Below are 72,089 nucleotides of genomic sequence, written 5' to 3' on the forward strand. Positions count from 1 at the left end.
GGCTGACGGTACTACCTCTTGTTCTTTTTGCTGAGGTGATTTCTTTCGTCTTGTCATTTTGTCCAGAGGAGAATAGATGAATGAGAGAACAAAATGCTAACAGGTTTACAACGTCCCCAGCAAATATACTGTATACAAATCAGAAAAAACCTGAAACCAGGGGAAAAGTAAGGGAAAGAAAGAAAAAAGAAAGAGAAAAAGAAAAAAAAAGATAAAAACAAAAACAAAACAATACAAAAAAGGCAGAATATGATCAAATATGATCAGGCTAGTGCATAGATCAGTGCCACACACTAGATTTTGGGCGTATTTTGGTCTGTTAGAAAAAAGTGCCTCCTAAAATTTTAAAGGAAGAAAGACATATATGTACAAAATAAGGGTTGATACAATGAAGGGATGGAAGATGACTGTAAAGATGAAAATTATAAAAGATTTTATAAAAGGACTTGGTAAGATAAGTTGTTTGAAAAAAGAAAGAAGATTTAAGAAAAGAAAAAAAAAAGGAAAAAGGGAGAGAATGTGATCAGGCAGGAGACTAGAACAAAGCCATACACTAGTGATTTAGGGTATATTTTGATCTGTTAGAAGAAACTGTACCTCAAAATTTTAAAGAGAGAACAACTTATATATATATGCCAAAAATAAGGGTAACTACTATGAAGGGATAAAATATGACTCTACAAATGAAAAATAAAAAATGTTTTTTTTTTTTAAAAAGGGATTTATAAGATATTGGTTGAAAAAGGGAAAAAGAAAAATAAAACAGTCAACAAAAATTAACTTTGATGAAATAATGAATCATGGTAAAAAAAAAAGCAAAAAAAAAAAAAGTCATGAATCTATGTGCAGTATTCCCCTAGCACTGGGGTTCTCCTATTCTCCTTGATCGATCAACTTGGTCTTGGCTTGCTGGCTCTTTGTGCTGATCTTCTGGGGGAGGGGCCTGTTGCTGTGGTTTCCAAATGTCTTTGCCGGAGGCGGAATTGCCCCGCCCTTGTCGGTCCGGGCTAAGGAAGCTGCTCCGGTTTGCTCTCAGGAGCTTTTGTTCCCTGCAAGCTCTCGGTACAGCTTTGGAGGACCAGGGCAGAAATGGTGGCCTCCCAATCTCCACTCGGAGGAGCTGAGAACTCGGGGCCCCGCTCCTCAGTGTGCCCCCAGAGAAAAGCAGTCACTTCCGTGTCCCCGGTCTCCGGCCGCACTCCGTGCTCACCCGGCCCGTGATCGAGCGCTGCTATCTCTGGCACCCGACCCCGCGCGGAGTCTCCAAACCCAGCAGATCCCTGCAGTGCGTTCCCGCACCGCTCCTCCCCGGGAAGGAAGGGGAGTCTCCCCGGATCTGCTGCTTGTTGGGTCCCTGCTGGGGGAGCCGTGCCCCGACTGGGCCGCAGATCACAGTTTATGGCAACCCCGAGCTGAGAGCCCGCGTCTCTGCTCCGTATCTGCAGCCGGCTTCCCTGCTCCGATACCTGGGAGCTCTGGCGCACTCAGGCACCCCCGGTCTCTCTGTGACCCCAAGGGTCCTGAGACCACACTGTCCCGGGAGGATTCCACCCCCCGCTTAGCCACTGCAGCGACGTCCCTCCGCCGAGCCAACTTCTAAAAGGTCCGATTTTGTGCTCCGCGGCTCTAGCACTTGCCAGAAGCGGCCGGCGGAGGCCCCTCCCCCGCCGTCTATCCTCCCGAATATCGCCTCGGATTCACTTCTCCGCACGCCCTACCTTCCAGTAAGTGGTCGCTTCTCTGTTCAGAGAGTTGTTGCTACTCTCCTGTTCGATCTCCTGTTGAGTTCGTAGGTGTTCAGAATGGTTTGATCCCTATTCAGCTGAATTCCTGAGACCAGACGAAATCTAGGTCTCCTACTCCTCCGCCATCTTGCTCCGCCTCGCAAGTAATGTTCTGACCAGTGGGTTGTGAGCAGTCTAGGAACTCCACTCAATGTACGACTCTCTGAGTCCAGGAAGGAAACCAACATCCCCTGTGGTTTTTAGGAAAAGGGGTCTGAACAGAACTTTGGGGATGAGGGTGGGCCGTGGGTAAAAAGTGTTATGGAATGCAATACATCCCAAGTGTGGTATAGGTGCCTCTGCAGCCACACGAGATGGTTTTAAGTGGCACACAGATTTTTTTTTCTTATACTTAAGCAGTTTAGTTAGTGTGAATTTAAAATATACGAACACCATGTTATCCTGTGACGTTGCAGATATTATAGCTTAGGAAAATGTTTTCAAAAATCTTGAAGTAAGTTCCTGAAAATAGCTCTATTCAATAAACAATTCGATTGGTGCTATGCACATGTAGCAGAAAGCTTGAAACTGTTAGAGGAAGGAATTTACATGGTATCCAAATGGTTATAAGCTTCCAAGTCAGAGAAACCTCATTCAAACCTGGTCTACCACTTACCAGCTGTGTGACTTCAGGAAAGTAACCTAATTACTCTGAGCCGCAGGGGAAAATGGAGGAGAATGATAGTAGCAGCTTCACTGGACTGTTTTCAAGCTGAGCCAGGAGCTTTACACTGTAGTGGTGTGAGGGCCCAAAACCTAGCGCCGGTGTTCTGGTTTCCAATGCTACCTCTTCTGCTGACTAGCTCATTGACATTGAGCAACTTATTCATCTTTCTGTGCCTTAGTATCCCCGTCTGCAACATGGGACTCTTAGAGGGTTAAATGAGTTACCACATTCGAAGTGCTTAGAAATATTTCTAGTATATATGAGGCATTATGTGTTTCTTAGATTAAAAATACCTGCATATAATGCTCCTGATAACTGACTCCTAGTAAGTCCTCATGAAATGTTACCACTGCTGGTGCTTTGTGTTGCTAGCGCCTGAAACAAAGAAATCTACAGTCAGAGTTTGATTAAGAAGCAGCAATTAATTGTTCAGGACACATGCAGAATTGTCAGGGCCCAGCCACTCTCTGCAGTAAAAATCAAAACACAGGGCCGTGGCCATGGAGGCTGGGCCTTCTTAAAGGACTGCCAGGAGTGGGGTTGGAGAGAGGCCCCAAGCTAGCTTTCTTTATCTTGTTAAAATAGGTGTGGGTCATTCCAATGAAGAGAAAAGGAAATTAAGTTTCAGAGAAATTAAGCAAGCCGTCGAATGCCACACAGCCTATAAATGACAGAGCTCGGTAGAATGCTATCTTGATGCAGAACTCACAGCCCAAGTGGAGGAATAGAGAACTGGTGCACTGGGGTTCTGATGAAAGGGGTAATTGACGGAAATTCCTATGGTAGAGGTATGGTGATGATGACAGTAATGTAACAGCAATACCAGTAACTGAGATTCAGCCACTATTACTGACTACCTCTAAACATTGTCCTATCTCCCAATCCTAAAATAAAACCCCTCTTCTGTGATACCATTAACACTCTCTTCCTACTTCCTGACCAGTATCCCTTTTCTTTGAAAGAGTACCCGATTTCTATCTCCATTCCTCATCTACCTCATCTCACTCCTCAACCCAATGCGGTTTGCCTTTTCTTTCCCAACGCATCACCGCCTCTTCTGGGACTCTAGAACATCTGCTCTCATCCGTCTTCCCATATTTATTCCACAACTACTGAGTCCCTACCAAGCGCCATACATGATACTCCCTCCTGATATATAACAGCAAAGGAGACAAGGTCTCTCTTCTCAGGAAGTTCACATTCCCGGTAAACAAAATTTGGATCTGCTGACTGAGTGCTCTCAAAAGCAGTTCACTCGATGATGGAGACGATCACTAACAGCGGGGCACATGATGGTCATACCCTCAGAATAGGTACTGTCATCAGGGCGAACCTGTTTGAGCACCTTCTAAAGGTAAGTAGAGCAGAAGGCTCCAGGCAGCACATTGACATTCTTAATCTTAGGGCATGTTGCAGCCCTTCCTGTCAGAAAATGCAAAATCACTCATTCAGGGATTGTGACAACTCCTTTGAAGGAAGTGGAATGAGTTGGAGAATGAAGTAGGGCGATTAGTGTCGGGCTTGCATTTCAATGAAGTTAAGAAATAGATGTGAATGCTTATAAAATTGGTTGTAATGAAGGAGCTCAGATGAACTTACAGCTTTCAGATCACTTCTGATTGGGGAAGGTAGGCCTAAACGACATCAGCAAACAAACCATAGAATACATATCTCCGGGCTACAAACTTCTTCGAAGTGCCTCCGATGAAGGGGTTCCCTTCCACAAATTTAAGGAAATTTTAATATTGGAACATCGATAGCTTACTTAAATAAACTAAGAGAAAAGAGTGTTTGCAATGGCTGCTGAAGCTACTGGAAGGGCATGTTTGATATCTAATAAGTTACATGAAATGGCTTAGAAAACCAAAACTGTCTTTCTGAGCTCATAGATCTCAAACAAAATCGTCATACCACCTTTGGTGATGAAATGCTACTGTCATTCTTATTAGAGCCAGAAAGTGACAAGAAATGTCTTTATCAGCATTACAGTGGAAAGGTATCTGTGAATATTTGCAAATTAAATTTTAAGAAGATGTAAACGCTAAAAAAAAAGAGAACCTAAATAGTTTTAGTTGATCTGATTGCACCGCAAATGAGTAAATACCTAGGACAGCTTTATCATTGGGAAACTTTACACTCTTAGAAAGAAACAGGAACCTTAGCAGACTCTAAGCAAATGCAACCTGAAGTCAGGCAAGGCTTTTATGTTTGTTTGTTTGTTTGTTTGTTTGTTTACACATAGACATATTTGCAGTGTCTATTCCAGATATAGTAGATACCAAGGATTCTGTTGAGTGAATGAATGAGCCATATTTTCAATATTTAGGTAGTAAGAATGGTGGGGGTGGGGTGAGAAGATAAAGGAGATGACGAATTTAAATGAGAGGTCCTAAGAAGTACCGAATACAGTTTTCTTCAGCACCAGGAAAATGACTTCAATTGTATGTCTTTTCTCCACATTTTCTTATGGACCCTGGTGGAGGGTGTGGATCTCCTGCGTTCAAGAACTGATCTTGCACTTACGAGTTTTGTGATTCTGTGCTCTCTGGATCTGAGTTGCTTCTGTAATAAACTAGTTATGATGGCATTGTGGTAAACACCAGATAAAATAGTACCTGTAAAATTATGCTTTAAACTAACAAACATTGTTTAGTGCTACGGTGATATTATCACAAATAGGACAGTACTGCTTTCTCTGCTATTGAAATAAAGACCTGATTAAAAAACGACACAAAACAAAAACAAGTAAGTAAATAATGAGGAACCACCGAAGCTGTACTGTCAATAACATCTGCCAATATTTACTGTACAAAATATCAAGACAGAAATGTTCATATGTATTCCAGAATCCATTTAAAAATTGTAATAGGAACCCATTATATCATGATAACATAAATTTCAAATGCATATGAAAAATATCTTTTCTATAAGAGCATAAAGGAGATTGACGTTGCTTCAGCTACTTAAAAATCCCTTCAATAACCCGCCTAACAGAAGTCAGACGGATTCTGATATCAGCTTCTGCACTTCATCTGTTGCCATATCACCCATAACGAACCTCTGGAAAATTCACCACACGCTCATGAGAGAATGAGAGAGAAAAAGGTAAACATCATTATAACAAAAATAACCCCCATTGAGGCGGACCTACAGAAATATCGAACAGAAATGACCGCGTAGGAAAGCCAAGAAAAGCGGCATGGTTAAGCAGAGTCCACAGTGGTCCAAAGGAAAAACTGCACGCAAATATAGATGAAAGCAGTGCCGATCATGTTTGGTTCAAAGTAAAACTACTTTAAATATCCACAGAATGCCACAACGAGAACAAAAACTCTAGAGTTTGTCCCACTTTTTAAAGCCTACAGGCCTTTTCCCGCCAAGTGAGGTGGCTCTGAAAAGAGCCTTTGGTTTGCAAGGTGGTCAGGTGGTCTGGAGGCAGCTCATCGGCAGACGGTGTACCTGATGATGGCTTTGGTGGCCTCGGACTCGGTGTTCTTGCCAATCTCCCCCGGCAACAGCAGGCGCACGGCTGTCTGGATCTCCCCGGTGGTGATGGTGGAGCACTTGGTGGAGCGGGCCAGGTGAGAGGCTTCGTCGGTGATGCGCTCAAAGATGTCCTTAATGAATGAATCCAAGATGCTCACGTCTTCTGCAAGAGCCTCAGGCCCTGGTGAACCTGCTTCACAACCCTGGGGAAGTAGGCAGCGAAACTGTGGGGTAGGAATGCCGCTGAGATGCACTTAATAACTACTTACCCCATTCCTTAGGTCTCTTTGCCTCACGTCCATCCCATTTTTGTCTTTATCCTTCTATGAGGCGTTTTGTCTTATTTCTTTCACCTCTCTTCTAGCTCACCCATTCTCTCTATCTGGTATGTGTCCTTTGTTCTGTAAACTTTGGTGGATCTTTTAATCTAGCAGTTAATATTTTGAAGACTAGAAAATCATTTAAGACATTTTTGATAACGAGTCGCTTCCTACTCACATTTTACATGTCTTGTAATTATTTTTTCAAGATGTTACTTCTTCATGTGTCAGAGAGAGAGAGTGCACAAGCAGGGGGAGCAGCAGGCAGAGGGAGAAGCAGACTCCCCACTGAGCGGGGAGCGCGATATGGGACTGGATCCTAGGACCCTGGGATCATGACTGGAGCTGAAGGCAGAAGCTTAACCGATGGAGCCACCCAGGCATCCCTCTTGTAATTATTTATATAAATGTTTTTACCCTGTTTGGAAGTTGGCATTTGGTAATAATACTTTGGAACTTTCCAGTTTGGTTTCTCGTTTGATTTTGAGAGGGGCGGCTTGTTTTGGGATTGGGTGCTTGTGTAGGAGGACTTTATCTGCAGGAATTCTGTAAAAACCTCAATCAAGGTTACTCCTCCAGGAAGGATTAGAAGTGGATTTGCCATGTGTCTGGGTTTCTGACCAGGAACTGTTGGCATCGTGCTGGCAGTGCTAACCTGATACCCAGAGCTACACCAGAACACTCATGTGAATGCACATTCTCAGGAAATTTTTTTTCCCCCTCACTCAGAACTAAGGACTGGGAATAGAATTTTCCTTGGCATCTCCTTTTCCCAGTAGGAAACAGTCCAGTTTACTCAAAGTCTGTAGTCATTCAAGCACCACTTCTCGCAAAGCCAAGTATGTAATGCAATGGGTCTTACTTGCTCAGGCCCATGTAGCAACAGGTAAACAACAACAACAACAACAACAACAATAACAAAGTGTACATTCAAATAGCCTGAGTTCAGATACATGGTCGGCATCAAGGGAAATCGTTTTACGGGTATTAATCTGAGCAATTCTCCTCTGACCTGATGGAAGTGGTGAGAGAGATGTCCACGCACAGGCCTGGATTCATATCCTTCTCCTCATGGTTAAAAGCATACAACTACCCAAACAAAGAAACAAACAGCAGGTAAAGTATAATTCCAATTTCCCACTCAATCGCAAAGTCTGAGTACCCAGTAAGACTCTTACTGGTTCAGCCTGAGACACCTGACCGCACACTAGGCCCAATGCTGTGGGTCAGCAGCTCCACATCTCTGATTGGCTAACTCACAGCTGACTGAGGCTTGAGTTGCCTTGACTAGAAGCCTCCATCATCCTCATGAAGCCGATCTGCAAGTCCTGAAGGTTTGTGATTTCCACAAGGAAAGATTACAGGCTTGGGAAGAATAGAATCAGCTAAATCTGGCCTACTTAAAGTGTTAGCTCCAGTTACGAGGGAGCCTGGAATAGGGATTTTTTCCTGAACTTTTTGATTTAGCGATTTCTGTACTGAGTTTGGGTCCTGTCTTCTGTTTTTCCATGAATTCCATAACAAAAGTAATGTTGAGAAAGTTGGATTAGGGGGGCACGTGGGGGCTGCGTTGTTTAAGCGGCTGCCTTTGGCTCAGGTCATGAATCCAGGTTCCTGGGATCGGGCCCCTCTTCAGGGTCTCTGCTCAGTGGGGAGCCTGCTTCTCCTCTCCCTCTGCCTGCCGCTCTGCCTACTTGTCCTCACTCTCGCACTCTCGCTCTCCAACAAATAAATAAATAAAACCTTTAAAAAAAAGTTTGATTGGGGATGGTAGACTTACTAGTACTAGTTTCCCAGGGTTGTTGCTTATAATTTGTTACTTAAGTGACAAATCCACTTCTCTCAATCAGTCTTTACCATTAACCACACTATTAGAGAATGAATGCTCACTGGATGCCCTTTGTCCTGAATTGCCGTCAGAAGTGATCAGGGGTACTTATTTCCATTTTGTCTAGGCCTCAACATCCATTTTCGCTCACTGCATCTTGGAGTTTGTATCTGTCACTCACTTTCACATTCGCAGTCTTCACGGTCTATGTGGTGCATTCAGTGTTGTTTTACTCATGCTCCTATTTGATTTCTGAAAGTACGGACCAAAGCACCCAAAGGAGTGCCAAACTGTACTAACGGATTCCATTTCTTAATATGACTTCTCACGTAAAACGATACATATGAGACTGGTACGTAAGAACAAGACGCAAGACCTTTGTGTGTCACATGGACAAACACATGGACTTTGAAACAGCAGCAGTGAGCATGACAGAAAGGAAGTGCCTCAGTTGAATGCTGCTTAAGCAAAGAGACTCACCATTGTATCTTTGAAAACGGGCATGGTGGTGAAGAGCCTTTAGCTCCCCAAATATTTTTCCCATCTTAAGGCACTACCAAAGACAATTTACTAGGTTGTTGATTTCCCGGTAATGTTTCCCACTGGTTTTAGAGAATACATTCTGTAATTTTCCGAATCTTTTCATTAGATTTTTCAAATATTCCAGAGAAACAATAAGTAATAAACCTTACGAGGGCTGGCCACTGATCCTAAATTCTTACTGTAATGATCCCAAGGAGAGCTCCGGAGGTATAATGGCTCATCCGAGTTCTTCTACATTGGACCTAACAAACAACAAAACAACAACAAAAAACCCAGACTTGGCACCTAGTGATGGAAGAGGCATTGCACCCCTTCACGTCTTTGCTACACACAAAAGCCTTCTCTGGTATGCTTCGTTTTCTGGAACTGCCCACCCTATTTTTCTGGAAGTCATATTGTTCTGCCATAGCTAAATAAGTTTTGTGATGTGACACTCCAGGAGGTTCCTGGGGCACTTCTGATGGGCTAAGGAAAGTTTTTGGATTTTTGGAGATTATCTAGATTTGTTTGGCAGGGAATGTCATCATTCACATGGGCATTTACAAAGTATTTCAAGAGTACAAATGCCATTCTCAAAATATCAACCAAATATGGATTACCAAAAATACTGCAATTAATTTCTAAAAAATTGAAATCAGAGTATATTCAATTTTGCAGAGATAGGAAGCTAGAAAAATAAAAAATATGATACAATTAAGCAACATTAATACCATCTTGAGTAAAAGGGTGCTAAATGAGGTAACCTCACTTCTCTAACGGGACAAGTAATCGATATGATGGAAGAAGCAGTGCATGTGCCTATGTACAGTTCGGGTTTCGCATCTGACATGGGTTGTTCTATCCCCCACCCCAGCCCCCACCTGCACCAAAATCATATGAAGACATCCTTAACCCTCAGGACCTCCAATGGGATCATTTTTGGAGATAGAATCATTAATGAGGCAATCAATCTAAAATACCCTCTTTCGTATGGACACTAATCCAAATTGACTTTTGCCTGTATAAAAGGGGGAATGTTAACAAAAAGACATGCGCATAGAGAAGAAAATGTGGAAAAAACAAACAAAACAAAACAATAGGAATAGTCAGTAATTTAAGAGCCTGAGACAGAGGGACCAGGATCTGATTCTTCCCTCACACATCTCAGAAGGAAGTAACGTGGCCCATAACCCTTGATTTGGACTTCTAATCTCCAGAACTGTGAGACAATACATTTCTGTTAAGCTTCCCAGTCTGTGGTACTTTGTAAGGATAGACTTAGCACACTCATGCAGATTTTGATGCCAGAAGTGGTATGATGTTGTAACAAAGACTTAGGGAGTTGGGAGTGGCTCTGAAACTGGGTAATGTGGGGGGGGGGAGAAACTGGGTAATGGGTAAGGATGGTAGCGTTTTGAGATACATGACAAAACAAGCTGAGATTGCTTTGAGGGACTGTTGGATGAAATATGGACATGAAGTGTATTTCCGGTGAGGGCTCATACAGAAAAGAGGAGAGCTATGGGGAAAGACTTTATCATCTTAGAGAATACATAGAGCATCATGAAAATTATGTTGCTAGAAATGTGAGTGAGAAGGGTGCTTCTGCTGAGATAGCAGATGGAAATTAGAGGCATGTTATTGGAAACTTGAGAAATGGCCATCCTTGTTATCAGGTGACAGAGCATTTGCCCACACCATGTGCGAGTGTTTTGTGTTTGGTGAAGACTAGAAAGTTCACATGATGAACTGGGACATATAAGCTGAGGGGATTTGTAAGCACCGGGTTGAAGGCATGGCCTGGTCTCCCCTTCCTCCTCATAGTAAATGCCAGAGGAGAGACCTAAATTGAAGAAGGTAGCGTGAAATGAGAAGAAACTAACACGCTATGATTTGCAACCTTCTCAGCCTAACCAGGTAGCCTGCTTTGGAAAAAGGGCCACGGGTGTGCCTGGAAAGCCATCAGTTGGGAGCTTAGGCATGTGACACGTGGGTCCAATCGACCATCTCAGCAGGAGCCAGGAATGGAGATACTGTTATGCAAGACAAACGTGTGGAGGACCCTACTGTGCAATAGCTTGAACCCTTTGGAATGTAGGGAAAGCCAACAGGTGTCTTATTCTGAGAATTTGATGCTGGCTGAAAGGTGGCTAGCCGGAACTCAAGGGAAAGAGATGGGACAGACAACACGAAGGAAGACTGTTGGGACTGCTGGGATTCGGCAGGCGAGAAAAGGGCCCACAGCTATATCTCACTGGGAACATGGGCTATTCTTCAGGAAAGGGGGCAAATGACCCCACAGAAGGTTCAGTGGCTGGCAGGGCTGCCACTGCCACTACAGACCCAGAGGCGCAATGCCAGGATCTGTAGAGCCATCTTCTCCTTGATTCCTGAGACAAAGGCCGGCTCCTGGGTTCCAAAGGTTAGGAACACCTGGCCTTCAGAAGAAGGTACTGCAGCAGCCCTGGATGGGTGGGAGGCCGCCACTTCCCATGGCAGAGAGTGTGGGGCCGCCACCCCTTGTGGGAGCAGCGCTCGGGGCCTAGAGCCAGAGAAGATTCTTTTCCATTCTTATGATCTAATGTTTCCTACTAGGACCCAAACTTGCTCTGGGCCCGCAAACCCTTGTTTCCCTTTCCAATTCCTTGATTTTGGAATAGTAATGACTGTCCTGTGCCTGTCCGTCCATTGTGTTTTGGCAGCAGGTAACTTCTTGTCTCCTGTCACACATTCTCAGCTGGGCAGGAATTACGCCTCAGCATTAATCAGAGGTGGAAATGCACCTTCATTTGGTGTACAGGATATTTAGATGAAATTTGGCCTTTGCATTGATACTGGAATGGGCGAAGACTTTTGGTGATATTCACATAGGATGAATGCATTGTGGACGTGAAGACATGAATTTGGGGGGCAAGAGGGCTGACTCTTATGGGTTGAACTTTGTGCTCCCATAATTGATATGTTGTATTCCTGATCCCTCGTTCTTCTAAATGTGACCATATTTGATGGTAGACTACTACCCTGGCATTACCCTGGTGGTCGTGTGCAGGTGAAATCATTAAGGTAGGCCTCACCCAATAGGACTGTTGTCCTTAGGAAAAGGAGAGATTTGGAGTCACAGACACTCACAGAGGGAAGACCATGTAGTAGATATTGTTTTCGTGCAACCTGTAACAAATTTCAAGGGATTGAAGCCCCCCCCCCGCCCTAGCTCTACAGTGTGTTCTCCCTTCACAGATATATAGGAAGCTGGAAATCAATTAAATGGAAACCACTTGGATAATCACCATCCACTTTGAAATTCAGCATGTACCTATAGGAAAAGGAAACAAAGAGAGGAAAAAAGCCCATGTGCCAAGAAGAAAAACGCAATGAGTGTTAGAGTGCATTACCTTTACCCTAAGTCCTCCTCCCCATCAAATCAGTTGAGGTAGAGGAAGGAGTCACCTTAGTTCCCTTAATTGCCAAGCAGCCTCCTCTTATTTTGATGCAAAAGGATACAGACAGGTCCCACTGTAACATCTGCATGTTGACACTTCCACCACCCTGGTTCAAAGGAAACGCTTCAACAGAAACCCACAGGCAGACATGTCGACGATCACACCACCTTGCCCCTCAATCTCCAGGCACAGGAAGGCTATTATCGGTTCAGCCCTGGTCACCCCACCACCCTTTGGGCCAATGGCCGTGGATCCTGCGTTGCCAGTTACTTATTGGCTGCTGCCAGCGGAGGCTGGGAGCCTAGCTGCTCTCATTGGACTAACCCGTCATCCAGGCTTAATTGCAGGGCAGGAAGCCTTTTGTGTCAAAAGGGAAAGATGGTAGGCTACCAAGGCACAGAATCAGATAAATTTGAAGGAAGTGAAGTATGCCTTACTATTTTATTTATTTATTTATTTATTTATTTATTTATTTTTATTTTTTCGTGTTATGTTAATCACCTAAAGTAGGCCTTTCACAAGGTCGGGCAGTTGAGTAGGGCACGGTTCTAGATAGTTTGAGTTTTCTGCACGGTGTTTGGGTCCTCTTTTATGTATTTAACTGAATTAGGATGAGGGGATACGTTGAGGGAATGTGAATGATGTAAGGCTGAATTTTGTATCTGCTACACTGCTTCACTTGTTGCTGTATCAACACACTCGGAAATTCTCTATAGGACACTACTCGACACAAGTGGGAGAAGGAGAATACAAAAGGCAAGTAAAATTATTGTGGACCCAGCTGTGACCGTAAAGAGTCCCGAAGATGCTGACGGGGACCATTTAAGAAAGGTATGGAATGCGACATGGTCAAGGAAAATCATAACAGCCTAGACCACAAACATATATTAAAGTGGACTTGCTCACGGTAAATGTGTTTTAAGAACGGGGAGAATGGCACAGGTCAAAACGCTAGAGTAGGTGGGTGTCTAGAGAGGTACAGGTCTCTTGTGCCAAGTTAGGTGGCTCTGAAAAGAGCCTTTGGTTTCCGAGGTGGTCAAGCTGTGCGGAGGCAGCTTATTGGTGGAAGGTGAACCTGATGATGGCCTTGGTGGCCTCGGACATGGCGTGCTTGCCAATCTCCCCAGGCAGCAGCAGGCGCACAGCTGTTGGATCTCCCTGGTGGTGATGGTGGAGCGCTTGGTGGTGCGGGCCAGGCGAGAGGCCTCCTCGGCGATGCGCTCAAAGATGTCCTTGACGAATGAATCCATGACGCTCATGGCCTCCTGCGAGAGGCTCAGGCCCTCGTGAACCTGCTTCAGAACCCTGGGGAAGTAGGTGGCGAAACTGTCTGGGCTGCGGCGGCGGAGACGGAGAAAGCGGCGGCAGCAGCGGCCACCGTGGCGGCCTCTGCACCTCGGCTGCTTCTGCTTCGGGCTCTTCCGGTCCGCTGCCCTGGGATCCTCAGTGCCGAGGCTTTCCTCAGAAGAGGTCTCACAGCCAGGTTCAGCCATGTGGGGCTCCCCTTCCCGACAGCTCAGAAGGAAGGGCAGCGGCAGCAGCTTGAGGGGTGCCAGCCCATTTATAGTCGCTGCATTTCCTGACGTCACTGGCAAGTCCTATCTGATTGGACAAAATGCAAAGACAAGAAGTGAGTCACTGAGCCAAGTCTTGTCAGATCTGATTGCTTCCCTCAAGCTTGACATCGAAATCAGGCGGCTTCTAATTTTCTTGTGGCGGCCGCCAGAAATACGTTCAAACATTCCATGTAAACTTGTAGTTTACCTCCAGATGTCGGGTCACGGTCTCAGGTTTGTGAAATACAGAGTAACATCAGGCTCTGTGCTGAGCTTGGACCCCACTTGGGAGTCGCTCCCTCTCCCCCTGCCCATTCCACTACTGCCCTCGCTCTCTCTCTGACTCTCCTTGAAAAACATTTTTCATATTGGAGATCTGGAGGAAACTACACCTTTACATGGAATGTTTGAACATTTTTCTAGTGGCCGTCACAAGAAAATTAGAGGACGCCTGATTCCGACTCTGACTGAAGAGACGTCAAGCTCGAGGGCAAGCAGTCAGATCTGACAAGACCTGGCTCAGTGACCTGCTTCTTAGCTTTGCATGTTGTCCAATCAGATAGGACTTGCCGGTGACGTCAGGAAATGCAGCAACTATAAATGGGCCCTTGCTGTTCAAGCTGCCGCCAGTGCCCTTCCTTCTGAGCTGTCGGGAAGGTGAACCCCACATGGCTGAACCTGGCTGTGAGACCTCTTCTGAGGAAAGCCTCAGCACCGAGGACCCCACAGCAGCGGACCCGATGACCCCGAAGCAGAAGCAGCCCAGGCGCGGAGGCTGCCGCCGTGGCAGTGGCCGCGGCTGCCACTGCCTTGTCTGTCACTGCTGCCCCGACAGTTTCGCCACCTACTTCGCCAGGGTTCTGAAGCATGTTCACGGGGACTTCAGCCTCTCGCAGTAGGCTGTGAGCGTCATGGATTCGTTCGTCAAGGATATCTTCGAGCGCATCGCCGAGGAGGCCTCTCGCCTGGCCCGCACCAACAAGCGCTCCACCATCACCACCAGGGAGATCCAGACAGATGTGCGCCTGCTGCTGCCTGAGGAGATTGGCAAGCACGCCATATCCGAGGCCATGAAGGCCGTCATCAGGTTCTACGGACGCAAATGTGCTGCCTCCGGACCGCCGGACCAACTCGCAAACCAAAGGCTCTTTTCAGAGCCACCTCACTTGGCACAAGAGACCTGTAAGTCTCCAGAGACCCGCCTACTCTAGTGTTTGGACCTGTGCCATTCTGCCTGCTCTTAAAACACCTTTACCGTGAGCAAGTCCACTTTAATATATGTGTGTTGTGCAATCAGTTATGATTTCCTTGACCATGTCGCATTTCATCACATTCCTAAGTGGCCCAGTCTTTCAGGTCAGCGTCTCCGCGACTCTTTACGGTCACAGCTGAGTACACAATAATTTTACGTTCCTTTTGTATTCTCCTTCTCCCACTTGTTTCGAATAGTATCCTATAGAGAATTTCCGAGTGTGTTGATACAGCAAGAAGTGAATCACTGTAGCAGATACAAAACTCACCCTTACCCCATTCACATTCCCTCAATGTATCCCCTCATCCTAATTCAGTTAAATACATAGAAGGGGACCCAAACACCGTGCAGAAAACTCAAGCTATCTAGCACTGTGCCCTAGTCAAGTTCCCGACCTTGTGAAAGGCCTACTTTAGGTGATTAACCTAACAGAAATAAATAAAAATTTTTAAAAAGGCCTACTTTACTTCATTAAAAATTTATCTGAATCTGTGCCTTGGTAGCATGCCATCTTTACATTTGACACAAAAGGCTTCCTGCCCTGCAATTATGCCTGGATGACAGGGTCATCCAATGAGAGCAGCTGTGCTCCCAGCCTCCGCTGGCAGCAGCCAATAAGCAACTGGCAATGCAGGATCCACGGCCATTGGCCCAAAGGGTGGTGGGGTGACCAGGGCTGAACCAATAATAGCCTTCCTGTGCCTGGAGATTGAGGGGCAAGGTGGTGTGATCCTTGACATGTCTGCCTGTGGGTTTCTGTTGAAGCGCTTCCTTTGAACCAGGGTGGTGGAAGTGTCAACATGCAGATGTCCCAGTGGGACCTGTCCCTGTCATTTTGCATCACAATAAGAGGAGGCTGCTTGGCAATTAAGGGAATTAAGGTGACTCCTTCCTCTACCTCAACTGATTTGATGGGGAGGAAGACGTAGGGTAATGGTAATGCACTCTAACACTCATTGTGTTTTTCTTCTTGGTGCATGGGCTTTTTTCCTTTCTCTGTTTCCTTTTCCTATAGGTACATGCTGAATTTCAAAGTGGTTGGTGATTATCTAAGTGCTTTCCATTTAATTGATTTCCAGCTTCCTATGTATCTGTGAAGGGAGAACACACTGTAGGGCTGGGGTGAGGGGGCTTCAATCCTTTGAAATTTGTTCCAGGTTGCACAAAAACCCACTATTTCGTTATGATTCCCCTGTGTTCCATGTGAACTCTTAAAATAAATTCTAAATGACCTTTGATTTGAATGTAGAAGCCAGTGAATGGTGTCACTCTGAGCCAAAGAGTGAGACAAAAGCTAGATAAACTACAACAATCCAACCTTTTCTTGAGCCCATTAGAGGAGAGATAAAGCCAACGGGATATGGAAAGCGATGGGGTACTTGCGGGATAAATACCCAAGGAAAGCTACCATAAAATGAAGTGCCAGCGTTCGGACCTCACTGCTCCAGCCTCTGGGACACGTCCCATCCTTCCAGCCTGCGGTTAGCAGTATAGAAAAAAAATTCCCTATCATTTTCTTGCCCTGTACATACCTTGAGGCGAGCAAAAGAATTAAAAATAAATTTTAACAATGAGGGAAATAGTGCATATCCAGGCCGGTCAGTGTGGCAACCAGATCAGTGCCAAGTTCTGGGAGGTAATCAGTGATGAACACGGCATTGATCCCACCAGAACCTACCACGGTGACAGCGACCCGCAGCTGGATTGCATCTCCGTGTACTACAATGAAGCTACAGGTGGCAAATATGTTCCTCGTGCTATCTTGGTGGATCTAGAACCCGGGACCATGGACTCTGTTCGCTCAGGTCCTTTTGGGCAGATATTCAGACCAGACAACTTTGTTTTCAGTCAGTCTGGGGCAGGCAACAACTGGGCCAAGGGCCACTATACAGAGGGGGCTGAGCTGGTTGACTCAGTCCTGGATGTGGTGAGGAAGGAGGCTGAGAGCTGTGACTGCCTGCAGGGCTTCCAGCTGACCCACTCGCTGGGTGGGGGCACAGACTCTGGAATGGGCACCTTGCTCATCAGCAAGATCCGAGAAGAGTATCCTGACCTCATCATGAATACCTTCAGTGTGGTACCCTCACCCAAAGTGTTTGACACAGTGGTCGAGCCCTACAACGCCACCCTCTCCATCCATCAGCTGGTAGAGAACACGGATGAGACCTATTGCATTGACAGTGAGGCCCTGTACGACATCTGCTTCTGTACTCTCAAGCTGACCACGCCAACCTACGGGGACCTGAACCACCTCGTCTCAGCCACCATGAGCGGTGTCACCACCTGCCTCCACTTCCCTGGTCAGCTCAATGCTGACCTCCGCAAGCTAGCCATCAACATGGTGCCCTTCCCACGTCTCCACTTCTTCTTGCCCGGCTTCGCACCTCTGACCAGCTGTGGAAGCCCGCAGTATCGGGCCCTCACTGTGCCCGAACTCACCCAGCAGGTCTTTGATGCCAAGAACATGATGGCCACCTGTGACCCCCGCCATGGCCGTTACCTCACCGTGGCTGCTGTCTTCCATGGGCGGATGTCCATAAAGGAGGTAGATGAGCAGATGCGCAACGTGCAAAACAAGAATAGCAGCTACTTCGTGGAATGGATCCCCAACAACGTCAAGACAGCAGTCTGCGATATCCCACCTCGTGGCCTCAAGATGGCAGTCACCTTCATCGGCAACAACACGGCCATCCAGGAGCTCTTCAAGCGCATCTCGAGCAGTTCACGGCCATGTTCCAGCGCAAGGCCTTCCTGCACTGGTACACAGGCGAGAGCATGGACGAGATGGAGTTCACTGAAGCCGAGAGCAACATGAACGACCTTGTCTCCGAGTATCAGCAGTACCAGGACGCCACTGCAGAAAAAGAAGAGGATTTCGGTGAGGAGGCCAAAGAGGAGGCCTAAGGCAGAGCACCATCACCTCAGGCTTCTCCGTTCCCTCAGCCTTCTTCCTCAGCTGCCCCTGTCCTCTCCCTCAGAATTGCATTTTACGCCTCTGTCTCATTTTATTTTGTTTTGTTTTCCTTTTTGGAGGGGGGATCCTAGAACAGTGCCTGGCACATAATAGGCGCTAAATAAATATTTGTTGTTTGTTGAAAAAAAAATGAAGTGCCAGTAAATCCCTGTGGGTGGTCCTTAGAAATGGCCATTTACATGGGGAACTGAATTTTTGAAGCCAAAAGCTCTTTTCAGAGCCATATGCCTTTTCAGAGAAAAGACTGTGGATCATTTAGAAAAATAAAATCCTGTTTCACGAAGTCACTTAATTTCTCTCATGCTGATTGCTGCTGGGTCAAAAGGCACTTTTGGTCCACATGACTTACAGTGGTTTTTCAAAGTTATTCATGCACATTGGTCTCATATATATCATGTTATTTAAAAACTCATTTTAAGACTGCGAATCCAGAGGAGCTTGGGGAGATGGCAGAGTACGAGGAGCCTGAGCTCACCCCGTCCACATTTAAAACTAGATATCATCCAGAAAAATTAAATAAACCAGAGAGCAATGCAAGGACTGGAAGAAGAAACCCCACAACTAAATATAGGGAGGAAGCTGCATCTGAAAGGTTAGGAAGGTCAGAAACGTAGAGGGAGGGTGCCCACAGGAAGGAGGGAGCTGTGCATGGGGAGAGGGCAGAGAAATGGGCCCTCGCACCAGGGAGCTCACACGGGGGAAGCTAATACCCATACTGTTTGGCTGTGGAAACCAGAAGGGCTGAATACCGTGAGTTTGTATAACCAGTGGGACTTGGAGACTGGAGCTTTGAAAGTCAGCTGTCTCTGCACTGATCTAACACTGTGTGTTAACCAACTGGAATTAAAACAAAAACTTAAAAAAAAAAAAGAATGGGAATCCATTAGGATATGTGTGATGTGTGTCGGGGAGGGAGGGCACACGTGGGCTCTTTTGCATTTGTAATTTCGGATCAAATGGCAGCGCTAGGAAAACAAGGTTAAAATGCACCTAAAATGGGCTGTGGATGCAAGACTGGGAATGCAAGTGTGAGTGACACACACGAAATCTGGGAAGGGAGAAAGAAAATGGGGTTCGATGTTGAAGTCCAGAGTTGAAAGTGAATACGTCTGACTATTCCCTTCAGTGGGTGAGTCAGGAAAAATGTACCTGGTGAGCAGTCATGGTCTAATGCTGTGGTTACTAAGAAGACGATATAAGGGAAGGGCTCCTGCTTCGCTAATACGTCATAAGCATCAACACGGGAAAATAGTATTAATAAGACAAGCATATCCAAGTCAATCTCTTCTCTTTTATTTTCTTAAGATTTATTTATTTATTTGAGAGACAGACAGAGAGAGAGGGAGGGAGCACACAAACAGGAGGAGCCGCAGAGGGAGAGGGAGAAGCAGGCTCCCTAATGAGCAGGGAACCCGATGCCGGGTTCGATCCCAGGACCCTGGGATCATGACCTGAGCTGAAGGCAGACACCCAATTGACTGAGCCACGCAGATGCCCCCCAAGTCAATTTCTTCTAAGCACTACTCATATTAATTCAATTCATTGGAATTCACTGGAATTCATTGCAATTCATTGGAAAACAGAAGCAAGGACCCAAACCCAGTACAGAAATACCTAAATCTAAAAGTTCAAGAAAGAAAACCTATTCAGGCTGCCTAGAAACTGAAGTTACTGTTCTGACACATCCAGACTTATCTGACTCTGTTCCTTTCAGGCTACACACTTTTGTATTTGAGAAACTTAAAATTTCATGACGTGCAACACCTCATCATGGAGATGATGGGAGACTCTGTTCAGAGCAGCTCAAGCCCCACACTCTTCTGAGTCAGCCAATGAGGGGACCTACATCCTCTGAGACACAGCTATTGGCCCCATGTGTGAGAAGTTGTCCCAAGGTGAGCCACAGGAGACCTCCCTGGTTGTGCCACCCTGGAGATCGGTGGTAATGGGGATGGGGGAAAGTGCTGTTAGTCTTAACCGGCTATTTCTTATTTGCTTGATGCCTTAGTCATAGGTGTTTTAATCGTGTTGATTTAAGGATGTTATATTAGCTTTCTAGAGCTGCTAAATCAAATACCAGGGACTGGTCAACTTAAATGATACGTCCATTTATTGCCTCACAGTCCTGGAGACTAGAGGTCCAAACTCATTCGCTGATGGGTGGGTGACTCTCTGAGCTATGAGGCAAGCATCTTTTATAAGTCGTTCTCTTTGTCCTAAAATAGCCACGTTCTCACAATATGTACTCACATGGGCTTCCCTCTGAGAGTGTCTGTGACTCCAAATGTCTCCTTTTCCTAAGGACAACAGTCCTATTGGGTGAGGCCTACCTTAATGATTTCACCTGCACACGACCACCAGGGTAATGCCAGGGTGGTAGTCTACCATCAAATAAGGTCACATTTAGAAGAACGAGGGATCAGGAATACAACATATCCATTATGGGAGCACAAAGTTCAACCCATAAGAGTCAGCCCTCTCACCCCCCAAATTCATGTCTTCACGTCCACAATGCATTCATCCTATGTGAATATCACCAAAAGTCTTCGCCCATTCCAGCATCAATGCAAAGGCCAAATTTCATCTAAATATCCTCTACACCAGATGAGGGTGCATTTCCACCTCTGATTAATGCTGAGGCGTAATTCCTGCCCAGCTGAGAACGTGTGACAGGAGACAAGAAGTTACCTGCTGCCAAAACACAATGGACGGACAGGCATAGGACAGTCATTACTATTCCAAAATCAAGGTTTGGAAAGGGAAACAAGGGTTCGTGGGCCCAGAGCAAGTTTGGGTGCTAGTAGGAAACATTATATTAGATCATAAGGATGGAAAAGAATCCTCTCTGGCTCTAGGCCCTGAGCTCTGCTCCCACAAGGGGTGGCAGCCCCACACTCTCTGCCATGGGAAGTGGCGGCCTCCCACCCATCCAGGGCTGCTGCAGTACCTTCTTCTGAAGGCCAGGTGTTCCTAACCTTTGGAACCCAGGAGCCGGCCTTTGTCTCAGGAATCAAGGAGAAGATGGCTCTACAGATCCTGGCATTGCGCCTCTGGGTCTGTAGTGGCAGTGGCAGCCCTGCCAGCCACTGAACCTTCTGTGGGGTCATTTGCCCCCTTTCCTGAAGAATAGCCCATGTTCCCAGTGAGATATAGCTGTGGGCCCTTTTCTCGCCTGCCGAATCCCAGCAGTCCCAACAGTCTTCCTTCGTGTTGTCTGTCCCATCTCTTTCCCTTGAGTTCCGGCTAGCCACCTTTCAGCCAGCATCAAATTCTCAGAATAAGACACCTGTTGGCTTTCCCTACATTCCAAAGGGTTCAAGCTATTGCACAGTAGGGTCCTCCACACGTTTGTCTTGCATAACAGTATCTCCATTCCTGGCTCCTGCTGAGATGGTCGATTGGACCCACGTGTCACATGCCTAAGCTCCCAACTGATGGCTTTCCAGGCACACCCGTGGCCCTTTTTCCAAAGCAGGCTACCTGGTTAGGCTGAGAAGGTTGCAAATCATAGCGTGTTAGTTTCTTCTCATTTCACGCTACCTTCTTCAATTTAGGTCTCTCCTCTGGCATTTACTATGAGGAGGAAGGGGAGACCAGGCCATGCCTTCAACCCGGTGCTTACAAATCCCCTCAGCTTATCTGTCCCAGTTCATCATGTGAACTTTCTAGTCTTCACCAAACACAAAACACTCGCACATGGTGTGGGCAAATGCTCTGTCACCTGATAACAAGGATGGCCATTTCTCAAGTTTCCAATAACATGCCTCTAATTTCCATCTGCTATCTCAGCAGAAGCACCCTTCTCAGTCACATTTCTAGCAACATAATTTTCATGATGCTCTATGTGTTCTCTAAGATGATAAAGTCTTTCCCCATAGCTCTCCTCTTTTCTGTATGAGCCCTCACCGGAAATACACTTCATGTCCATATTTCATCCAACAGTCCCTCAAAGCAATCTCAGCTTGTTCTGTCATGTATCTCAAAACGCTACCATCCTTACCCTATTACCCAGTTTCTCCCTCCCCCACATTACCCAGTTTCAGAGCCACTCCCAACTCCCTAAGTCTTTGTTACAACCTCATCCCACTTCCGGCATCAAAATCTGCATGAGTGTGCTATGTCTATCCTTACAAAGTACCACAGACTGGGAAGCTTAACAGAAATGTATTGTCTCACACTTCTAGAGATTAGAAGTCCAAATCAAGGGTTATGGGCCACGTTACTTCCTTCTGAGATGTGTGAGGGAAGAATCAGATCCTGGTCCCTCTCTCTCGGACTCTTAAATAACTGACTTCTCCTATTGTTTTGTTTTGGTTTTTTTCCACATTTTCTTCTCTATGCGCAACTCTTTGTGTTAACTTTCCCCCCTTTTATACAGGCAAAAGTCATTTTGGATTAGCGTCCGTACGAAAGAGGGTATTTTAGCTTGATTGCCTCATTAATGATTCTGTCTCCAAATATGATCCCATTGGAGGTCCTGGGGGTTAAGGATGTCTTCATATGATTTGGTGCAGGTGGGGGGTGGGGTGGGGGATAGAACAAGCCATGTGAGATAGGAAACCCAAGCTGTACATGGGCATATTCACTGCTTCTTCCATCATATCGATTACTTGTTGTCCCATTAGAGAAGTGAGGTGACCTCATTCACCACCCTTTTCCTCAAGACGGTATTAATGTTGCTTAATTGTATCATATTTTTTATTTTTCTAGCTTCCTATCTCTGCAAAAGTGAATATACTCTGATTTCAATTATTAGAAATTGATTACGGTATTTTTGGCATTCCGTATTTGGTCGATATTTTGAGAATGGCATTTGTACTCTTGAAATACTTTGTAAATGCCCCTGTGAATGATGACATTCCCTGCCAAACAAATCTGGATAATCTCCAAAAATCCAAAAACTTTCCTTAGCCCATCAGAAGCGCCCCAGGAACCGCCTGGAGTGTCACATCACAAAACTTATTTAGCTATGACAGAACAATATGACTTCCAGAAAAATAGGGTGGGCAGTTCCAGAAAACGAAGGATACCAGAGAAGGCTTTTGTGTGTAGCAAAGACGTGAAGGGGTGCAATGCCTCTTCCATCACTAGGTGCCAAGTCTGGCTTTTTGTTGTTGTTTTGTTGTTTGTTTGGTCCAATGTAGAAGAACTCGGATGAGCCATTATACCTCCGGAGTTATCCTTGGGATCATTACACTAAGAATTTAGGATCAGTGGCCACTCTCGTAAGGTTTATTGCTTATTATTTCTCTGGAATATTTGAAAAATCTAATGAAAGGATTTGGAAAATACGGAATTTATTCTCTAAGGCCAGTGGGAAACATTATCAGGAAATCAACAACCAGTAAATTGTCCTTGGTAGTGCCACAAGATGGGGAAAAATATTTGGGGAGCTAAAGGCTCTTCACCACTATGCCCGTTTTCAAAGATACAATGGTGAGCCTCTTTGCATAAACAGCATTCCACTGAGGCACTTCCTTTCTGTCATGTTCAATGCTGGTGTTTCAACGTCCCCATGTTTGTCCATGTGACACACAAAGGTTTTGTGTCTTGCTCTTAAGTACTGGTCTCATATGTATCGTTTTATGTGAGAAGTCATATTAAGAAATGGAATCCGTTAGGACAGTTTGGCACTCCTTTGGGTGCTTTGCTCCTTAGTTTCAGAAACCAAATAGGAGCATGAGTAAAACAACACTGAATGCACCACATAGACCGTGAAGACTGGGAGTGTGAAGGTGAGTGACAGATACAAACTCCAAGATGCAGTGAGGGAAAATGGATATTGAGGCCTAGACAAAATGGAAATGAGTACCCCTGATCACTTCTGAAGGCAACTGAGGACACAGGGCATCTGGTGAGCATTCATTCTCTAATAGTGTGGTTAATGGTAAAGACTGATTGAGAGAAGTGGATTTGTCACTTAAGTAACAAATTATAAGCAACAACCCTGGGAAACTAGTACTAGTAAGTCAACCATCCCTAATCAAACTTTTTTTTTAAAGGTTTTATTTATTTATTTGATGGAGAGTGAGTGTGCGAGAGTGTGAGAGTGAGGACAAGTAGGCAGAGCGGCAGGCAGAGGGAGAGGACAAGCCGGCTCCCCACTGAGCAGAGAGCCTGATGAGGGGCCCGATCCCAGGACCCTGGGATCATGACCTCAGCCAAAGACAACCGCTTAAACAACACAGCCCCCACGTGCCCCCCAAATCCAACTTTCTCAACATTACTTCTGTTATGGAATTCATGGAAAAACAGAAGACAGGACCCAAACTCAGTACAGAAATAGCTAAATCAAAAAGTTCAGGAAACAATTCCTATCCCAGGCTCCCTAGAAACTGGAGCTAACACTTTAAGTAGGCCAGATTTAGCTGATTCTATTCTTCCCAAGCCTGTAATCTTTTCTTGTGGAAATCACAAACCTTCAGGACTTGCAGATCGGCTTCATGAGGATGATGGAGGCTTCTACTCAAGGCAACTCAAGCCTCAGTCAGCTGTGAGTTAGCCAATCAGAGATGTGGAGTCACTGTCCCACAGCATTGGGCCTAGGGTGTGGTCAGGTGTCTCAGGCTGAACCAGTAAGAGTCTTACTGGGTACTCAGCCTCTGCGATTGAGTGGGAAATTGGAATTATACTTTTCCTGCTGTTTGTTTCTTTGTTTGACTAGTTGTATGCTTTTAACCATGAGGAGAAGGATATGAATCCAGGCCCATGCGTGAACGTCTCTCTCACCACTTGCATCAGGTCAGAGGAGAATTGCTCAGATTAATAGTAGTAAAACGATTTCCCTTGATGCCGACCATGTATCTGAACTCAGGCTATTTGAATGTACACTTTGTTGTTGTTGTTGTTGTTGTTGTTGTTTACCTCTTGCTACATGGGCCTGAGCAAGTAAGAACCATCGCATTACATACTCGGCTTTGCGTGAAGTGGTGCTTGAATTACTACAGACTTTGAGAAAACTGGACTCTTTCCTACTGGGAAAAGGAGATGCCAAGGAAAATTCTATTCCCGGTCCTTAGTTCTGAGAGAGGGGGAAAGAAAATTCCCTGAGAATGTGCATTCACACGAGTGTCCTGGTGTAGCTCTGGGGTTCAGGTTAGCACTGCCAGCATGATGCCAACAGTTCCTAGTCAGAAACCCAGACACATGGCAAATGCACTTCTAATCCTTCCTGGAGGAGTAACCTTAATTGAGGCTGTTACAGGATTCCTGCAGATAAAGTCCTCCTACACAAGCACACAATCCCAAAACAAGCCGCCCCTCTCAAAATCAAACAGGAAAACAAACTGGAAAGTTCCAAAGTATCATTACCAAATGCCAACTTCCAAACACGGTTAAAACGTTCATATAAATAATTAGAAGAGGGACGCCTGGGTGGCTCCGTCGGTTAAGCATCTGCCTTCAGCTCCGGTCATGATCCCAGAGTCCTGGGATCGAGTCCCATATCAGGCTCCCTGCTCAGCGGGGAGCCTGCTTCTCCCTCTGCCTGCCACTCCCCCTGCCTGTGCGCTCTCTCTGACACATGAATAAGTAACATGTTGAAAAAATAATTACAAGACATGTAAAATGTGAGTAGGAAGCGACTCCTTATCAAAAATGTCTGAAATGGTTGTCTAGTCTTGAAAATACTAAGCGCTAGATTAAAAGATCCACCAAAGTTTACACAACAAAGGACACATACCAGATAGAGAGAATGGGTGTGCTAGAAGAGAGGTGAAAGAAATAAGACAGAACGCCTCATAGAAGGATAAAGACAAAAATGGGATGGAAGTGAGGAAAAGAGACTTAAGGAATGGGGTAAGTAGTTATTAAGTGCATCTCAGCGGCATTCCAGAAGCAGAAACTTGGATAAAGTTTGGAAGAATAATATTCAAAGACAAATGTCTGGTAATTTCCCCAAATTTAAGGCAGCCATGACATCCCGGATTCAGGAAGCACACGTGGATGCATTGTAGTAAAGCCAGGATATAAGCATAGAGAGCAAGATAGCAGACAACAGGGCACGGTACCTAAAAATGGAATACCAAATAATGTGATTACATACCTCTTTTCACCAAGAAATGGAAGCCAAAGCTAGTGCTGAGAGAAAACCACTGTCAAACTACGGTTGCCTGGATGGCCAGAGTATCATTTGATAATGAGGCTATCATAGACATGAAGATGTTCCAACCAGAACTCTCCTCAAAGACAGACTCTGCTTCAGCTGCTGAGAGTGCATTCAGCTGGCAGTCCTCGGCCACTAGCCCTTTTAGGCACTCCCTCGACTACAGAGAGCTGCCTTGTCCGAGCTCTGGGACTTCCCCTGCTGGCCACATCCAATGTCTGATCAATAAGAGTTGAGTAATATAGGTCCCTCTGGTGGTTTCCTAGACAATTTGGGTAAATTTGTGCTTTGTTTTCTTTTGTTTTGTTTTGTTTTCCAGCCAACAACACTTATATTTGGTCAGCAATTCTAGTGTGCGGGTATTTTTTTTACAACCTAACTACTGTTAAGAAAACAATTTTAAACTTGGCAAATGCTGATAAAATCACTAAAAACCTTTCTGGTGTTTTTATCTGTATGACTACGTCTTTGTGTGCTGTGTTTGGAGACTATGGTCTTTGTCGTTTCTCCTGAGGGTCTCCGTCAGAACTCGGGGCAGGGGCTCGTCAGTTATGTCTCTTGATTTGCACCAGCACTCTGCTGGCCATGGGAGAGTTCCTGCCCAAGCCATGGTGACTTAGCCCAGGACAACAGTCCATTCTGAGTAGTAGGAGAAATGGCCCCAAATTGGCCAGTCATTCCTCTGGAACTAGGGGCCTGGGATATGGAGGTCAGACTCTCTCAGTAAGCCAAAGCTGAAAAGCCTACAACTTTGGTGCTTCTGGTGACGTCTTCCCGAAGCTCACCTGCTGGGGCATCAGGAAACAAGTGTTCTTGGTTGACCTTTCTTCTCACTGGCGTGTTTTTGTGGTACTTCTGAGAGAGGCAACAGGAAGCTTAGTACCAACTCTGATTAGTTGGTACAATGCCTGGAAAGGCAGAAGAGGGGAAAGGATCTTCAGGGGGACCCATCTGTGCTAACTGCAGGTTCCAGGCTGTCAGGAGGAAGAGGACTTTGCGGTACACTGGGAATGCGCCCTCTGGGACTTGTCTTTCTCCCTCTCCTCTCCTTTACTGGCACCTGCTGGGTTAGGCTGAACAGCTGACAATGATAGTAGTGACTTGGAAAGGTAAGTAAACCAGTCCTGACAAACGGGCCTGTGTGCCCAGGCCTGTTCTGATTTATTTGTGAGTAGTGGTTTTGCCATCTGTGAAGATCACAATCTGGTTGCTTGGCAAGAAAAAAGATAGGGTGTGACAGTGACTGTGACAGAATGGAGGCTCGCTGGGGATTCGTGGCTGCTTGACTTTCTCTCCATTCTACTCTGGGCACTGCTGGGCACTACACTGGTCTTGCCCCACCGGGGCAGGCCATGCACACACAGGAGAGCTCTGCTTGATAATTTCTGGGATCTCTGGTTATCTCTTGTGGACACACCTGAAGGATCACAGGGCCCCAGGCATTTCAGCATTTCGACAGACAGCCACCCCAATCTCATATCCTCACCTCTTGCTTTGTGCAGAAAACATTGGGAAATAAGATTCAGCTCTGGTTTATCCCATTTTGCTGGCCCTTCCTTACAGCGTTTACAAACTAATAGCACCAGGAGCTATTATGAGATATGTAATTACTTATAACCAGTTGAAATCCCCCCCCCACCTCTTAATGGTAACTTCTTTATATACTGTCTTTGGGTAGATAAATGAAAATGGACTTGTCCAATTTCTGTCTCTCTTTCTTGTGTGCTGCTCCCGACCTGGCAAAAAATTTGCGCCCCCCACACACCAAGCAATTGAATAGAAAGTGAAGGTGCTCCAATATTGCTACCTCCTGTTACACATGCCAGTTTAAACCCAGGCATCATTTTCTTCCTCTCTCCGTATGTACTCATGTGTTTCCATCACCACCACTTTACCTTTGGTGTCATTTTAAGAGATGGACACATTGACTCTGGGTCTCCAGAGCATCCTGGTTTCTAGTATGTCCTGATCCAATGGCACTTACTGCTTATCAGAAATAAGGTAATGATGTGCAATATAAAGTATTCCAATAAAAACAGGACTCTCCTAAGATCTGTTACTGTTTTGATGTTGAAAATGAGCAGACAAAATACACAATGAAATGGAATGTTTGAAAGATCTTCTGACCGAAGTCCCAACAAGATAAGTGGACACTGGATTTCCTTCTCGGATTGTCCGATGTGATGTGAAGCTCGAGGGTATGCCGTCACAGGGGACACGGCCTGGCATAGAGTCCCGCTCCCCTGCGTTGCATTTTGTCCAATCAGATATGGAGGTTGCCCGTGACGTCAGGAAATGCAGCGACTGTAAATGGGCCAGCGCCCCCTCGGCAGCCGCCATTGTCCTTCCTTCCAGGCTGTCGGGAAGGCGAACCCCACATGGCTGAGCCTGGCTGTGAGACCCCTTCTGGGGAATGCCCGGGCACGGAGGAACCCACAGCAGCGGACCCGAAGAGCCCGAAGCACGAGCAGCCAAGCCGCCAATGCCGCCGCCGCCGCCGCCGCCACCGCCGCCACCGCCGCCGCCCCAACAGTTTCGCCGCCTACTTCCCCAGGGTTCTGAAGCAGGTTCACGAGGGCCTGAGCCTCTCGCAGAAGACCGTGAGCATCTTGGATTCGTTCGTTAAGGACATCTTCGAGCGCATCGCCGACGAAGCCTCTCGCCTGGCCCGCTCCACCAAGTGCTCCACCATCACCACCAGGGAGATCCAGACAGCCGTGCGCCTGCTGCTGCCCGGGGAGATTGGCAAGCACGCCGAGTCCGAGGCCACCAAAGCCATCATCAGGTACACCGTCTGCCGATGAGCTGCCTCCAGACCACCTGACCACCTTGCAAACCAAAGGCTCTTTTCAGAGCCACCTCACTTGGCGGGAAAAGGCCTGTAGGCTTTAAAAAGTGGGACAAACTCTAGAGTTTTTGTTCTCGTTGTGGCATTCTGTGGATATTTAAAGTAGTTTTACTTTGAACCAAACATGATCGGCACTGCTTTTATCTATATTTGCGTGCAGTTTTTCCTTTGGACCACTGTGGACTCTGCTTAACCATGCCGCTTTTCTTGGCTTTCCTACGCGGTCATTTCTGTTCGATATTTCTGTAGGTCCGCCATAATGGGGGTTATTTTTGTTATAATGATGTTTACCTTTTTCTCTCTCATTCTCTCATGAGCGTGTGGTGAATTTTCTAGAGGTTCGTTATGGGTGATATGGCAACAGATAAAGTGCAGAAGCTGAAATCAGAATCCGTCTGACTTCTGTTAGGTGGGTTATTGAAGGGATTTTTAAGTATCTGAAGCAACGTCAATATCCTTTATGCTCTTATAGAAAAGATATTTTTCATATGCATTTGAAATTTATGTTAACGTGATATAATGGGCTCCTATTACAATTTTTAAATGGATTCTGGAATACATATGAACATTTCTGTCTTAATATTGAGCCCTCAATAAATTTGGGCTGAATAATTTCCTCCCACATGGCACAGGAAGGCAGCCCATTCACCCAGGCCTGGCCTTCCTCTCCAAGGTCTGGTTAATTTCCCTCAACCAGGTCCCTGGGAAGTGGGTATAAGGAGGGCTTTGTTGGCCGCTAAGCATCCTCCCACATTCCCTTCTCCTGTGAGGTTTTAGCCTTGGCAGAAAAGGTGTACATGGCTTGCTTTTCCACTCCTCACCACACGTGTTTTACTGACAACTGTGGTGGGTTGAGATCTCTGACATGTCTTTCGAGCACCATCCAAGGCTATCCTGCCGACTCCGGCAGGCCTTAACCAGTTGGCACCTCCTGTTCTTCAGCACACGTTTTAATAGATAGCCCACTCTGCTACACTTCTCCTTCCTAAGACAGCAGTGTTTGGCCACAAAATTAAAACATTCAAAAAAGTTGATCAGTGATTTCGTTAGCTCTGCTGTGTATGGTGAATGATTCCCTGGAACTAGCCATCCACCTCCCCCCACCAAACATCACTGGAATGCAAGTAATGTTCTGACCAGTGGGTTGTGAGCAACCTAGGAAATCCACTCAATGTACGTCTCCCAGAGTCCAGGAAGGAAACCAACATCCTCCGTGGTTTTTAGGAAAAGGGGTCTGAACAGAACTTTGGGGATAAAGGGTGGGCCGTGGGTGAAAACTGTTATGGAATGCAATACATCCCTATGTCTGGTACACCTGCCTCTGCAGGCACATGAGATGGTTTTAGTGGCACAGAGATTTTTCTTCTTACAGTTAAGCAGTGTAGTTAGTTTGAATATAAAATATACGAACACCATGTTATCCTGAGACGTTGTAGATATTATGGCTAGGAAAATGTTTTCAAAAATCTTGAAAATAAGTTCCTTAAAATAGCTCTATTCAATAAACAATTGGATTGGTGATATGCACATGTAGCAAAAAGCTTGAAACTGTTAGAGGAAGGATTTTACATGCCATCCAAATGGTTATAAGCTTCCGAGTCAGAGAAACCTCATTCAAACCTGGTCTACCACTTAGCAGCTGTGTGACTTTAGGAAAGGAACCTAATTTTTCTGAGCCTTAGGGGAAAATGGAGGAGAATAATAGTAGCAGCTTCACTGGACTGTTGTCAAGCTGAAGCCAGGAGCTTTACAGTGTAGTGGTGTGAGGGCCCAAAATCTAGCGCCGGGTGTTCTGGTTTCCGATGCTACCTCTTCTGCTGACTAGCTCATTGTCATTGAGCAACTTACTTCATCTTTCTGGGCCTTAGTCTCCCTGTCTGGAAGATGGGACTCTTAGAGGGTTAAATGAGTTACCACATTCGAAGTGCTTAGAAATATTTCTAGTATATATGAGGCATTATGTGTTTCATAGATTAAAAATACCTGCATGTAAAGCTCCTGACACCTGACTCCTAGTAAGTCCTCGTGAAACATTACCCATTGGTGGTGCTTTGTGTTGCCAGCACCTGGAACAAAGAAATGTACAGTCAGAGTTTGATTAAGAAGCAGCATTTAATTGCCCAGGACTCATGCAGAATTGACAGGGCCCAGCACCCTTCTGCAGTAAAAATCAAAACACAGGGCCGTGGCCATGGAGGGTGGGCCTTCTTAAAGGACTGCCAGGAGTGGGGTTGGAGAGAGGCCCCAAGCTAGCTTTCTTTATCTTGTTAAAATAGGTGTGGGTTATTCCAATGAATAGAAAAGGAAATTAAGTTTCAGAGAAATTAAGCAGGCCGCTGAACGCCACACAGCCTATAAATGACAGAGCTCGGTAGAATGCTATCTTGAAGCAGAACTCACAGCCCAAGTGGAGGAATAGAGAACTGGTGCACTGGGATTCTGATGAAAGGGGTAAATAACGGAAATTCCTATGGTAGAGGTATGGTGATGATGACAGTAATGTAACAACAATACCAGTAACTGAGATTCAGCCACTATTACTGACTACCTCTAGACATTGTCCTATCTCCCAATCCTAAAATAAAACCCCTCTTCTGTGATACCATTAACACTCTCTTCCTACTTCCTGACCGGTATCCCTTTTCTTTGAAAGAGTACCCGATTTCTATCTCCATTCCTCATCTTCCTCATCTCACTCCTCAACCCACTGCGGTTTGCCTTTTCTTTCCCAACCCATCACCGCTCTTCTGGGACTCTAGAACATCTGCTCTTATCCGTCTTTCCGTATTTATTCAAAAACTACTGAGTCCCTACCAAGCGCCATACATGGTTCTCCCTCCTGATATATGACAGCAAAGGAGACAAGGTCTCTCTTCTCAGGAAGTTCACATTCCCGGTAAAAACAAAACTTGGATCTGCTGACTGAGTGCTCTCAAAAGCAGTTCACTCGATGATGGAGACGATCACTAACAGCGGGGCACATGATGGTCATACCCTCAGAATAGATAATGTCATCAGGGAGAACCTGTTTGAGCACCTTCTAAAGGTAGGTACAGCAGAAAGCTTCAGGCAGCACATTGACATTCTTAATCTTAGGGCATCTTGGAGCCTTGCGTGTGAGAAAATGCAAAATCACTCACTCAGGGATTGTGACAACAACTCCTTTTGAAGAAAGAGGAATCAGTTGGAGAATGAAGTAGGGCGATTAGTGTCGGGCTTGCATTTCAATGAGGTTAAGACATAGATGTGAATGCTCATAAAATTGGGAGTAATGAAAGAGTTCAGATGAACTTACAGCTTTCAGATCACTTCTGATTGGGGAAGGTAGGCCTAAACGACATCAGCAAACAAATCACACAATCCGTATCCCCGGGCTACAAACTTCTTCAAATTGACTCCGATGAAGGGGTTCCCTTCCACAAATTTAAGGAAATTTTAATATTGGAACATCGATAACTTACTTAAATAAACCAAGAGAAAAGACTGTTTGCAATGGCTGCTGAAGCTACTGGAAGGGCATGTTTGATATCTAGTAAGTTACCAGAAACGGCTTAGAAAACCAAAATTGTCATTCTGAGCACATAGATCTCAAACAAAATCTTAATACCACCTATGCTGATGAAATGCTCCTATCCTTCTTATTAGAGCCAGAAAGTGACAAGAAATCTCTTTATCAGCATTACAGTCGAAAGGTATCTGTGAATATTTGGAAATTAAATTTTAAAAAGATGTAAACGCTAAAAAAGAAGAGAACCTAAATAGTTTTAGTTGATCTGATTGCCCTGCAAATGAGTATATACCTAGGAGAGCTTTATCTTGGGAAACTTTACACTCTTAGAAAGAAACAGGAACCTTAGCAGACTCTAAGCAAATGCAACCTGAAGTCAGGCATGGCTTTTATGTTTGTTTGTTTGTTTGTTTACACATAGACATATTTGCACTGTCTATTCCAGATAGAGTAGATACTAAGGATTCTGTTGGGTGAATGAATGAGCCATATTTTCAATCTTTAGGTAGTAAGAATGGTGGGGGTTGGGTGAGAAGATAAAAGAGATGACGAATTTAAATGAGTGGTGGTAAGAATTAACCGAATACAGTTTTCTTCAGCACCAGGAAAATTACTTCAATTGTATGTCTTTTCTCCACATTTTCTTATGGACCCTGGCGGAGCGTGTGGATCTCCTGCGTTCAAGAACTGACCTTGCACTTACGAGTTTTGGGAGTCTGTGCTCTCTGGATCTGAGTTGCTTCTGTAATAAACTAGTTATGATAGCATTGTTGTAACTACCAGATAAAATAGTACCTGTACAATTATGCTGTAAACTAAGATTGTATAGTACTACAGTGATATTATCACAAATAGGACAGTACTGCTTTCTCTGCTGTTGAAATAAAAGACCTGATGAAACAAACACACAAAACAAAAACAAGTAAATAAATAAAGAGAACCACGAAACCTGTATTGTCAATAACATCTGCCAATATTTACTGAACAAATTATTAAGACAGAAATGTTCATATGTATTCCAGAATCCATCTAAAAATTGTACTAGGAACCCATTATATCACGTTAACATAAATTTCAAATGCATATGAAAAATATCTTTTCTATAAGAGCATAAAGGAGATTGACGTTGCTTCAGATACTTAAAGGTCCCTTCAATAACCCGCCTAACAGAAGTCAGATGGATTCTGATATCAGCTTCTGCACTTCATCTGTTGCCATATCTACCATAACGAACCTCTGGAAAATTCTCCACACGCTCATGAGAGAATGAGAGAGAAAAAGGTAAACATCATTATAACAAAAATAACCCCCATTGAGGCGGACCTACAGAAATATCGAACAGAAATGACCGCGTAGGAAAGCCAAGAAAAGCGGCATGGTTAAGCAGAGTCCACAGTTGTCCAAGGGAAAAACTGCACGCAAATATAGATGAAAGCAGTGCCGATCATGTTTGGTTCAAAGTAAAACTACTTTAAATATCCACAGAATGCCACAACGAGAACAAAAACTCTAGAGTTTGTCCCACTTTTTAAAGCCTACAGGCCTTTTCCCGCCAAGTGAGGTGGCTCTGAAAAGAGCCTTTGGTTTGCAAGGTGGTCAGGTGGTCTGGAGGCAGCTCATCGGCAGACGGTGTACCTGATGATGGCTTTGGTGGCCTCGGACTCGGCGTGCTTGCCAATCTCCCCGGGCAGCAGCAGGCGCACGGCTGTCTGGATCTCCCTGGTGGTGATGGTGGAGCACTTGGTGGAGCGGGCCAGGCGAGAGGCTTCGTCGGCGATGCGATCAAAGATGTCCTTGACGAACGAATCCAAGATGCTCACGGTCTTCTGCGAGAGGCTCAGGCCCTCGTGAACCTGCTTCAGAACCCTGGGGAAGTAGGCGGCGAAACTGTTGGGGCGGCGGCGGTGGCGGCGGTGGCGGCGGCGGCGGCGGCGGCGGCGGCATTGGCGGCTTGGCTGCTCGTGCTTCGGGCTCTTCGGGTCCGCTGCTGTGGGTTCCTCCGTGCCCGGGCATTCCCCAGAAGGGGTCTCACAGCCAGGCTCAGCCATGTGGGGCTCGCCTTCTCGACAACTCGGAAGGAAGGATAATGGCGGCTGCCGAGGGGGCGCTGGCCCATTTACAGTTGCTGCATTTCCTGACGTCACGGGCAACCTCCATACCTGATTGGACAAAATGCAACGCAGGGGAGCGGGACTCTATGCCAGGCCGTGTCCCCTGTGACGGCATACCCTTGAGCTTCACATCACATCGGACAATCAGAGAAGGATCCAGTGCCCACTTAACTTGTTGGGACTTCGGTTAGAAGATCTTTCAAACATTCCATTTCATTGTGCCTTTTGTCTGCTCATTTTCAACATCAAAACAGTAACAGATCTTAGGAGAGTCCTGTTTTTATTGGAATACGTTATATTGCACATCATTACCATATTTCTGATAAGCAGTAAGTGCCATTGGATCAGGACATGCTAGAAACCAGGACGCTCTGGAGACCCAGAGTCAATGTGTCCATCTCTTAAAATGACACCAAAGGTAAAGTGGTGGTGTTGGAAACACATGAGTACATAGGGAGAGAGGAAGAAAATGATGCCTGGGTTTAAACAGGCATGTGTAACAGGAGGTAGCAATATTGGAGCACCTTCCCTTTCTATTCAATTGGTTTGTGTGTTGGGGGGGCAAATTTTTTGGCAGGTGGGGAGCAGCACACAAGAAAGAGAGGCATAAATTGGACAAGTCCATTTTCATTTATCTACCCAAAGACAGTATATTAAGAAATTACAATTAAGAGGTGGGGGGGGTATTTCAACTGGTCATAAGTAATTACACATCTTATAATAGCTCCTGGTGGTGCTAGTTTGTAAATGCTGTAAGGAAGGGCCAGCAGAATGGGATAAACCGGAGCTGAATCTTATTTCCCCATGTTTTCTGCACAAAGCGGGAGCTGAGTATGTGAGACAGGGGGCATGTGCCCATCAGGGAACTTGGGAGCAAAATTTGCATTAGGCCACCACTCCTATGCTGGTTTCCCCCAAACGCTGTGGCGGCTGGGTATGTGCGTGGGGTTGGCCAGGGGCATGAGGCGGGCTGTGACTCGAGGCTTTTTTTTTTTCTTTGTTTCTTTTTCCTATAGGTACATGCTGAATTTCAAAGTGGTTGGTGATTATTCAAGTGCTTTCCATTTAATTGATTTCTAGCTTCCTATATATCTGTGAAGGGAGAACACACTGTCGGGGTTGTGTGGGGGGGGGCTTCAATTTGTTACAGATTGTACGAAAACTGACTATTTCGTTATGTTTTCTATATGTTTCATGTGAACTCTTAAAATAAATTCTAAATGACCTTTGATTTGAATGTAGAAGCCTGTGAATGGTGTCACGCTGAGCCAAACAGTGAGACAAAAGCTAGGTAAACTACAGGAATCCAAACTTTTCTTGAGCCCATTTGATGAAAGATACAACCAAAGGGGTATGGAAAGGGATGAGGGACTTGCTGCATAAATACCCAAGGAAAGCTACCATAAAAAGAAGTGTCAGTAAATCCTTGTTGGTGGTCCTTAGAAATTGCCATTTCCTTGGGGAACTGAATTTTTGAAGCCAAAAGCTCTTTTTAGAGCCATATGCCTTTTCAGAGAATGGACTGTGGACCATTTAGAAAATTGAAATCCTGTTTCACTAAGTCACTTAATTTCTATCATGCTGATTGCTGCTGGTTCTAAAGTCCCTTTTTGTCCACATGACTTACAGTGGTTTTTCAAAGTTATTCATGCACATTGGTCTCATACATACCATAATATTTAAAAAGTCATTTTAAGAAAGCGATTCCAGAGGAGCTTGGGAAGATGGCAGAGTAGGAGGAGCCTGAGCTCATCCCATCCCACATTTAAAACTAGATATCATCCAGAAAAATTAAATAAACCAGAGAGCAATGCAAGGACTGGAAGAAGAAACCCCACAACTAAATATAGGGAGGAAGCTGCATCTGAAAGGTTAGGAAGGTCAGAAACGTGGAAGGAGGCTGCCAGCAGGCAGGAGGGAGCTATGCATGGGGAGAGGGGCGAGAAATAGGTGCTCGCACCAGGGAGCTCACACTGGGCAAGCCAGAGGAGAGCAAGTGACAGCTGGGTCGCCACCCTTAAAGAAAGAGCAGTCTGTGTGGAGGGGTGACATAAAAACGGCAGTTTGCACCATGTCAGGGGCAAATGGGAGACGGAACTGTTCATACTGATTTTGGAGCGTGGTGGTGGACCTCTCTGAAGAAGGAAGAGCTACGGGGGCCATTTTCCACCCCTGCCCCCCTGCATAAACACGGGGCCATTTTCCACCCCTGCCCCCCTGCATAAACACGGGGCCATCTGAGCACTGCATAGAGCCTTGCTACCCAACCTGCTAGCAGTGTGCCATGCCCACCTGTTCTCCCGAGGACTTGTCCACTCCAGGCCTGCTGGGCTCAGCTGTAGGTTCAGGGCAAATTTATTTAAAGCGGTTCATACCCCACCCAAACACAGGGTGCACAGCTGCTTCCCTACCCAGCTGCAGATCCGTGCCCAGGTGTCATGCCTCGCCCAGCCATGCACCCACAGGCACCATTGTGGGCGGGGCCCAGCTACACCCAGGCAGTGCCTCGAGCCACGCCCAGTCTCATGCCACTGGCTAACCCCACGCACAGACCCAGCCGCCACAGTGCTTGGGGGAATCCGGCATAGGACAGGTGGCCCAATGCAAATTTTGATCCCAAGGTTTCTGGTGGGCACATTCCCCCTGTCCCCAGAGCTGGCCTGCTTGGGTCCCAGTAAAATCACAGAGAAGCAGCACAGCCTGCAACAGGCAGAGAGTCAGTGCAGATGACTGCACTGAAAGGAAAGTGACTCAGACACAAGAGTGGGGCATAAGCAACACACATAGGATATTCTCCTGAAGTGCCAGCTGCTGGTGAACAGGGGACACTGCACTGCAGGGCACTCTGGGACTACTGCTTCCTAAAGTTGCTACTTTCAAGAGTAGAAGACATAGCTGACTTTTGTAACACGCAGGAACAGATACCGAGAGGCAGACAAAATGAGGAGACAGAGAACTTTATCCCATACGAAAAAGGGGACCAGGCCATGGCCAGAGATCTAGGCAAAACAGATGTAAGTAACAGGCCTGATAGAGAATTTAAAGCAATGATCAATAACGATACTCACATAACTTAGGAAAAGAGTGAAGACATGAGTGAGACACGTGATAAGGACTAACAGAGAGATAAGGAGTAACATAGCAGAGATAAAAGGCTCAGGAAAAGAAATGAGAAACAGGTTTGATGGAGTGAACAGCAGGATGGAAGAAGCAGAGGAATGAATTGGTGACCCCAAAGACAGAGTAATGGAAATGAATCAAGCTGAACAACAGAGATAAAAAGCAATTACGCAAAACGAGAATAGACTTAGGGACCTCAGGGACTCCATCAAATGTAATGACATTCACATTATTGGAGTCCCAGAAGAAGAATCGAGAGAAAAGGAGGCAAAAATTTATTTGAAGAAATAATAGCTGAAAACTTCCCTAACCTGGGGAAGGAGGCAGACATCCAGATCCACGAGGCACAGAGAACTCCCATTAAAATCAACAGAAACAGACCAACGCCAAGACATATGTAATTAAATCGGCAAAATATAGTGATAAAGAAAATTTGGAAAGCAGAAAGACAAAAGAAGACAGTATTTACAAGGGAAAACCAAAACCCATAAGCTGAGCAGGAGACTTTGCAAGGGAAAGCTTGCACGCCCGATGGGAGTGGCATGATATATGCAGAGTGCTGAAAGGAAAGAACCTACAGCCAAGAAGATGCTGTCCGGCAAGGCTACCATTCAGAATAGAAGGAGAGGTAGAGAGTTTCCCAGACAAACCCAAACGAAAGGAGTTTGTGACCCCCATCCCAGCCCTGCAAGAAATATTAAAGGGGACTCTTTGAGTGGAAAGGAGAGACGAAAAGAGATGGTATAAAGGTAGAAAGAACACAAAACCACTAAAATTTGAGTATTTCTCTATAAAGTCAGTCAAGGTAATCACAAAATAAAAGGATTTAAAATATAGCAACATAGGGGCGCCTGGGTGGCTCAGTCGGTTGAGCCTCTGACTCTTGATTTCAGCTCGGGTCATGATCTTGGGGTTGTGGTTTTGAGCCCCACGTTGGGCTACATGGCCAGCATGGAACCCACTTACAATTCTCTCCTCCTACTTCTTCCCCCCCAATCTTTCCCTCTGTAAGATAAATAAAACTAAAAATAAATAAAAACTAAAATGTAACACCATATACCTAAAACATGGGGAGGAGAGGAGTCAAGAATGGGTTCAAACTTAAGGGAACATCAACTTAATATAGATTGCTATATACAGAAGAGGTTATATACAAACGTAATGGTAACCACAAATCAAAAACCACTAATAAATAGGCAAGGAATAAAGAGAAAGGAATCCAAACACATCATTAAAGAAAATCAGCAAAACACGAAAGAGAGAAAGAGAAGAAAAGATCAGAGAAAATCTTCCGAAACAACCACAGATCAGGTAATAAAATGGCAATAAATACATATCTATCAATGATTACTTTGAATGTACATGGACTCAAAGCTCCAATCCCAAAAGACATAGGGCGATAGGATGGATTAGAGAATAAAAGGCTCATCTATATGCTACCTATAAGAGACTCATTTTAGACCTAAAAACACCTGCAGTTGGAAGTGAGGGGATGGAGAAACATCTATCATGCCCATGCATGTCAAAATAAAGCTGGAGTACCAATACGTGTACCAGACGAACTAAACTTTACGGTTTCACTCACATGTGGAACATAAGGAATATCATGGAGGACATTAGGGAAAGGAAAGGAAGATTGAAGGGGGGAATCAGAGGGGGAGAAGAACCATGAGGCACTATGGTCTCTGGGAAACAATCTGAGGGTTTCAGAGGGGAGGGGAGAGGGGGATGTGGGAGCCGGGTGATGTGTATTAAGGAAGGCATGTGTTGTGATGAGCACTGAGTGTTATATGCAAATAATGAATCATGAACACTACATCAAAAACTAATGAGGTACTGTATGGAGACTATCATAGCACAATTAAAAAAAAAAAGCCTGCAACAAGGGACAAAGAAGGACACTATATAATAATAAAGAGGACACTCCAATAAGAAGATATAACTATTCTAAATGTTTATGAACCCAACATGGGAGCACCCAAATGCATAAAACAGTGAATAACAAGCACAAAGGAAGTAATCGATGATAATACAATAGTAGAAGGGGACTTTAACGTCTGACTTACATCAATGGACAGATGATCTAAAGAGAATATCAACAAGAAAAGAAGGGCATTGAATGACACACTGGACCAGATAGGTTTAACAGATATAATCAGAACATTCCATCCTAAAGCAGCAGAATACACATTCTTTTCAAGTACACAGGGAACGTTTTCCAGAATAGATCACATCTTAGCCCACAAAGCCAGCCTCAACAAATTCAAGAAGTCAAAGTCATACCCTGCATCTTTTCTGACCACAACTCTATGAAACTAGAAGTCCACCACAAGAAAATACCTGGAAAGACCACAGATACGGGGAGGTTAAATAACATGCTACTATACAATGAATGGTTCAACCAGGAAATAAAAGAGGAAATTAAAAAGGTACATGGAAACACATGAAAATGAGAACCTAATGCTCCAATACCTCTGGGATGCAGCAAAAGCATTTCAGAGGGAAGTGTATAGCAATTACAGGCCTACCTCAAGAAGCAAGAAAAATCTCAAATAAAACCTAAATGAGGTAGAAAAAGAACAACAAACAAAACCTAAAACAAGCAGAAGGAAGGACATAATAAAGATCACAGCAGAAATAAATGATATAGAAACGAAGAAAACAATGAAACCGATTAATGAAACCAGGAGCTGGTCCTTTGGGTGGTGGGAAACCAGTAAAATTGCCAAACCTCTAGCCACACTTATCAAGAGAAAAGGAGAAAGGACCCAAATAGATAAAATCACACAAGAGAGAGGAGAAATAACAACCAACACCATAGAAATACAAACAATTATAAGAGAATATTATGAAAAACTCTGCCAACAAATTGAATGATCTAGAAGAAATGGCTAAATTCCGAGGGAAACATATAAACTACCAAAGGTGAAATGGGGAGAAGTGGAAACTTTGAACTGACCAATAACCAGCAAAGTAATTGGATCAGTAATCAAAAAACTCCCAACAATCACAAGTCCAGGACCAGATGGCTTCACAGGTGAATTCTACCAAACATTTCAAGAAGAGTTAATACCTATTCTTCTCAAACTACTCCAAAAAATAGAAAAGGAAGGAAAACTTCCAAATTCATTCTATGAGGCCAACATTATCCTGATACCAAAACCAGATACAGACACCACGAAAAAAGAGCACTCCAGGCCAGTATCCCAGATCCCTGCAGAGCATAGACGCACAAATTCCTCCATAACATACTAGCAAACCGGATCCAACAACACATCCACAAAAATCATTCACCACGATCAAGTGGGATTTATTCTCGGGATGCAAGGGTGGCTCGATATTTGCAAATCGATCAACATGATACATCACATCAATAAGACAAAGGATAGGAACCCTATGATCATTTCGATAGATGCAGAAGAAGCATTTGGCAGAGTACAACATCCACTCATGATAAAAACCCTCAACAAAAGTAGGTTTAGAGGGAACATCCCTCAACATAAGAAAAGCCATAAAAACCCACAGCTCAGGGCGCCAGGGTGGCTCATTCCGTTAAGCGTCTGCCTTCGGCTCAGGTCATGTTCCCAGGCTCCCGGGAGCATGCTTCTCCCACTGCCTCTGCCTTCTCTCTCTCTCTGTCTCTCATGAGTAAATAAATAAAATCTCAAAAAAACCCCACAGCTACCATGAAAAAACCCCACAGCTATGAAAAAACCCATGCTAGCATCACCCTCAATGCAGAGCAACTGAGAGCTTTCCCCCCAAGGTCAGGAACAAGACAAGGATGTCCACTCTCACCACTTTTACTCTACATAGTACTGGAAGCCCTAGCCACAGCAATCAGACCACGAAAAGAAATAAAAGGCATCCAAATTGGCAAGGAAGACGTCAAACTTTCACTATTTGCAGATAAATGACATTGGGAGGAAATACTGTTTCTGCGCTTGAGACGTCTCCCTTTCCTCTTGCCTCCTCGTTCTGAAAACAGGACTGAAAACAAAAAAACAAACAAAATATGACGTGAAACGTGAAAAACACTAAAAAACCCACATAACTTAATACTTTACCTCTTCCGGAAAGAGTTTCCTGACTAGCCCCTGGGCTGTGTTCGATGACCTTCCTCTGGGCTCCCGAAATAACCTGAGCACGTCTCTGTCATAGCATTTAATATATTATATCTCTGTGACCAAAGTATCTGCCTTCCCCCTCTAGACTCTAACCAGTTTATGGGCTCTCAGCTTATCCTTCTGTGATTCGCGGCACCTAGCAGTGCCTGACGTAGTAGGTACTCAGCAAATGTTTGTTGCATAAATGAATAGATGAATGCAGGCTGCGCTGTAAACCCGAACATGAGATTTCCCGACCCTTCTTGGGGATAGCCTGGCTAAACTATGGTGGGTGGAGAGCTGAAAATTACTTGAAAGTGGCGATTCCAGGTTTTCCTTTGTTTTTCCCCCCGATCTTAGGGGAAAAGGGGAATGTTTATCCTGTTGCAGGGAACGACAAAAACACTATCCCAAGTTGTACAGTTTAGATAGCTGACCTCCCCCAGATGTGACAGTTTTATTGCATTTCTGCCAGTGGATTTTCCTCCCTTCTGGGAAGTTAGGTGGGGAGGGAGGGCATGATAACGTCCCTCATGGATCTCTAAAGCCCTATGACGTAAGGACTGGCTAGATCCCCGATGGACAAAGAATAAACCTAGGACTAGAAAGTTGAGTCAATTGCCATGCGTCACACAGTTCAGGAAGCAGGTAAGCCAGGATTAGACCTCTGTTCTACCTAACAGGCAGCCTAGCTTCTTGCTGCTTGCTGCTTCCCGGACTGGGGTGGGGGCTGGAGGGGTCCTGTGAATGGAAGCAGGTAGTGTAGTTGGATGCTGCTGTGGCAGGCCGGTTGAGGCAGGGGGAGAGCCTGGATATCCCGGGCTCCCTCGCTGAGGCTGCCAGCATCCTAATCCCTGGGAGGCAGGGCAGGGATAGAGCTGGAAACCCTGGAGCTCAGCCAGAGAAGAGCTTTTCCCTCTGACCCGAGTGAGGCCTCTGGAAGATCTGACGGGACCAAAGACACAGCTCGTGGACCCCTGAGGCACTTACCCGTAGGAGGCCTAGCTCTACTAGATCTAGGTGAAGCCTGGCTGAGCACAGTCCCATGGCCCTGAAGTGCTCAGGCCGCGGGCTGGAGGTTTAGGACTCAGACTGTGTTTTAGCCTCAGATTACCAGCCTCCGAGCCTGCTGTGTGAGGTTATAGCCACGGGTTCCCAGGTCAGTCTGAAGTCCTACCAGATTTGAGGTCTGCTGAATTAAATGGCCTATCCCCTCTGCTTTCCCCATCATCACCCCTGATGCCAGAGTGCAGCAGAGCTTATCTCCACACCTAATCATAGGTCCCATGATCGGTACTCTATTGGAGTGAAATGCTCAGCCTTGACTCCAAGGGAATTCAAAACTTTCTGGGTTAATAAGCCTCTTCAAAGGAGGCTCATTTGACACCTGCTTATTCACCTCCTCCGCTGCTAATTTTTGGGATCTTGGAGCCACTGTGGAATTCCCTGTGCCTTAGCTTGACCCATCACTCCCCGCCCTCCTTTTTCCTGTCCAAGAGGGACCTTACCTGGGCTTGGGGACCCTCTGAATCCTAAATCTTTACTACCTATAGGCTTTTCTCAAGCAAGCCTCCCTCTACTAAGGAAAAGTAAAGGTGCAGGCACTCCTATTCTGGCCTCTACTTCTGTCCATCCTCCCGTCCCCACATTCACAGGCATTCACTGGACCCAGTCTAGCACAGGAGTCAAAACTGGATTTGATTCCTGGCTAGGCCACGCGTTAGGTAGGTGAGCTGGGGGTAGTGGATAACCCAACTTCTCTGGGGCTCCCTCTTCTCAACAGAAGGAATTATGCCTGCCTGTCCTGTAAGGAAAATATGGGGGCAAAGGGTAAAGACTGGACCTGTGTGTAAAACAGACACAGGAGAGTGCCTGCCGCATAGAGTCTTCCAGAGCTCAATTTAAAAAAAAAAATAAAAAGTTTATTATGGAGATTTGTGTAGTGCTAGATCCTGGAAGGTGAGGAAGGGTAGGATGTGGCCCCCTAACTTCTGGGACATTGCAATTGAACAGAGACCTACCACAGGCATACTCCCAAATGACTACCAATAGAAAGCTGCATCTGATCAAGACCAGGATGCACACATTGTGGGGGGTTCAACGCGTATGAAGAGAAGGAGCAGGGAACTCACCATAGGCCTGTACCAGACACTGCACCTGGCATGCGACATCTGTTCCCTCATTCAGCCCTAATCGTGGCCCCTCCGGAGGGGCATTATAAAGAATACACCCGCTTTTGCAGTTGGAGGTACTGAGGCTCAGGGAGGGAGAAGTCACTGTAGGCTGGGATGGTCAGGTCGTCTTCACAGAGGAGGTAGGATCTGAGCCAAGACTTGCAAGGTGAATGGCACTTGGATAGGGAGAGGGTGAGTGGGAGAGGGTGAGTGGGAGTGAGGAGGAACAGCTTGCCAACAAAAGCCTGAGTCAGCAATGCCCAAAGCTAGCAAGATAACAAGGCACACTTTCCAACTGCTCCCTAGCAACTTCCCCTTGCAACTCAGAGCAGCATTATCTCTGCAACTTTACTAACAGAGGCTCAGGAAAGCAAGAGTCGTCCTCCCTTATCTCACCATCAGCCTTAAGCAAACAGATGGGACCAAGGTAGCCAGGAGAGCAAGTCCCTACAGCTGCCTGGCATCAAATCACATCGCCCCCCACCCCTCCAACTGCCTCAGGGCATGCCTCTCAGGACTGAGACTAAGTATAGCCACGATTCACTGAGCCCTCTGTCTGCATTATCCCACTGAATCCTCTCAACTACCTTGTAGACCCTATTGTCCAGAGGAGGAAACTGAGGTTCAAAGAGGTCAAGTCACTTACCCAAGACACCACAGCTAGGGAGAGGCACAGCTGGGGTTTGAACCCAGGTCTAATCTGACCCCAGAACCTGTGCCCTTAATCACTCTTGCTGTAGAGCCCAGTCGCACTAGTTCCCAGCAGCTGTAGGATTCAAACAGCTGCGCTGACCATGTTGTGTCTCCTTTCCCTGTCAATGCAGCCTCGTAACACACTACTTTTCCCCAGAAAACAAAGGCACCCGCACTTCAAAGAGAACAGATTATGGAAAAGGTGATGCACTCTCATCTTCCTACGAAACTTTGTGCTCTGCAAATCCCTAAGCCCCAAGAGATGCCCTTATTCTGTCTCCAGACCTTTTCCCTAGAAGGGAGTCCTCGTGTCCTGATTTTGCCTGCTGTCCCAGCACAATTATGTAGAGCACCCCTTTTACTCTCAAAACCATCTGCATTAATTGGACATGAAATTATACGGTCACCCTACCTCACACCTCAGGCCCGTTGGCAACCCTGACACATGTGCTGGACAATGATCTGCTGCGTGAGGGTGGGGTCCGACCTGGGAGGAGTAGCCAGCCTCTCTTTGAGGAGGAAATAAGGGATAAACAAACCAAGAATGTGGCTTTCAGGGGATTCCTAGTACAATCCAGCTTCTTGGGGCTGGAAGGTCAAGGAACAGAGGTAGGGGAAGGCCTGGAATGCAGAACTTGCCCTAGTTGGGGGCAGGAAGGGCTGAGCACAGCCGGCTCTCTCAAGCACAGCTGTGCCTCACATATGAGGAGCATGGAGAGTTGGACACCCAGACATAAACAGGTGAAGGAAAGACTAAGGGGTCAAGCCCACACCACTAGCCCCCGGTTTGCCTTCTATCACAGTCCACGTTCTTGCTGCAGAGGGAGCCCAACTAAGCCTTGGGTCCGGGCTGCTTCTGGGAAATTGTAGCTCCCAGGACACAGTAAGACCTTGGGGACAGTTGAGAAAAGCAAGTGGCCAAGGGTGCAGAAGTCATGAGAAATCCGAGCTCTATAGTCTGTTGCTGACTACACACAGGAACAAGCACAGGAAAGGACCCAAATAATGTCGAGAAAAAGCCATCCAGGAGGAAGGGATTTACTTCCAAGAATGCTAGCAGGATTGACTATTGGAAAATCTATAATATGATTTATGGGAATAAGCCAAACGATACTAAAAAATGTTAATCTCGATAGGTGGTAAAACAGCACGTGCGAATGTTTTAGATCCATTCTGTTACCTAAAACACTTTGAAAACCAAAGATGTTATTGTGAACACATAGACCTCAAGCGAAAGCCTAATATCATGTTTGCGGATGAAATGCTACTGTCGTTCCTATTTCAGTCAGGAAGGTGACAAGAAAGTTTCCGTCAACATCATGATTTGAATGTCCCTCACCACCCCCCCACCTTGTGTTGGGTGTACTTGTGAGATTTAATTCAACAGAAGTCTCCAGATAAACTAAGATTACTAATTCCCTTCATTTTGCATTAGTCCAAGGAGCCAAAGTCAACTGAAGATTGTATAAAGTACGTTTAAGGTAACAATATGATTTGGAAGTTTTGATGGATATTAGGCATTGAATTGTTTTTGAAAGTTGACCACCGAGAAGAGGCTATTTTCAGTTGACCTGATTGCACCAGAATGAGTAAATCTCTAGAACCATTTCTGGTCTCAGGACAACTTTACACGTCTCAAAATTAACAGGAAGCCAAAGAACTTTTGTGCCAGTTGTATCTGACAGTGTTTACTTTAACAAAACATTAGAATAGAAATTTTAGTCAATTTATTTTAAAATAATTTTTAAAAACCCGTGACATCATGATGACATAAATGCATGTGAAAAATATGTTTTCTAAAAAAGTAGAGTGGAGACTGACATCGTTTCAGATATCTGAATATCTCCTTAATATCTAGCCTAAAGAACTCAGATGTATCTTTACGTCTACTTCTGCATTTTATCTGTTGCCATATCAGACATAATGAACTTCTCGAAAATTCCAGCATGCACTAGTGAGAGAATAAAAGCAAAAGGGTAAAGACCATTAAGAAAATATCCCCATAAGGTTGACTTGGAGAAATAATTAACAGAAATGGCCATTTAGGAAAGCCATGAAAATCATTATGGTTAAGGAAAATTCTGATTTTCCTTGGAACAAACTGCACTACAGTCATATATTAAAGTCGAGCTGTGATGTTTCATACTGTTTCGTTCATGGTACAAATGGATAAAAACCGGCAGAATGGCACAGGTCCAATAACTGACAGAAATGGCACTCTACGCAAGCAAACGATTGCAACGTGGTTAAAGGAAATTGATGATTTTGCTTGGAACAAATTGCACTAAAGACATACATTAAGGTGGGGTTGATACAATTGGTAATGTTTCATAAACGACAAAGGTGTTATAAGGATGGGCAGAATGGCACAGGTCCAAACGCTAGAGTAGGTGGGTCTCTGGAGAGTTACAGGTCTTTTTGTGCCAAGTGAGGTGGCTCTGAAAAGAGCCTTTGGTTTGCGAGGTGGTCAGGCGGTCCGGAGGCAGCTCACTGGCGGAAGGTGTACCTGATGATGGCCTTGGTGGCCCCGGACACGGCGTGCTTGCCAATCTCCCCGGGCAGCAGCAGGCGCACGGCTGTCTGGATCTCCCTGGAGGTGATGGTGGCGCGCTTGGTGGAGCGGGCCAGGCGAGAGGCCTCGTAGGCAATGTGCTCGAAGATGTCCTTGACGAACGAATCCATGATGCTCACGGTCTTCTGCGAGGGGCTCAGGCCCTTGTGAACATGCCTCAGAACCCTGGGGAATAGGTGGTGAAACTGTAGCGGGGGTGGGGTGCAGTGATGTTGAGAGGGTGGTGGTGGCAGCAGCGGCGGCAGCACTGGCGCGTTGCCTCCTTCTGCTTCGGGCTCTTCGGGTCGGCTGCCGTGGGATCCTCCGTCTGTGCCCAGGCTTTCCTAAGAAGAGGTCTCACAGCCAGGCTCAGCCATGTGGGGCTCACCTTCCCGACAGCTCGAAAGGAAGGACAATGGCGGCGGCTGGGGGCACTGGCCCATTTATAGTCGCTGCATTTCCTGACGTCACGGGCAACCTCCACATCTGAATGGACAAAGTGCAATGCAGGGAACACGTCGCTATGTCAGGCCACGTCACATGTGCATTTGATTGCACACCCTTCTGCGTCCCATCCACCAATCACAGTGGGATTCTGGCATCTTCTAAACTTCGTGTTGCCTCTATCAGAAACATGCCACATAGAGTTATAGGTCATCTGGACCACAAACTGGTTCATGCCTGCCATATGGAACAACAAATTCTACCTCTTTTTAGAGTGGCTGAACATTAGTTGAGGCTTTAACAATATACCTACAGATTAAGTCCTCCTAAACAAGGACATAATCCAAAGGCAGGCCACTGTCAGTAGTATCAATAAGCCACACTGTATCTAGTAAAGGCTTATTATCAGATATAAATTATTAAAATATGTTTAACCTATTTAAGTAAGCGATAAGATACCTAAAACATGAGGAAGAAATATCTAATTACTTACAAGAGCAAAGTATTTTGAAGAAACATTTATGTTCTAGAACAGAACCTCATAACCACTGGAATAAAAGATTGAAGAAATTCTGGACAGCATATAGGACACAGCTGGATAGAGAATTGGTGAATTAAAACAGGTGGAAGAGATTGTGCAGAACACCTTATAGAGAGACAAAGAGAAAGAAAAGTTTAAAGAGAGCCCAAGAGACTTAGGAAATGGCCTAAGGAGTAATAAAGTACATGTCCTAGGCATCCCAGAAGCAACACACTGGGTGAATTTTGGAAAAGGTCATACAGATAAAGGTCATCCGTCACATTGGCTGATTTATGCCTACACCATTTTCACCTTAAGATGTCACCAAAGCAACCAAATTGTACTGATTTCATTTTCAGGTCCCAGAGAGAGTGTGAGTCCCATAACTAGAGTTCCCAATGCCATGAGAATGACTCTATCAGGGCCCACTGCTGGGGCATTTTCTTTCCTCCCAATATCATAACAGTATTTCATAACAATGTTATAACAGTATAAATGATATTCCACTATTTTCAGTAAATGATATTGGGAAAACTGGACAGCTATAGGCAAAGGAATGAAACTGGACCACTTTCTTATACCATGCACAGAAATAAACTCAAAATTAATTGAAAAGCTAAGTGTGAGACTTTAAATCATAGAACTCCTAAAAGAAAACATAAGCAGTAATCTCTTGGACATAGGCCTTAGCAACATATTTATGGATATGTCTCCTCGGGCAGGGAAAACAAAAGCAAAAATAAAAAGCTTTTGCACTGCAAAGGAAACCATTAACACAAGAAAAAGTCTAACTAGTGAATGGGAGAGGATATTTGCAAATGATATATTCGGTAAGTGGTGAATATCCAAAATATATAAAGAACTCAAACAACTAAAAAGGAAAAACACAATCTGATTAAAGAATGGACAGAGGACCTAAGGAGACATTTTTCCAAAGAACACATACAGATGACCAACAGACCCATGAAAGGATGCTCCACCTCATTACTCATCAGAGAAATGCAAATCAAACCACAATGTGATATCACCCCACACACCAATCAGAAGGCGAGTATCAAAAAGTCCAGAAAATACAAGTGTTGATGAGGATATAATGAAAAGGGAGCCCTCATGCACTGTTGGTAGGAACAAGACTTGGCACAAACACCGTGGAAAACAGTATGGAGGTTCCTCAAAAAATTAAGAAGTAGAACTATCATATGATCCAGTAATTTCACTACTGGGTATTTACCCAAAGAAACCCAAAACCACTAATTTCAAAAGATGTGTGCAACCCTATGTTTATTGCAGCATTATTTACAATTGCCAAACTGTGGAGGCAGCCCAACAGTCCATCAGGAGATGAATGGATAAAGAAGATGTGATATGGGGGCACCTGGATGGTGCAGTTGGTTAAGTATCCAACTCTTGGTTTCGGTACAGGTTCTGATTTCAGTGTCGTAGGATGGAGCCCCATGTGGGGCTCTGTGCTCAGCGCAGAGCCTGCTTAGGATCCTCTCTCCCTCTCCCTCTGACTGCCCCCCCACATGCTCGTGCACACTTGTGTCTCGTGTGTGTGTGTGTGTGTGTGTGTGTGTGTGTCTCAAATAAGTAAATCTTTAAAAAAGAAGAAGTGTGGTACAGATATAGATAATGGAATATTATTCAGCCATAAAATATAACTAAATCTTGCCATTTGCAACAACACGGATGGAGCTAGAGAATGTATGAAAAGCAAAATAAGGCAGTCAGAGAAAGACAAATGCCATATGATTTCACTCACATGTGGATTTTAGGAAACAAAACAAATGAGCAGAGGGGTAAAAATGCGAGAGAGAGAGAGAGAGACAGAGACAGAGAGAGACAGAGACAATCCAAGAAACAGACGCTTAAATGTAGAAGACAAAGCGATGCTTACCAGAGGGGAGGTGGGGGGGGGGGATTGGTGAAATAGGTGAAGGGGATTAAGAGTACACTTATCTTGATGAGCACTGAGTAATACATTGAACTGTTGGATCACTATATTGTACACCTGAAACTAATATTACACGGCATGTTAACTACACTGAAATTAATATTAAAAGAAAACAAGAAAAAAATTTAAAATTAACTAGAAATGGGTCAAAGATCAAAATATGAGTTTAAAATATAAAACGATTAGGAGGAAACATAGAGGTAAATCTTCATGACCTCAGATTTGGCAACAGAATTTTAGATATGATACCACAAGCAATAAAAGAAAAACATAGGTAATGTGAACCTCATGAAAATTTAAAAATTCCATGCTTCAAGAAAACATCACCAAGAAAGTGAAAACCCACAGAAGGGGAGAAAATATTTACAAGTATATGTGCATATATCTGATAAGGGACTTGTCTCTACAATATAGGAAGAACACTTACAGCTCTGTAATAAAGTGACAAATAACCACATTAACAAATGGGCAAAGGATCTGAATGCACATCTCTTCAAAGAAGATACACAAATGTCCACTAAGCAAATGAAAAGATGTTCAACATCATTAGTCACTGGGGAAAGACAAATCAAAACCACAATGAGATACCACTTCACACCTACCAGGATGGCTACAATCAAAAACACAGATAATAATAACAAAGTGTTATCGAGGATGAGGAGAAAGTGGGACTGTCATTTGTTGCCGGTGGGAAAGTAAAATCACGCAGCCACTTTGTGACCAGGCTGGCAGTTCCTCAAAACGTTAAACATAGAGATAACGTATAACCCAGCAATTCCATCCCAAAGTATATACCTAAGAGAAATGAAAATCTATGTCCACATAAAATCTTATAAAAGAATAGTTATAGCAGCATTTTTTATAATATCCAAAAAGTGGGGGAAACCCAAATGTCCAGCAACTGATGAATGGATAAACAGATGTGGTATGAAGGGAATATTATTCAGCCATAGAAATGAATGGAGTACTGATACATGCTGCAACCTGGACGAAACTGAAGTCATTTTGTAAGTGAAAGGAGCCAGTCAGAAAACGCTACATATCGTATGATTCCATTCTTATGAAATGTCCGGAACAGGCAAAACCGCAGAGACATAAAACAGAAATAGCGGTTGCCTATAGTTGGGGAGATGAGGAGAATGGGGAGTGATGTCTCTGTTGCTGTGTCTGAAGGACTGCTACCCACCTCAGGGACCTCCTTCTGTCCATGGCTAACAGGGGAAGACAGGCTTCAGGTGGATGCAGTGGCAGGCTTGCCGGGGGAGCACGTCTTTCAGCACCTGGAGTGAGAAGACCTGAGTTTGAGCCCCTCCTCAGATGCTCACACCCAGCATCCTTCAGGCAAGACACTTCCATCACATTGCTACTCAAAATGTGCCCCCTGGGCTGGTGCTGATCCACAAACTGTTACCTTCCCACAACAGCGTAAACACAGAAATTGAAAGCAGCATTTACAAACCTCGACAGCAATCTGACAGAGTGGCTTTATGGATGTTGAATTTAAGAATAAACAGGTTGTGCTCATTAAAAAAAAACTCGGCGGTGCTTCCCTCTCAATCTCCCAGGTGGAATGACCAAGGAAGACACGTATTGGCTCATCTTGAGACACCTCCTCACGCATAGGAACAATGGCGGTGGCTCAGAGGCTGCAGGTCCATCAGAGGCCGATTCAGAAGCGTGGGGCTGCGCTAATCGGATGCTCCACAATACCCACAATACCCTAAGTAACTAAGGCCTGACCTTTCAAGAACAAAAGGTTGTAGCCTGAAAAGAACAGTCAGGTAAATCTGAATGACTTAAGAGTAGCAGCCTCAGTTGGGAGGGGTCCTGAATACTTGTTGTTTCTTGAACTTTTGGATTTAGATATTTCCGTACTGAGTTTGGGTCCTTGCTTATGCTTTTCAAAGAATTTCACACTATGACTAGCATTGAAAAAGTCTGATTCGTATATGCCTGTCCTATTACTGCTATTTCCCCCGTGTTGTTGCTTATACTTTGTTAGTGAAGCAGTAGCCATTCCCCTTACTTCATCTCAGTAACCACAGCATTACACCATGATTGCTCACTAGGTACCTTTTACTTCAATCATCCACTCATAGGAATAATCGGATGTACTCCTTTCCCACTCTGGTCTTTGACATCAAACCCCATTTTCCTTTCTCCTTCCCAGATTTCATGTGTATCTCTCACACTTCCACTCCAAATGTCCCATCCACAGTCCAAATATGGTGCATTTAATGTTGTTTCCCAGTCCTCCCAATTGATTTCCGAAATTACAAACGCAACACACACACACATACTCTAGCGGATTGAGGTTCTGAAAATTACATTTTACATACTACAACGTGTATGACACCGATATGCATGAGTAACTTTGAAAAGTATCCATATGTCATATTGACAAACATGGGCATTTTGAACCACTAGCATTTAGCTTGATTGAATTTAAGAGACTTAGTGAAATTCAGTTTTCCTTTTCTGAACGGTCCACAGTTCTTTCTCTGAAAAGGCAAACGGCTCCGCAAGGAGTCTTAGGCTTCTAAAATTTTCTTCACACTATATATGGCAATTTCTAGGTACCACCCACAAGGATTTACTTCCACTGGATTTCGTTGAGGCTTTTCTAGGGTTTTTATGAAGCAAGCTCTTTTTCTCCCCCCTGGAATGCTTTTGGCTTTTTCTCTCTTCTAACGGGCTCCAGAAAAGGTTGGATTGCTGTAATTTACCTAGCTTTTGTTTCGGGGAATGACATCTTTCACAGGTTTCTACATTCAAATCAAAGGTTATTTAGAATTTAGTTTAGAAGTTCACATGGAACACATAGCAAACATAAAAAAAAAATAGTGGGTTTTCTTGCAACTTGTAACAAATTGCCAAGGATTGGAGTTCCCACCCCAACCCTGCCACTGTGTTCTCTCTTCACAGGTATATAGGAAGCTAGAAATCATTGAAATGGAAAGCTCTTGGATAATCACCAACTACTTTGCAATTCAGCATGTACCTATAGGAAAAGGGAAGAAAGGAAGAAAAAAAGGCCATGCACCAAGAAGGAAAACACAATGGGTATTAAAGTGCATTACCATTATCCTAAGCCCTCCTACCCGTCAAATCACTTGAGGTTAGAGGAAGGAGTCACCTTTGTCCTCTTAATTGCCAAAGGGCCTCCTCTTATTTTGATGCAAAACGATAGGGACAGGTCCCACGGTGACATCTGCATGTTTCCACTTCCACCACCCTGGTTAAAAGGAAGAGCTTCAACAGAAACCCATAGGCAGGCAATCACACCACCTTCCCCCTCAATCTCCAGGCTGCATGACACGGGAAAGCTGTTATTGGTTCAGCCCTGGTCACCCCACCACCCTTGGGGCCAGTGGCTGTGGATCCTGCGCTGCCAGTTGCTTATTGGCTGCTGCTAGGGGAGGAGGCTGGGAGCACAGCTGCTCTCACTGGACGTCCCCGTCATCCAGGCAAAATTGCAGGGCAGGAAGCCCTTTGTGTCAAAGGGAAGATGGTAGGCTACCAAGGCGCAGAATCAGAGAAATTTGAATGAAGCAAAGTAGGCCTTTCACAAGGTCAGGGGCTTGAGCATGGCATTTTCCTAGACCGTTTGATTGAGTTTTCTGCACGGTGTTTGGGTCCTCTTTTATGCATTTATGTGAATTCGGATAACGGGATATGTTAAAGGAGTCTGAATGGGGTAAGTGTGATTGTTTTAACTGCTACTGCACTTTCATTATTGCTATACCACACATTTTGAAAACAAAATCTCTCGGTGATACGACTGTACACAGGTGGGAGAATGACAATGCGTGAGGTAAATAAAATTCTTGTGCAAATAGTTTTGACCGTAGAGATCCCTGAAGAGGCTGACCCAGGGGAATACCTAATAGAAATGACCATTTAGAAAAGTGATGAAATGCATTATGGTTAAGAAAAATCATAGCAAACTGCACTAAAGACATATATAAAGTTGAGTGGATAATGTTTTTAACATTTCTTTCACAATAAGAATTTTTAAAACTCGGCAGAACGGCACAGGTCCAACACTAGGGTAGACTGCACTTTGGAGGGCCACAGGTCTTTTTCTGCCATGTGAGGTCGTTCAGAAAAGGGCCTTTGTTTTGCGGTGTGGTCAGGTGCTCCTGAGGGAGCTCATTGGCCTCTGGTGTACCTAATGATGCCTCAGTGGCCTCAGATATGGCATGCTTGGCCGTCTTCCTGGACAGCAGCAGGTGCACGGCTGTCTGGATCTCTCCGGAGGTGATGGCAGAGTGCTTCCTGTAGTGGTATGAGGTGCTGTCCTTGGACACAGCCGATTATCCAAGTGATTCATAATCCTGTATTTAGTTCAATCTTGTTAACTTTTTTCTTTAAGTTGCCATAATCAGTATAATTATTTTAGGCCATCAATGTATCATTTACCCCATTTGCCAATTCATTCTATTATCAATCCTTCTTACATCCCACATCTTTTTCTATCGTCCTCATTTACATTCTTTACAATTTGTGTTCATTTGGTGTCAGTTGGTGTAAATACTCTGAGTTATCATTTTTGAATAAATGTCTTTACTTCTGAGTTAAAGTCTTAAGGTAACCAGAATTGAGATGGGGTAAGGTGTGCAGGGCATTAAATAGGTATTTAATCTTCTGAAATCCTGAAAGTTGTCAATTATGTACCTACCTCTTCTTATGTGATATTCCTACAGAAGCAATGGTGAAAAATGTTAACCCATGGGAAATGGAGTTAGACAGGGTCCATATCACTTTGAGTGGCTTTGAGGCTGACCTGGGTATATTGTCACACACCCGTGGGAATTTTGGTTAAGGAAAAATCATGTGCATAATTATTGTGCTGATTAAAATAATTGGACTGGCATATAGAATATTCTTTCCCTTTTAGGAACTCAGTGTTCTTCCTCACGTGGGGTAATCTCAGACATTGGAGAAAACTGAAGATATGGGGATCTCAGCTTCCCCTTTCCTCAAAAACATCAATGATTAGATGGTGGTTCGTGAACAAAACCCATCTGGGAGACCTCTCCATTCCACTGAGGTGGCTCTAGCCATAGTGTCAAGCAAACAAACAAGCAGAGCAGAATTGCACAAGAAATGAAGGAATTCAACTTCTTTTTCCCTGCATCATTCCATCCCCCAAGCCAGCATTGTTCTGGGCCAAGAAATGTCCCAGCTAGTAAGAATTCCTCTCACCAGGGAAGGAAATGTGGAGTGAGTGCCCAGCTTCTCTAGACTGTCCTGGCACTGCATGAAGGTCTACCTTCAGTTTTACCACACCCATGGCAGCAAAGAGAGTTGGCTAGTGACAAGGAATAAAAGCAGAGGCTATTATTAGCATATACACAGCTGGACTGACTGCAGTTTATGGAGGATTTTGTGCAGACAAACTCAGTAGCTTCCACCACTGATGGAGTCACTGGCTGGGTGCATAGATGCTGACAACCGTCCCAGTGATATTTGGGTTCCTAAAGCCAGCGATACGTCAGCATTTCCGCCCCCCTTGCCCCGGACCTCTCCCCAAACAACACCCCTACACAGACCCCACCCTGCCAGAGCCCAGACCCACATGAGTAACCATCCAAACCCTCTGCAGCTACACAAGTATAGAATAGTAGCCACTTGGATCCTTTCCCATCTCAACCAGAATCCAGGAGTTAAGCTTACAGACAATCCATTTTCCTAGCAGCCGTACAAGAGCAAGACACCATGTTAGGTACCCTTGTCAGACGTACCGGCTTATGTGCACTTGGGGCTAGGCCCTCTAACTATCTATGCACCTGCATGCCATCGCCTGGTGCATGTCATTGGCATCTGCTATGGCACGTATGCATATAGATGGGACTGTGCATTGATGGGTGAACACTCTGACAGCCAGGCCCCTGCCAACAGCTGCTTATGGATAGGAATCATGCTGAGGCTCCTGTCACTGGCCTGAAACACCATGCCCACCTACAGATATCACCTCTAGAAGGTTCACTCTAGCAGGTCTCCCACCACTGGCCCTCACTGTACTGCAGAGTCACAGGGGAAAGATGGTGTGGCCACAGGACAGCATACTGATATGGAGGACCCAACCCCAATGTTCTCGTGGGTCTGTATCAGGCCCTGTTATCTGTTACTGGCCAGCAATACGACACACAGCTATAGATAGTCCCTGCCGCTGTGAACCTATAGACCCACCAGCCCGAACCCCATCAAGGGCTTTCAACTCAGTATGCAGGCCCAGGGCAAGAGATTGCAGCTGTACAAGAGCCCACTGTAGCTGTCAGTGCGCTCAGATCAGGCTCTGCCATCTGTCACTGGCTGGCATCACCATGCCCATGGGTAGCTTGTCCCTCCAGGTGTGGACACGCATGACCCTCAGCCAGACGCCCATCACTGGACTCCACTGTTGTCTGCATACCTGGGGGTAGAGTGTGAAGCCATAGGAGAGTACACTGGCACCCAGGCCCTCTACAGAAGCCAGTGAGTGCACAGTAGTCCTTGTCCTTTGCTACCTCCACCTGCCCCCATCACCACAAGTGTGTCTACAGGTGAGACCTGCAGTAGACCCGCACAGCCTAGAGTGTGTACACCACTTGCTCTGGTGACCATTACTGCCTGCCCTGGTCCCTAGCTATGGGTCCTGGAGTCACCACTCAGGAGCCCAACAGCCCTTCTAGACACTGCATTCTCTCTGCCATGCTCATCGACAAACACACAGATGTTGACACTGTGGACCCTCAGTGCCCTGAACTGAAGAGACAACAAAGCCCCCTTGGTCCTGCTGCTGCCATGTGCCCCTGTACATAGCACCCTGTGCCAGTAGATGCAGGGGCCTAGAACAAGGCAGTATGCTGCACATCCATACTGCATAATCACTCCATAAAGTCTGGAAGACCTGACTGCTTCCACAAATGCACAGACACTTACACAAGGCAACAGTGATGAGAATGAGGGAAACCTGTGTCTACCAAAGGAATACCATAAACCTCCAGTAACTGGCCCCAAAGAAGTGGAGATCCGGGAATCCTCTGACAAAGAATTCAACCCAAAGTGTTCTACAAAGACTCACAGGGCTATAAGAGAACACAAATAAACAAATTAATGATATCAGGAAAACAATTCAAGAACAAACCTGAGAAGTTCAATAAAGAGAGAGAAAAAGAACTAACCTGAAAATTTGGAGCTGAAGAACAGAGTGAACTGAATAATTCAATAGAGAATATCAACAGCAGACTTGAATGGTCAAAGGGGAGACTCAGTGAGCTCGAAGACATATCAATTGAAATTATACAACTAGAAATGCAAAAAGAAAAAAAAAATGAAAAGAAATTTAGAAAGCCTATGTGAGTAATGGGATACCATCAAAAATAATAATGTAGGAATCATTGGCACCCCAGGAGGAGAAGAGAGGGAGAAAGAGTGGAAAGCTTACTGAAAGAAATCATGACTGAAAACTCCCCAAAGTGGGAGAGAGATGTGGACATCCAAGTTCACGAAGTTAATAGGTCACCTCAAAATTACAATCCAAAACCTGCTTCACTGAGACACATACCAATCAATTTGTCTAAATCCAAAATCAAAGAGAGAGTTTTAAAAGTAGCAAGAGAAAAAAATTTTTTCTCTCACACAAAGGAAGCCCCATAAGGGTATCGGTGGATTTTTCAGTAGAAGCCTTAAAGGCCAGGAGAGGATAGGTTGATTGATATATTCAAACAGCTAAAAGAAAGAAACTGCCCACCAAAAATACTTGAGCCATCAATGCTGTCCTTCAGAATTGAGGGTGAAATAAAGACATTCCCTAATAAATAAGAGCTGAGGGAAACTGTCATGACTAAACCTGGATCACAAGAAATGCCAAAAGGAGTTCTTCAAGCTGAAACAAAAGGACAATAATTGGTAACACCAAATATATGAAAATATACAACACACTGGTAAGGTAAGCATATAGTCAGATTCAGAATACCCTAATACTGTGAATGTGGAGAGAGGCTGACCAGGTAACATGAGAATAAAGGATAAAAGATAAAGGTATTGAAATCTGCTGTAGTATCAGCAATTTGTTAATCGATACGCACACACAAACACATAGACACATACGTAAACGATGATGTAAGAAAAGTAAAAGGGTGGGCAATAACAGGATGGAGTTGGGGCTGTGACCAAAGGTAAGCTGTTGTCAGTGTAAAAGAGATTGTTATACCTACAGGATGTTGTATGTAACCCTCACGGGAGCCACAAAGCAAGGATCTACCATAGATACACAAAAGGTAAACAGAAAGGAATCAAAGCACACCAGTATGGAAAATGGTCAATTTACAAAGGAAGGCAACAAGAAAGGAAGAAGTAAAAAGTAGAATTACAAAGCAGCCAAGAAACAAATAATAAGGTGGCATTAGTAAGTCCTATCAATAATTACTCTCTTAATGGAGTGAATTCTCCATCAAAAGACCTACAGTGGCTTAGTGATTAAAAAGCAAGATCTAAGCAAAGGCTGTCTACAAGAGACTCACCTCAGCTCTAAGGACACACAAAGGTACAAAGTAAAGGGATGGCAAAAGATATTTCATGCAGGTGGAAACCAGAGAGAGCAGGGTTAGCTATACTAAGACAGACAAAATAGACTTTAAGCCAAAATGGTAACAGGAGACAGAGATGGTCATTAGGTAATGACGAGGGGGTCAATTCTTCAGAAAGATATAACAATCATAAATATGCACTCCACACTGGAGCACCGAAATATATTAAGCAAATCCTTAAAAAACCGAAAGGAGAAAGGACAATAATATGATAATACAAGGAGACTCCAATACCCCAATTTCTTAAGATGTTATTTATTTATTGGGCAGAGAGAGTGAGCACAAGCAGGGAGAGTGGCAGGTAGAGGGAGAGGGAGAAGCAGGCCCCCCAATGAGTAGGGAGCCCAACGTGGGGCTCAATCCCAGGACCCTGGGATCATGACCTGAGCTAAGACAGACACTTAACCGACTAAGTCACCCAGGCGCCTCCAAAAGCCCACTCTCAATATTGGATGGGTCCTCCAGACAGAACATCAACAAGGAAACATTGGACTTGAGCCATACTGTAGGCAAAACAGTCTTAAAAACATATATGGAACATTTCATCCAATAGCAGCAGAATACACATTCTTCGCAGGTGCACACAGAGCATTCACCGAGGTAGATCACAAAACAAGCCTTAGCAAATATAAGAACATTAAAACCATACTATCTTTTCCGACAACAAGCATATGAAATATCACCAAGAGGCAAAAAGTTAGAACATTCACCAGTATGTGGAAATTAAACAACATGCTTCTTGATAACACTTGGGTCAAAAGGAAATCAAAAGGGGAAATCCAGAAGCAAATGCAAATGGAATCACAGCATATCAAAGCATATAGGTTGCGGCTAAAGCCGTTCTAAGAGGGAAACATACAGTGACAAACACCTACATTATGAAAGGAGAATGACCTCAACCTAACTTTTCACCTCAAGGAGCTAGGAGAAACAAGAACAAACTAAACACAAAGTCAAGAGAAGGGAGAAAGTAACAAAGATGCGAGAGGAAATAAATGTACCGGAGACCAGAGGAAAAGATGGACAAGATAAGTGAAACTAAGAGCTGGATATTTGAAAAGAGAAATAAATCGGTGAAACTTTTGCTAGGCTAATTCTGAAAAACAGAGAGAGGACTCAAATGAATAAAATCAGTAATCAAAGAGGAGACATTACAACTGACACCACGGAAATACAAAGGACCATGAGAGATTACTACAAATGGTTATATGCCAACAAATGGATCACCTAAAAGAAATGGATAAATTCCCAAAACACACAACCCACCAAGACTGAATCATGAAGAAACAGAGAATCTGACAGGCCAATATCAAATACAGAGATTGAATCATTACTCAAAACCTGCCAAAGCAGAAAATCCCAGGAACAGATGTGTCCCTGGTGACTTCTACCTAAACATTTAAAGAACCAGCACCAACACTTCAGAAATTCTTCCCAAAAACTGGAGAGGAAGGATTCCCCCCAAACTCATTTTACAAGGCCAGCATTACTCTGACCCCAAAACTGGATGAGACCACTATAAGGAAAGAAAATGACAGACGAATATCCCTGATGAATATAGACACAGATATCCTCAATAAAAGAAAAACAATTAGCAAACGGAATCCAAGAGCACATTAAAAAAACAACATTCACCAGGATCAAGTGGAATTTATCGCTGTGAAACAAGGATGGTGCAACATAGGCAAATCAATAATTGTGATACACAGCATTAACGAGACAAAGGATAAAATCATATAATTGTCTTAGTAGATGCAGCAAAAAGTATTTGATAAAACTTAATACACTTTTCTGATTAAAAAAATAAAACCTCTCAGGAAGTGGGGATGGAGGGGACACACCTCAACATATTAAAGGCCATGTGTGACAAGCCCCCAGCCAACGTCATACTCAATGGTGGAAAAGCAGAAAGCAATTTCTCCGAGATCAGAAACAAGATAAGGACGCCCAATTTGCCAATTTTATTCTACAAAATATTGAAAGTTCTAGCCAGAGCATTTAGGCAAGTAAAGAAATGAAAAGGCATCCAAATTGTAATGGAAGAAATAGAACTGTCACTATTTGCAGATGACTTAATATCACATATAGGAAACCCTAGAGACTCCACCAAAACACTGTTAGAACTAATAAATGCATTCAGTAAAGCTGCAGGAAAATCAAACTGCAAAAATCTGTTGCATTTCTGCACACTGCAAATGACCTATAAGAAAGAGAAATGAAGAAACCAATCCAACTACACTCGTATCATAAGGAAGAAAATAACCGGGATTAAATTAAACCAAGGAGGCAAAAGACCTGTGCACTGAAAACTATAAGACGGTGAAGAAAAAAATTGAAGAAGACACAAATAAATGGAAAGATATTCCATCCTCGGGGATGGGAAGAGTTGGTATCGTTAAATGTCTATCCTACCCAAAGCAATCTAGAAAGGCAGTGCAATCTCTACCGAAATTCAATGGCATTGTTCAGAAGAATAGAACAAACGATACTAAATTTTGTATGGAACCACAAACAATCGATCAATCAAACAAACACAAACCCGAAAATAGGAAGCTCAGTCTTGAGAAAGAAGAACAAAGCTGGAGGCCTCACACTCCTGCATTTCAAACACTTTTACAAAGCTATAACAATCAAAACAGTATGCTATCGGCATAAAAACAGATGCCCAGATCAACCGATGAGACTATAGAGAGCTCAGAAAGAAAGCCATACATATAAGGTCAATTAATTTACAAAAGGAGCCAAGAATATACAACGGGGGAAAGAACAGTTCCTTCAGTGGTATTGGGAAACCTGGAGAGCTGCATGCAAAAGAATGGAATGGGATCACCCTCTCAAACCATGGACTAAAGATTAAACGTAAGACGCGAAACCATAAAACGACCTGGAAGAAATCATAGGTGGTAAGCTTCTTGACACCAGTATTGGCAATCTATTCATTTATCTATTTTTGGAGCTGACACCTAGAGGAAGGACAACGGCAACATATATAAACAAATGGGGCTACATCAAACTAAAAAGCTTCTGCACAGCAAAGGAAATTGTCAACAAAATGAAAAGGCAACCTGGCCAAAGGGAGAAAATACTTGTACATCATGTATCTGATAAACAGTTAATATCCAAAATACAAAATGACGTCCAAAAACTCAAGAGCAGAAAAAAAAAAAAAAATCAAACAACTTGATTAAAACCTGGGCAAAAGATCTGAATAGACATTTTTCCACAGAAGCCTTACAGAAGCCAAACAGGTATGTGAAAATTTTTTCTATATCACTAATCAGGGAAAGACAAATAAAAGCCACAACAAGGAAAAATTTCCCACCAGTTAGAAGAGCTATAACCAAAAAGACTAGGAATAACAAATGCTTGTGAGGACGGAGGGAAAAAGGAAATCTCGTGCACTGTCGGTAATGTATGCAATGTAAATTGGTGCACCACTGTAGAAAACAGCATGGAGGTTCCTCAAAAAATTAGAAGTACCGTATGATGCAACCATTCCACTTTGGGGGTATTTACCGAAGAAAACGGGTATAATGAATGGGCACTAAGATGTTCATTGCATCATCATTTACGACAGCCAAGATATGGAAACATCCTAAGTATCCGTTTCAGTCTGCAGGATATGGCCTGGTTTTACATGATTTGAGGTCAGACCGACCTGGGTACAAATCCCAGCTTTACTATATACCAGTTGTGTGCCACTAAGGAAGTTGCCTGAGCCTGTGTTGTCCAATCTGTAAAAAAGGGAATGAAAGTAGTACCCACCTCAGAGGGTGGTTATGAGCATTAAATGAGATGGTGGAAGTAAAATGCTTAGCTCAAGAGAGGTAATGAGCACTCAAGAAGTTTGGGCTGTATCATTTCCTCCCACATGGCACAGGAAGGCAGCCCATTCACCCAGGCCTGGCCTTCCTCTCCACAGTCTGGTTAATATCCCTCAACCAGGTCCCTGGGAAGTGGGTATAAGGAGGGCTTTGTTGGACGCTAAGCACCCTCACACACTCCCTTCACCTGTGAGGTTTTAGCCTTGGCAGAAAAGGTGTACATGGCTTGCTTTTGCATTCCAACCAGTAAAACCCAGTGTTTTACTGACAACTGTGGTGGGTTGAGATCTCTGACATGTCTTTCGAGGACCATCCCAGGCTATCCTGCCAACTCCAGCAGGCACTTTACCAGTTGGCCCCTCCTGTTCTTCAGCACATGTTTTAGTAGAGAGCCCACTCTGCTTCTCTTCTCCTTCCTAAGACAGTAGTGTTTTGCCACAAAACTAAAACGTTCTAAAAGAGTCGATCAGTGTTTTCGTTAGCTCTGCTGTGTATGGTGAATGATTCCCTGGAACTAGCCGTCCACTTCTCCCCACCAAACATCACTGCAATGCAAGTAATGTTCTGACCAGTGGGTTGTGAGTAACCTAGGAACTACACTCAATGTACGTCTCTCTGAGTCCAGGAAGGAAACCAACATCCCCTGTGATTTTTAGGAAAAGGGGTCTGAACAGAACTTTGGGGATGAAGGGTGGGCCGTGGGTGAAAAGTGTTATGGAAGGCAATACATCCCCAAGTGTGGTATAGGTCCCTCTGCAGGCACACGAGATGGTTTTAAGTGGCACACAGATTTTTTTTCTTACAATTAAGCAGTTTACTTAGTGTGAATTTAAAATATACAAACACCATGTTATCCTGTGACGTTGCAGATATTATGGCTTAGGAAAATGTTTTCAAATATATTGAAAATAAGTTCCTTAAAATAGCTCTATTCAATAAACAATTGGATTGGTGATATGCACATGTAGCAAAAAGCTTGAATCTGACTTTACATGCCATCCAAATGGTTATAAGCTTCCGAGTCAGAGAAACCTCATTCAAACACTCCCTTCTCCTGTGAGGTTTTAGGCTTCGCAGATAAGTTGTACATGGCTTGCTTTTGCACACCTCGCCACACGTGCTTTACTGACAACTGTGGTGGGTTGAAATCTCTGACATATCTTTCAAGCACCATCCAAGGCTATCCTGCCAACCCCGGCAGGCCTTAACCAGTTGGCACGTCCTGTACTTCCGCACATATTTTAATAGACAGCCCACTCTGCTACTCTTCTCCTTCCTAAGACAGCAGTGTTTTGCCACAAAACTAAAACATCCTAAAAGAGTTGATTAGTGTTTTCGTTAGCTCTGCTGTGTACGGTGAATGATTCCCTGGAACTAGCCATCCACCTCCCCCCACCAACCATCCCTGCAATGCAAGTAATATTCTCACCAGTAGGTTGTGAGTAACCTAGGACTCGACTCAATGTACGTCTCCCTGAGTCCAGGAAGGAAACCAACATCCCCTGTGGATTTTAGGAAAATGGGTCTGAACAGAACTTTGGGGATGAAGGGTGGGCCATGGGTGAAAAGTGTTATGGAATGCAATAAATCCCTACGTGTGGTACACGTGCCTCTGCAGGCACACGAGATGGTTTTAAGTGGCACAGAGATTTTTTTTCTTACACTTAAGCAGTGTAGTTAGTGTGAATTTAAAATATACGAACACCATGTGACATTGCAGATATTATGGCTTAGGAAAATGTTTTCAAAGATCTTGAAAATAAGTTCCTTAAAATAGCTCTATTCAATAAACAATTGGATTGGTGATATGCACATGTAGCAAAAAGCTTGAAACTGTTAGAGGAAGGATTTTACATGCCATCCAAATGGTTATAAGCTTCCGAGTCAGAGAAACCTCATTCAAACCTGGTCTACCACTTACCAGCTGTGTGAATTTAGGTAAGTAACCTAATTTCTCTGAGCCTCAGGGGAAAATGGAGGAGAATAATAGTAGCAGCTTCACTGGACTGTTGTCAAGCTAAAGCCAGGAGCTTTACACTGCAGTGGTATGAGGGCCCAAAACCTAGCGCCGGGTGTTCTGGTTTCCAATGCTACCTCTTCTGCTGACTGGCTCATTGACATTGAGCAACTTACTTTATCTGTCTGGGCCTTAGTCTCCCCGTCTGGAACATGGGACTCTTAGAGGGTTAAATGAGTTACCACATTTGAAGTGCTTAGAAATATTTCTAGTATATATGAGGCATTATGTGTTTCTTAGATTAAAAATACCTGCATATAAAAATGCCTGACACCTGACTCCTAGTAAGTCCTCGTGAAACATTACCCATTGGTGGTGCTTTGTGTTGCCAGCGCCTGGAACAAAGAACTGTACAGTCAGAGTTTGATTAAGAAGCAGCATTTAATTGCCCAGGACTCATGCAGAATGGACAGGGCCCAGCACCTCTCTGCAGTAAAAATCAAAACACAGGGCCGTGGCCATAGAGGCTGGGCCTTCTTAAAGAACTGCCAGGAGTGGGGTTGGAGAGAGGCCCCAAGCTAGCTTTCTTTATCTTGTTAAAATAGGTGTGGGTCATTCCAATGAAGAGAAAAGGAAATTAAGTTTCAGAGAAATTAAGCAAGTCGCCGAATGCCACCCAGCCTATACATGACAGAGCTGGGTAGAATGCTATCTTGATGAAGAACTCACAGCCCAAGGGGAGGAATAGAGAACTGGTGCACTGGGGTTCTGATGAAAGGGGTATTTTATGGAAATTCCTAAGGTAGAGGTATGGTGATAATGATAGTAATGTAACAGCAACACCATTAACTGAGATTGAGCCAGTATTACTGACTACCTCTAGACATTGTCCTATCTCCCAGTCCTAAAATAAAGCCCCTCTTCTGTGATACCATTAACACTCTCTTCCTACTTCCTGACCGGTATCCCTTTTCCTTGAAAGAGTACCCGATTTCTATCTCCATTCCTCATCTACCTCATCTCACTCCTCAACACACTGCGGTTTGTCTTTCTTTCCCAACCCATCACCGCCTCTTCTGGGACTCTAGAACATCTGCTCTCATCCGTCTTCCCGTATTTATTCAACAACTACTGAGTCCCTACCAAGTGCCATACATGGTACTCCCTCCTGATATATGACAGCAAAGGAGACAAGGTCTCTCTTCTCAGGAAGTTCACATTCCCGGTAAAAACAAAACTTGGATCTGCTGACTGATTGCTCTCAAAAGCAGTTCACTCGATGATGGAGACGATCACTAACAGCGGGGCACATGATGGTCATACCCTCAGAATAGATATTGTCATCAGGGCGAACCTGTTTGAGCACCTTCTAAAGGTAGGTAGAGGAGAAAGCTCCAGGCAGCACATTGACATTCTTAATCTTAGGGCATCTTGGAGCCCTTCGTGTGAGAAAATGCAAAATCACTCACTCAGGGATTGTGACAACAACTCCTTTTGAAGAAAGAGGAATGAGTTGGAGAATGAAGTAGGGCTATTAGTATCGGGCTTGCATTTCAATGAGGTTAAGAAATAGATGTGAATGCTCATAAAATTGGGAGTAATGAAACAGCTCAGATGAACTTATAGCTTTCAGATCACTTCTGATTGGGGAAGGTAGGCCTAAACGACATCAGCAAACAAACCACACAATACCTATGTCCGGGCTACAAACTTCTTCGAAGTGCCTCCGATGAAGTGGTTCCCTTCCACAAATTTAAGGAAATTTTAATATTGGAACATCGATAACTTACTTAAAAAAAAACAAGAAAAAGAGTGTTTGAAATGGCTGCTGAAGCTACTGGAAGGGCATGTTTGAAATCTAGTAAGTTACCTGAAATGGCTTAGAAAACCAAAATTGTCATTCTGAGCACATAGATCTCAAACAAAATCTTAATACCACCTTTGCTGATGAAATGCTACTATCATTCTTATTAGAGCCGGAAAGTGACAAGAAATCTCTTTATCAGCATTACAGTCGATAGGTATCTGTGACTATTTGGAAATTAAATTTTAAAAAGATGTAAGCGCTAAAAAAAAAGAGAACGAAAATAGTTTTAGTTGATCTGAACACGCTGCAAATGAGTAAACACCTAGGACAGCTTTATCTTGGGAAACTTTACACTCTTAGAAAGAAACAGGAACCTTAGCAGACTCTAAGCAAATGCAACCTGAAGTCAGGCATGGCTTTTATGTTTGTTTGTTTGTTTGTTTACACATAGACATATTTGCAGTGTCTATTCCAGATAGAGTAGATACCAAGGATTCTGTTGAGTGAATGAATGAGCCATATTTTCAGTCTTTAGGTAGTAAGAATGGTGGGAGTGGGGTGAGAAGATAAAGGAGATGACGAATTTAAATGAGAGGTGGTAAGAAGTAACCGAATACAGTTCTCCTCAGCACCAGGAAAATTACTTCAATTGTAAGTCTTATCTCCACATTTTCTTATGGACCCTGGTGGAGCGTGTGGCTCTCCTGTGTTCAAGAACTGACCTTGCACTTACGAGTCTTGGGAGTCTGTGCTCTCTGGATCTGAGTTGCTTCTGTAATAAACTAGTTATGATGGCATTGTTGTAAACACCAGATAAAATAGTACCTGTACAATTATGCTGTAACTAACAAACATTTTATAGTGCTACGGTGATATTATCACAAACAGGACAGTACTGCTTTCTCTGCTGTTGAAATAAAAGACCTGATTAAAAAAACACACAAAACAAAAAACAAGTAAATAAATAAAGAGGAACCACCGAAGCTGTACTGTCAATAACATCTGCCAATATTTACTGTACAAAATATTAAGACAGAAATGTTCACATGTATTCCAGAATCCACTTAAAAATTGTACTAGGAACCCATTATATCACGTTAACATAAATTTCAAATGCATATGGAAAAATATCTTTTCTATAAGAGCATAAAGGAGATTGACGTTGCTTCAGATACTTAAAAATCCCTTCAATAACCCGCCTAACAGAAGTCAGACAGATTCTGATTTCAGCTTCTGCACTTTATCTGTTGCCATATCACCCATAACGAACCTCTGGAAAATTCACCACACGCTCATGAGAGAATGAGAGAGAAAAAGGTAAACATCATTATAACAAAAATAACCCCAATTATGGCGGACCTACAGAAACATCGAACAGAAATGACCGCGTAGGAAAGCCAAGAAAAGCGGCATGGTTAAGCAGAGTCCACAGTGGTCCAAGGGAAAAACTGCACGCAAATATAGATGAAAGCAGTGCCGATCATGTTTGGTTCAAAGTAAAACTACTTTAAATATCCACAGAATGCCACAACGAGAACAAAAACTCTAGAGTTTGTCCCACTTTTTAAAGCCTACAGGCCTTTTCCCGCCAAGTGAGGTGGCTCTGAAAAGAGCCTTTGGTTTGCAAGGTGGTCAGGTGGTCTGGAGGCAGCTCATCGGCAGACGGTGTACCTGATGATGGCTTTGGTGGCCTCGGACTCGGCGTGCTTGCCAATCTCCCCGGGCAGCAGCAGGCGCACGGCTGTCTGGATCTCCCTGGTGGTGATGGTGGAGCACTTGGTGGAGCGGGCCAGGCGAGAGGCTTCGTCGGCGATGCGCTCGAAGATGTCCTTGACGAACGAATCCAAGATGCTCACGGTCTTCTGCGAGAGGCTCAGGCCCTCGTGAACCTGCTTCAGAACCCTGGGGAAGTAGGCGGCGAAACTGTTGGGGCGGCGGCGGTGGCGGCGGCGGCGGCGGCGGCGGCGGCGGGGGCGACATTGGCGGCTTGGCTGCTCGTGCTTCGGGCTCTTCGGGTCCGCTGCTGTGGGTTCCTCCGTGCCCGGGCATTCCCCAGAAGGGGTCTCACAGCCAGGCTCAGCCATGTGGGGCTCGCCTTCTCGACAACTCGGAAGGAAGGACAATGGCGGCTGCCGAGGGGGCGCTGGCCCATTTACAGTTGCTGCATTTCCTGACGTCACGGGCAACCTCCATATCTGATTGGACAAAATGCAACGCAGGGGAGCGGGACTCTATGCCAGGCTGTGTCCCCTGTGATGGCATACCCTCGAGCTTCACATCACATCGGACAATCAGAGAAGGATCCAGTGCCCACTTAACTTGTTGGGACTTCGGTTAGAAGATCTTTCAAACATTCCATTTCATTGTGCCTTTTGTCTGCTCATTTTCAACATCAAAACAGTAACAGATCTTAGGAGAGTCCTGTTTTTATTGGAATACGTTATATTGCACATCATTACCATATTTCTGATAAGCAGTAAGTGCCATTGGATCAGGACATGCTAGAAACCAGGACGCTCTGGAGACCCAGAGTCAATGTGTCCATCTCTTAAAATGACACCAAATGTAAAGTGGTGGTGTTGGAAACACATGAGTACATAGGGAGAGAGGAAGAAAATGATGCCTGGGTTTAAACAGGCATGTGTAACAGGAGGTAGCAATATTGGAGCACCTTCCCTTTCTATTCAATTGCTTTGTGTGTGGGGGGGGCAAATTTTTTGGCAGGTGGGGAGCAGCACACAAGAAAGAGAGGCATAAATTGGACAAGTCCATTTTCATTTATCTACCCAAAGGCAGTATATTAAGAAATTACAATTAAGAGGTGTGTGGGGGGGTATTTCAACTGGTCATAAGTAATTACACATCTTATAATAGCTCCTGGTGGTGCTAGTTTGTAAATGCTGTAAGGAAGGGCCAACAGAATGGGATAAACCAGAGCTGAATCTTATTTCCCCATGTTTTCTGCACAAAGCGAGAGGTGAGTATGTGAGATTGGGGTGGCTGTCTGTCGAAATGCTGAAATGCCTGGGGCCCTGTGATCCTTCAGGTGTGTCCACAAGAGATAACCAAAGATCCCAGAAATTCTCAAGCAGAGCTCTCCTGTGCGTGCCTGGCCTGCCCCAGTGGGGCAAGACCAGCGTAGTGCCCAGTAGTGCCCAGAGTAGAATGGAGAGAAAGTCAAGCAGCCACGAATCCCCAGCGAGCCTCCATTCTGTCACAGTCACTGGCATACCTTTTCAATTTTCTTGCCAAGCAACCAGATGCTGATCTTCTCAGATGGCAAAACCACTACTCACAAATAAATCAGAACAGGCCTGGGCACACAGGCCAGTTTGTCAGGACCGGTTTACTTACCTTTCCAAGTCACTACTATCATTGTCAGCTGCTCAGCCTAACTCAACAGGTGCCACTACAGGAGAGGAGAGGGAGAAGGACAAGTCCCAGAGGGCGCATTCCCAGTGTACTGCAAAGTCCTCTTCCTCCTGACAGCCTGGAACCTGCAGCTAGCACAGATGGGTCCCCCTGAAGATCCTTTCCCCTCTTCTGGCTTTCCAGGCATTGTATCAACTAATCAGAGTTGGTATTAAGCTTCCTGTTCCCTCTCTCAGAAGTACCACAAAAGCACGCCAGTGAGAAGAAAGGTCAACCAACAACACTTGTTCCCTGATGCCCCAGCAGGGGAGCTTCGGGAAGACTTCACCAGAAGCACCAAAATGGTAGGCTTTTCAGCTTTGGCTTACTGAGAGAGTCTGACCTCCATATCCCAGGCCCCTAGTTCCAGAGGAATGACTGGCCAATTTGGGGCCATTTCTCCTACTACTCAGAATGGACTGTTGTCCTGGGCTAAGTCACCATGGCTTGGGCAGGAACTCTCCCATGGCCAGCAGAGTGCTGGTGCAAATCAAGAGACATAATTGACGAGCCCCTGCCCCGAGTCCTGACAGAGACCCTCAGGAGAAACGGCAAAGACCATAGTCTCCAAACACAGCACACAAAGAGGTAGTCATACAGATAAAAACACCAGAAAGGTTTTTAGTGATTTTATCAGCATTTTCCAAGTTTAAAATTGTTTTCTTAACAGTAGTTAGGTTGTAAAAACAATACCCGCACACTAGAATTGCTGACCAAATATAAGTGTTGTTGGCTGGAAAACAAAACAAAACAAAACGAAACGAAACAAAACAAAACACCAATTTACCCAAATTGTCTAGGAAACCACCAGAGGGACCTATATTACTCAACTCTTGTTGATCCGACATTGGATGTGGCCAGCAGGGGAAGTCCCAGAGCTCGGACAAGGCAGCTCTCTGTAGTGGAGGGAGCGCCTAAAAGGGCTAATGGCCGAGGACTACCAGCTGACTGCACTCTCAGCAGCTGAAGCAGAGTCTGTCTTTGAGGAGAGTTCTGGTTGGAACATCTTCATGTCTATGATAGCCTCATTATCAAATGATACTCTGGCCACCCAGGCAACCGTAGTTTGACAGTGGTTTTCTCTCAGCACTAGCTTTGGCTTCCATTTTTGGTGAAAAGAGGTATGTTATCACATTGTTTGGTATTCCATTTTTAGGCACCGTGCCCTGTGGTCTGCTAGCTTGCTCTCTATGCTTATATCCTGGCTTTACTACAATGCATCCACGTGTGCTTCCTGAATCAGGGATATCATGGCTGCCTTAAATTTGGGGAAATTACCAGACATTTGTCTTTGAATATTATTCTTCCAAAATTCATCCAAGTTTCTGCTTCTGGAATGCCGCTGAGATGCATTTAATAACTACTTACCCCTTTCCTTAAGTCTCTTTGCCTCACTTCCATCCCATTTTTGTCTTTAGCCTTCTATGAGGCGTTCTGTCTTATTTCTTTCACTTCTCTTCTAGCACACCCATTCTCTCTATCTGGTATGTGTCCTTTGTTGTGTAAACTTTGGTGGATCTTTTAATCTAGCGCTTAGTATTTTCAAGACTAGACAACCATTTAAGACATTTTTGATAACGAGTCGCTTCCTACTCACATTTTACATGTCTTGTAATTATTTTCTCAAGATGTTACTTATTCATGTGTCAGAGAGCGAGAGCGCACAAGCAGGGGGAGCGGCAGGCAGAGGGAGAAGCAGGCTCCCCGCTGAACAGGGAACGTGATGTGGGACTCGATCCCAGGACCCTGGTATCATGACCGGAGCTGAAGGCAGATGCTTAACCGAGGGAGCCAGCCAGGCGTCCCTCTCCTAATTATTTATATGAAAGTTTTAACCGTGTTTGGAAGTTGGCATTTGGTCATAATTCTTTGGAACTTTCCAGTTTGGTTTCTTGTTTAATTTTGAGAGGGGCGGCTTGTTTTGGGATTGTCTGCTTGTGTAGGAGGACTTTATCTGCAGGAATCCTGTAACAGCCTCAATTAAGGTTACTCCTCCAGGAAGGATTAGAAGTGCATTTGCCATGTGTCTGGGTTTCTGACTAGGAACTGTTGGCATCATGCTGGCAGTGCTAACCCGAACCCCAGAGCTACACCAGGACACTCGTGTGAAAGCACATTCTCAGGGAATTTTTCCCCCCCTCTCTCAGAACTAAGGACCGGGAATAGAATTTTCCTTGGCATCTCCTTTTCCCAGTAGGAAAGAGTCCAGTTTTCTCAAAGTCTGTGGTCATTCAAGCACCACTTCACGCAAAGCCGAGTATGTAATGCGATGGTTCTTACTTGCTCAGGCCCATGTAGCAAGAGGTAAACAACAACAACAACAATAATAACAAAGTGTACATTCAAATAGCCTGAGTTCAGATACATGGTCGGCATCAAGGGAAATCGTTTTACTACTATTAATCTGAGCAATTCTCCTCTGACCTGATGGAAGTGGTGAGAGAGACGTCCACGCACAGGCCTGAATTCATATCCTTCTCCTCATGGTTAAAAGCATACAACTAGTCAAACAAAGAAACAAACAGCAGGTAAAGTATAATTCCAATTTCCCA

The 72,089-nt window shown here is 44.6% G+C and overlaps 6 pseudogenes; 2 read left to right on the top strand and 4 right to left on the bottom strand.

Annotated features, from left to right (window-relative positions):
* Positions 1–13,103: 13,103 nt before the first annotated feature.
* LOC114204248 (histone H2B type W-T pseudogene) lies at positions 13,104–13,540 on the bottom strand (annotated as a pseudogene).
* A 2,765-nt stretch (positions 13,541–16,305) lies between these two features.
* On the top strand, positions 16,306–17,877 carry LOC114204166 (tubulin beta chain pseudogene; annotated as a pseudogene).
* A 10,434-nt stretch (positions 17,878–28,311) lies between these two features.
* LOC148163014 (histone H2B pseudogene) lies at positions 28,312–28,737 on the top strand (annotated as a pseudogene).
* Positions 28,738–33,905: 5,168 nt separating this feature from the next.
* On the bottom strand, positions 33,906–34,337 carry LOC148163015 (histone H2B pseudogene; annotated as a pseudogene).
* A 12,643-nt stretch (positions 34,338–46,980) lies between these two features.
* On the bottom strand, positions 46,981–47,421 carry LOC148163016 (histone H2B pseudogene; annotated as a pseudogene).
* A 20,357-nt stretch (positions 47,422–67,778) lies between these two features.
* On the bottom strand, positions 67,779–68,210 carry LOC148163017 (histone H2B pseudogene; annotated as a pseudogene).
* Between the last annotated feature and the right edge of the window lie 3,879 nt (positions 68,211–72,089).

Source organism: Eumetopias jubatus, unplaced genomic scaffold (assembly GCF_037043125.1).
Source record: "Eumetopias jubatus isolate StellerSeaLion01/CBP00866 unplaced genomic scaffold, mEumJub1_p1.0 scaffold_11, whole genome shotgun sequence".
Classification (NCBI taxonomy): domain Eukaryota; kingdom Metazoa; phylum Chordata; class Mammalia; order Carnivora; family Otariidae; genus Eumetopias; species Eumetopias jubatus.